This window comes from Neoarius graeffei, chromosome 3, assembly GCF_027579695.1.
Source record: "Neoarius graeffei isolate fNeoGra1 chromosome 3, fNeoGra1.pri, whole genome shotgun sequence".
Lineage (NCBI taxonomy): Eukaryota > Metazoa > Chordata > Actinopteri > Siluriformes > Ariidae > Neoarius > Neoarius graeffei.
This window is the reverse complement of record NC_083571.1, coordinates 80,623,277-80,695,365: the sequence shown is the minus strand read 5'-3', so window position 1 is coordinate 80,695,365 and position 72,089 is coordinate 80,623,277. Positions and strand designations below refer to the sequence as shown.

Genomic DNA, 72,089 nt, shown 5'->3' with positions numbered 1-72,089 from the left:
CTTGTCTCAAGAAACGAACTTAAAATAGCTTTAATAGTTAGACATAATGAACTTCCACTACATAGTACCTCTCCTAGGTTCAAACTGGTACCCTTCTAAGCCATAGCCTGCTTGCAGTGTGTCTTGCGGGATCTCTTCGTATGATTCGACAGAGCTGTCGCTTTCACTTGATGCGCCCGACGCCATGATTACACACTTATCTCCTCTATTTCGGAGAGTTCCGCTAGTGCAGTGGGTAGCGCTGACGTCATGGTCTTTTAAAAATGGCGACTCTTGTGCGGTTTAGCGTATAAAGTATTATATTTACAATTACCAAGATATTTCGTTGTTTTCTAGTATATAAATTTGATAGAATACTTAAGAATACGTTACTTTGTCACATCAGCAACTGTATATATTATATTTGGTACCCCTTTAAAGCTAGACGGCCTTTCGTTTTCATAAAATCGGTGAAATTTAGTTCCCTCTGAAATTTGGTCATTGTGATATATGCTTATTTCTGTAATATCTCACAAAATATCAGCCCATTCTGTGGCTGGAAAGTTATTTAATTTGAGGGGATTCCCGAGCAAATAATGTGCATGAAATCTGCTCGCTTTGCGCAGTCAAGCAGACAGAGGAAGTCTGGTGTGCACATGCGCAGGTTTATCTTCTTCTTCTGCTTTTCCTTCTTCTTTTGGGTTTTACTGCAGCTGGCATCCACAGTGTTGCATTACTGTCATCTACAGGTTTACCTTGACTATGCACTTACAGCAGGGGCGGAACTAAAGGGGGGTGGGCGGGCCCATTGCCCCTGGGCCTTGGGCCCTCCCCCTAGCCGTACAGGGCCCCACCCTTTGACATTCAGGCCCTCCCAATCAATGTGCCTTACGCGATTTCATTGGAAATTCCTTGAAACCTACAAGTTTTCACATGATTACAGACTAGTTGACCTATATATCTCTCAATTTTGCTACACATTCTTATCATGGTTAAAAAAAATAAAATAAAAAAAACCCTGTGAAATCAGAATAGTTGAGGCTTTTCTTGGATTCGAGATAACTGTGAACGCATCCACTTCTGAACTGGAGGGCCGAATTATTAGCTGCATTGAAGGGAATGGCTTAGATCTCTCCAGATGCCGTGGACAGGGTTATGACGGCACAGCAAACATGAGCAGAATTTATTCTGGTGTTCAAGCGAGAATAGTGGAGCGGGAGCCCCTTGCTTTGTACGTGCACTGTGCGGCTCATTGTCTGAATTTGGTACTGAATGATTCTGTCAAAACTATCCGAGAGATTAGACAGTTTTATGATGTGGTTGAACAACAGTACAACTTTTTTGCCAACAGTGTTAAGAGACCTGTTCCCAGTGCATGTTGGACTCCGGCAGGGCTGCCCTTTGTCACCGGTTCTGTTCATAATTTTTATGGACAGAATTTCTAGGCACAGCCAGGGGCCGGAAGGAATCCTGTTTGGGAACCACAGGATTTCATCTCTGCTTTTTGCGGATGATGTTGTCCTGTTGGCTTCTTCAAACCAGGACCTTCAGCATGCACTGGGGCAGTTTGCAGTCGAGTGTGAAGCGGCTGGGATGAGAATCAGCACCTCCAAGTCCGAGGCCATGGTTCTCGACCAGAAAAGGGTGGCTTGCCCTCTCCAGGTTGGTGGAGAAGTCTTGCCTCAAGTGGAGGAGTTTAAGTATCTCGGGATCTTGTTCATGAGTGAGGGAAGGATGGAGCGTGAGATCAACAGGCGGATCGGTGCAGCCTCCGCAGTGATGCGATCGCTTTACCGGTCCGTCGTGGTGAAGAAGGAGCTGAGCCAAAAGGCGAAGCTCTCAAATTACCGGTCGATCTACGTTCCGACTCTCACCTATGGTCATGAGCTTTGGGTAATGACTGAAAGAACAAGATCGCGGATACAAGCGGCCGAAATGAGTTTCCTTCGCAGGGTGGCTGGGCGCTCCCTTAGAGATAGGGTGAGAAGCACAGTCACTTGGGAGGAGCTCGGAGTAGAGCCGCTGCTCCTCCATATCAAGAGGAATCAGCTGAGGTGGCTCGGGCATCTTTTTCGGATGCCTCCTGGACGCCTCCCTGGGGAGGTGTTCCAGGCATGTCCCCCCGGGAAGAGGCCCCGGGGAAGACCCAGGACACGCTGGAGGGACTATGTCTCTCAGCTGGCCTGGGAACGCCTCGGTGTTCTTCCCGAGGAGCTGGCCGAGGTGTCTGGGGAAAGGGAAGTTTGGGCTTCCATGCTTTGCTGCCTCCGCAACCCGGCCCCGGATAAGCGGAAGAAGACGAGACGAGTGTTAAGAGATGGGCATTACTTGGTGACTTATTGAGCCCAGAGAGCAGGGACATAACCTTGAAACACCTCTGCCCAACCCGCTGGTCCTCCTGCTACGATGCACTTGTTGCATTAAAGTACAGATATGGAGACGTCATTAACGCTCTTGACAAGCTCTCACTTACAAGCAAGAAAACGAATTAACGAGATGAGGCAGATGCACTTAAAAAGGCTATTACTAAATTTCAGTTGATATTTTTAATCAGCCTTCAGACAAAGATTTTGGAGTGCACTAATGCCATCTCAAAGTTACTGCAGGAGAAGACCATTGATCTCCTCAAAGCATCTGCATTATTGCAGAATGCTGTACGAACTCTACAGGAGTACAGGGAGGAGTCTGATGAGGCAAAGGCTTCCACTCTGGCATTGGCTGTGAAATGGGGCAGTCAAACACAATTTGTAGCCACCAGGTTGAAAAAAGTGAAGCGCCACTTTGATCACCTTAGTGAAGACAGTCGGCTTTCTGATGCAGAACATTATTTTCAGGTGAATGTGTTCTATGCATGCCTTGATGTAATCATTCAGCAGCTGTCACAAAGGTTTGTCAGTTTAAATCGGACTGCTTATTTGTTTGAGGCTATTCATCCAAATACGCTCCAGCATGCCAAGGACGAGGAGCTATACGAAGTGGCCCGTTGACTGTGTGATCACTATAGTCGGGATATTGACTCCAGCTTTCCTGGTCAACTAGTGTCATTTAGGGCTTGTTTCAAGGAGCAGATAGCGAGACACACATCTGTGCTTAGTCTGGCCAGGTTGCTGGAAGTAGATCATCCAGCAGTAACTTCTACATTTAGTGAGGTGTGCACAGCCTTCTTGCTTTTTCTCACTCTCCCCGTCTCAGTTGCGACAGCAGAGCACCCTTTCTCCAAATTAAAATTGATAAATTATCTCAGGAGCACAATGGGTTAAGAGAGACTCTGTGGATTGGCCATTTTATCAATTGAGAATGAGCGAGCAAGAGCGCTTAACATCCCTCAAATAGTTGACGACTTTGTGGAGCGCAAGGCGCATCGAATGCCTTTTTAATGACGAACGCAGGTTTCCGTGTCGGCTTTGTAGTTGAAAACGTGCTTACACAATGAGCGCGTATCATTCATGATTGCTGGATTTTTTTGTTGTTGTTGTTTAGTGTCTATTTGGAACATAATAAAAAATGAATGGAAAATACAGGCTATGTAGACCTATAAAAAAAATAAAATAATAATAATTATAAAAACTTTGAGCAAGTTCTGTTCTAATATAGCTTGATTATATGCCGCAGGCCTTCTGTTTGTTTGCAATTTTGCCATGGTTAGGTCCAAAGGCTATGTTCTTAAAAACTGCTTTTTGTTAGATATAGCCTGAGTAGGCCTATATGCCACAAGCCTTCTAATTTGTTTGTTTGCAATTTCGCCATGGGGGGGCCCTGATTGGTGTTTTGCCCCGGGGCCTTGTGTGCAGTTGTTCCGCCATTGACTTACAGTTACATCATTCTGTCGCTAAACGAACAGCTGATCACACCGAGGTGCTCGCTGACCCCTGATATTTATTAGTTTGATCCTGTGTTTCCTTTCCTTTGCAAAATAACGTCTTTTCTTCTTGTTTTCTGCTACTGTAGTCGGTCTTTCACGTTTCATTCACACACTCACGTCCTCCATTTTTCTCTCCTGTTTCAAATTTGTATCCCACAATGCCTTACGCGAACAGGGAAAGCCTGCCACATGATGCATGACGTAGTATCTTGAATTGGGTCATGGTGAAGCAGGAAAAAATAGTAGAGGATTTAGGGCCATGTGGCCCTAAATTCATTAATTGTTCTATTTAAAAAAAAAACTAATAAAATTGGAATTCTCATCTCATTATCTCTAGCTGCTTTATCCTTCTACAGGGTCGCAGGCAAGCTGGAGCCTATCCCAGCTAACTATGGGTGAAAGGCGGGGTACACCCTGGACAAGTCGCCAGGTCATCACAGGGCTGACACATAGACACAGACAACCATTCACACTCATGGTCAATTTAGAGTCACCAGTTAACCTAACCTGCATGTCTTTGGACTGTGGGGGAAACTGGAGCACCCGGAGGAAACCCATGCGGACACAGGGAGAACATGCAAACTCCTCACAGGAGGGCCCTTGCCGGCCCCGGGGCTCGAACCCAGGACCTTCTTGCTGTGAAGCAACAGCGCTAACCACTACACCACCGTGCCGCCACTAAAATTGGAATTCTGTGATTCGAATTTAGTAGCTTTCAGTCCACGAAACAAAAATAACTGGGTGTCAGGGAAAATTCTTTTTATGACCTACACTTGAAAAATCTGAAAGGCAGTCTACCTTTAAATATTTATGCTCATTACAGCACAATCAGAAAAAGACTGAACAAGTACAACCCCGATTCCAAAAAAGTTGGGACAAATTACAAATTGTAAATAAAAACAGAATGCAATGATGTGGAAGTTTCAAAATTCCATATTTTATTCAGAATAGAACATAGATAACATATCAAATGTTTAAACTGAGAAAATGTATCATTTAAAGAGAAAAATTAGGTGATTTTAAATTTCATGACAACACCACATCTCAAAAAAGTTGGGAGAAGGCCATGTTTACCACTGTGAGACATCCCCTTTTCGCTTTACAACAGTCTGTAAACGTCTGGGACTGAGGAGACAAGTTGCTCAAGTTTAGGGATAGGAATGTTAACCCATTCTTGTCTAATGTAGGATTCTAGTTGCTCAACTGTCTTAGGTCTTTTTTGTCGTATCTTCCGTTTTATGATGCACCAAATGTTTTCTATGGGTGAAAGATCTGGACTGCAGGCTGGCCAGTTCAGTACCCGGACCCTTCTTCTACGCAGCCATGATGCTGTAATTGATGCAGTATGTGGTTTGGCATTGTCATGTTGGAAAATGCAAGGTCTTCCCTGAAAGAGACGTCGTCTGGATGGGAGCATATGTTGCTCTAGAACCTGGATATACCTTTCAGCATTGATGGTGTCTTTCCAGATGTGTAAGCTGCCCATGCCACACGCACTAATGCAACCCCATACCGTCAGAGATGCAGGCTTCTGAACTGAGCGCTGATAACAACTTGGGTCATCCTTCTCCTCTTTAGTCCGAATGACACGGTGTCCCTGAATTCCATAAAGAACTTCAAATTTTGATTCGTCTGACCACAGAACAGTTTTCCACTTTGCCACAGTCCATTTTAAATAAGCCTTGGCCCAGAGAAGACGTCTGCGCTTCTGGATCATGTTTAGATATGGCTTCTTCTTTGAACTATAGAGTTTTAGCTGGCAACGGCGGATGGCATGGTGAATTGTGTTCACAGGATAATGTTCTCTGGAAATATTCCTGAGCCCATTTTGTGATTTCCAATACAGAAGCATGCCTGTATGTGATGCAGTGCCATCTAAGGGCCCGAAGATCACGGGCACCCAGTATGGTTTTCCGGCCTTGACCCTTACGCACAGAGATTCTTCCAGATTCTCTGAATCTTTTGATGATATTATGCACTGTAGATGATGATATGTTCAAACTCTTTGCAATTTTACACTGTCGAACTCCTTTCTGATATTGCTCCACTATTTGTCGGCGCAGAATTAGGGGGATTGGTGATCCTCTTCCCATCTTTACTTCTGAGAGCCGCTGCCACTCCAAGATGCTCTTTTTATACCCAGTCATGTTAATGACCTATTGCCAATTGCCCTAATGAGTTGCAATTTGGTCCTCCAGCTGTTCCTTTTTTGTACCTTTAACTTTTCCAGCCTCTTATTGCCCCTGTCCCAACTTTTTTGAGATGTATTGATGTCATGAAATTTCAAATGAGCAAATATTTGGCATGAAATTTCAAAATGTCTCACTTTCGACATTTGATATGTTGTCTATGTTCTATTGTGAATACAATATCAGTTTTTGAAATTTGTAAATTATTGCATTCCATTTTTATTTACAATTTGTACTTTGTCCCAACTTTTTTGGAATCGGGGTTGTACTTGGGTTTTTTTCTACCGGGTTTCTGAATGTTGGGGGGGAGGGACATTGAAATTTGTTGTGTTTTTGTTGTTGTCTGAGTTCATTTGTTTGTTTATAGCAATTGGTGACATTTTTAATGAATCCAAATGGTGACATTGTTAATGAATTCAATACTAATTGGCTAACTGCTAAACAAAAAGAGCAGTGTGTTTGGAAAACGTGTACATGGAACCCTTTAATGAAGCCATTATATTATATATATGTGAGTATGTGAAAAACAAATAACATCAGTGTAATTAGATGTGCCTAATATTTTTGTTGCAAAAAAATCTATTACACACAATATTAAAAAGTCAGACTATTTTCAGATGGTTTATAGTTAAGCACATGTAAACTGTGCTGCTTGAGATATTTGATCTTGATGATAATGCTTTTGTGACAATAATAAATACAAAAAAAAAACCCTGCCAAATTTAAACTGAAAACCGAATTTAAAATGAACTCCTGGATATGCAGGAGGTTAACAGCATACCATGCACCAAATATTTAAATTTCTCTCGTAAAGGGCTGATAGCGTGTGAATGGATTTGAGCTGTTTTGATCAGAATTCCTCAAAATACTCAAACTGAGTTTCACACTATTTGCATACTACCAAATATAAGCTATAAGTCATAGCTTATATTTGGACTTAAGACAACAGAAACCCAAATAATAAAAATCTTCCAGGTCTCTACAGATGAAATTCATCAGATGCTGTGTCACATCATATTACTGGAGTCTATGAATCCCAGGCACTGCATCAAGGTCCAAACACATGATGGAATAAAGCTACCTACCCCCACTTATTCACTCGTCCAGCACCAAAGTGAAATTGAAAAGTCAATTCCCCACAAAATATGCAATTAGGTGAGCAGGCATATTCACCTGTGTGATGCATTGTGTTCAGGCAACTCTGCTTGAAATGCCATTTCTCTGCCTTTCATCATTCCCAGCACAAAGTTTTATTGTCTTATGAAGCAATGAAAAGCACCGATGCATGCCCAAGCCACTGGGAGAGACACGGCTTTGGTTTATGGGGAGCACAAGGCAATCGGCTGCCAAGACCTTGATGACGGTTATTACAGCTGGATCTTTAATTGATTTCATCAGCCAAAAAGGAAAAAAAATTGCAGGCAAGTATTTAATGATATAGATCAAATATTAATTTTTCTGGGAAGCATTCTTTGCCAGACTGAGTCAAGAAAACAAGAAGAACTGAGACATTAGAGACTAAAAAGATTCAGGAGGAGATATTCTGAATTAACGAGGTTAGTGAGATATACTCTGTGTTTGTGTAGTGATACACAGTCCCCTCCAAAAGTATTGTAACAGCAAGGCCTTTTGTTTTTGCTCGACACTGAAGACATTTGGGTTCGAGATCAAAACATGACTATGAGATGATAGATCAGAATTTCAGCTTTCATTTCCTGATATTAACATCTAGACATGTGAAACAACTCAGAAAATGGTACCTTGCCCTGTTAGATTGATTGTGTAAACAAGTTCTGAATATTTACTCTCGGTCTGAGCCCTAAGTTACACCTGTAAAAAGATCATTTGTTGCTAAAAAAGGATGAACCCTCCTCAAGACCAGCGAGCTGTCTATGTGAGAAAAGCAGGCCATTCTGAAGCTAAGAAAAGAAGGAAAATTGATCAGAGCCATTGCACAAGCATTGGCATAGCCAATACACCAATTTGGAATGTCCTGAAAAAGACAGAAAACACTGACTGTACTAACAACCAGACACCAAACAGGTCATCCAAGGAAAACATATCAGGTGATGACAGAAACATTGTGAGAGCTGTGAAGAAATCACCCAAAATAACAATCAGTAGCATCACCTCTACATCGCCTCTACAGGGAAGGAGTGAAGGTATCATGATCCACCCTTCGAAGAAGACTTAGAGAGCAGAAATATAGAAGCCATACCACAAGATGCAAGCCACTCATCAGCAGTAAGAATGGTAAGCCCAGATTGGGAGTCGCAAAGAAATACAGAGATGAGCTAAAAAGTTCTGAAACCAAGATTGATCTCTACCAAAGTGATGGAAAGGCCAAAGTGTGGAGAAAGAAAGGATCTTCTCATGATCCAAAACATATGAGCTCATCAGTCAAATGTGGTGAAGGTCGTGTCATGGCTTGGGCTTGCATGGCTGCTTCTGGAAACTCACTGATCTTTACTGATGATGCAACTCATGACGGTAGTAGATGAATTAATTCAGAAGTCGATAGAAACGTACTGCCTACATATTTACAGAGAAATACATCCAATCTAATTGGGGGGAACTTCATCATACAGCAAGATAACAACCCAAAATACACTGCTAACAGGGGAAACGGGAAAAAGTGGACGGTTTTAGACGGGCCAAGTAAATCACCAACCCTTAACCCAACTGAGCAGCATGTCATGTCCTAAAGAGGAGACTGTAGGGAGAAACTCCCTAAAACAAACAACAAATGAAAGAAAATGTAGTACAACCCTGTGAAAGCATCATAAAAGAAGAATGCAACAGTTTGGTGATATCAGTGGGTCGACAGATAGATATAATTTTTGCAAACAAGGAATACACAACCAAATATTAAATGTAAGATTATCTGTTCCAACACTTTTGCTCACCTAAAAATTGAGGCCCATGTTCTAGGTTGTTTAACATAAATAGGAAATAAAAGCTGAAATTCTGATCGATTGTCTCATATTCATCTTTTGATCTCAAACCCAAATGTCTTCAGTGTCAAGCGAATACAAAAGAATAATTCCAATAATTCTGGAAAGGGCACTGTAATAGCAAAGAAAAGGATAGTTCACAAAGTTTATATATTCATAATTTTAATTTGCCAATTTCATTCTGATGACAGTCATCAGTCCTCCCTTTTTTCTCAATAAAATCGAAATTGTAAGAATGAATTTCACATTGAGTTTTACAAATTTAACATTCTTACCTCCTCTTTTAACTAGAAACTGACACACAATATCCATCCATCCATTATCTGTAGCTGCTTATCCTGTGCAGGGTCACAGGCAAGCTGGAGCCTATCCCAGCTGACTACGGGCGAAAGGCGGGGTACACCCTGGACAAGTCGCCAGGTCATCGCAGAGCTGACACAGAGACAAACAACCATTCACACTCACATTCACACCTACGGTCAATTTAGAGCCACCAATTAACCTAACCTGCATGTCTTTGGACTGTGGGGGAAACCGGAGCACCCGGACGAAACTCACACAGACACGGGGAGAACATGCAAACTCCACACAGAAAGGCCCCCGTTGGCCACTGGGCTCGAACCCAGGACCTTCTTGCTGTGAGGTGACAGTGCTAACCACTAAACCACCATGCCGCCAACACACAATATATCAGAATCATATCAAATAAATAACATCAGGAAAATTTCATAGCCATATTTCATTCATTCATTCATTTTCTATATCGCTTATCCATTGTGGGTTGCAGGGAAGCTGGTTACAGGTTTTCACATGGTAAAACCTGCATATTATAATGTACCTAGATTTTATTATGTCAGTAACATACTATGTACCATACATCACTGAAGGAATATTCCATCATTTGCATTACATTATATTTTCATTCATATCCCTAGTTTCATTACAAATTATATTATTGACAATTTAAAGCTATACTGACTTTCAGATTTTTCAAGTTTAGGTCATAAAAAGCATTTTACCCGATACCCAATTATTTTTGTTCAGTGGACCAAAAGCTACTGAATTCGAATCACAGACTTCCAATTTAATTTGTCTCATCTCATCTCATTATCTGTAGCCGCTTTATCCTGTTCTACAGGGTCGCAGGCAAGCTGGAGCCTATCCCAGCTGACTACGGGCGAAAGGCGGGGTACACCCTGGACAAGTCGCCAGGTCATCGCAGGGCTGACACATAGACACAGACAACCATTCACACTCACATTCACACCTACGGTCAATTTAGAGTCACCAGTTAACCTAACCTGCATGTCTTTGGACTGTGGGGGAAACCGGAGCACCCGGAGGAAACCCACGTGGACACGAGGAGAACATGCAAACTCCGCACAGAAAGGGCCTCGCCGGCCACGGGGCTCGAACCCGGACCTTCTTGCTGTGAGGTGACAGCGCTAACCACTACACCACCGAGCCGCCCCAATTTTATTTGTTTTTTAAAAAATAGAACAATCCATGAATTTAGGGCCATGTGGCCCTAAACCTTCCACTATTTTTTCCTGCTTCACCATGACCCAATTCAAGATACTATGTCATGCATCACGTAGTTGGCTTTCTCCGTTCACACAAGGCATTGTGGGATACAAATTCGAAACAGGAGAGGAAAATGGAGGATGCGAATGAAACGTGAAAGACCGACTACAGTAACAGAAAGCGAGAAGAAAAGACGTTATGTTGCGAAGGAAAGGAAACGCAGGACCAAACTAATAAATATCAGCAGTCAGTGAGCACCTTGGTGTGATCAGCTGTTCGTTTAGCAACAGAATGATGTAACTGTCAATGCACGGTCAAAGTAAACCTGTAGATGGCAGTAATGCAACACTGTGGATGCCAGCTGCTTTAAAACCCAAAAGAAGAAGGAAAAGCAGAAGAAGAAGGTAAACCTGCGCAAGTACACACAGACTTCCTCTGTCTGCTTGACTGCACAAAGCGAGCAATTTCATGCAAATTATTTGCTTGAGAATCCCCTCAAATTAAATAACTTCCCAGCCATAGAATGGCCTGGGGTGATTTTTTTGTTTGTTTGTTTGTTTTGAGATATTGCAGAAACAAACATATATCACAATGACCAAATTTCAGAGGGAACTAAATTTTACAGATTTTATGAAATCGAAAGGCTGTCTAGCTTTAAATTGTATGGCTTTAAATAAATACTAACATTTTTTTGCCTTGTATTTTCAATTTTGTCATTCAAAAAAATTCATAAAGTCATTACAGCTATATACTGTTGGTTTTTGTGTTTTTCAAGTCAAGTTTATTTGTATAGCACTTTTAACAATAGACATTGTCGCAAAGCAGCTTTACAGAATTTGAATGACTTTAAACATGAGCTAATTTTATCCCTAATCTATCCCCAATGAGCAAGCCTGTGGCGACGGTGGCAAGGAAAAACTCCCTCAGACGACATGAGGAAGAAACCTCGAGAGGAACCAGACTCAAAAGGGAACCCACCCTCATTTGGGTGATAACAGACAACGTGATTATAACATTTTTAACAGTTTTAACATGAAGTCTGTTTCGTTGATGTTATAAACTCTTCATTGATGGAAACTGAGTGAAAAACTGTTCATGACAACTGCAGGCCTAAAGTTAGCAAGTCAACTGTAGTCCTCAGCCATAAAAGCATTACTGTAAGAGTTCAGAGCGTCTTCCAAGTGTGACTTTCCACTGTCCATATGGGGCCATCCTCCACAGGAGCGATGTGATGAGACTCCAACCAGACATAGGGCATCAGGATGGATCAGGCAGGTCCGAGGAGCAGAAGAGGTCAACATCTCGATCTCAGGACCAACATGTAACTCAGAGGGACAGACAGGGGAGGGGGGAAACGAGAAAGAGAGAGAAAACACAGGTTGTTAGGTATGCCCAATGTCACCTGATGAGTAGGAAGAGTATACATTTTGTGCTGAGTGCAAGCAGGGACTCCGGCAAAACTAACTATGACAGCAGAACTAAAAGGGAAGAGCCAGAAGGTAACACAGGCATGAGGACACCCTGGGACATAAAGCAGCAGCCACTACACCGTCAACAAACTCGAGTGAGCAAGCGAGTGGGGGACTGACAGCATCCATACATCCCAGTTTACCAAAACACTCTATATCTGAGGACCCTCCACATCTACTCCTTTACCTCATAAATACTATTAACAAAAGGCTTGACTAAACAGATATTTTTCAGCCTAGACTTAAACACTGAGACTGTGTCTGATTCCCGAACACTACTTGGAAGGCTGTTCCATAACTGTGGGGCTTTGTAAGAAAAGGCTCTGCCCCCTGATGTAGCCTTCACTATACGAGGTACCAGCAGATAGCCTGCACCTTTTGATCTAAGTAGACGTGGCGGGTCATAAAGGACCAGAAGTTCACTCAGGTACTGTGGTGCGAGACCATTTAGTGCTTTAAAAGTCAATAGTAGTATTTTATAATCAATAAGAAATTTGATTGGGAGCCAATGCAGTGTGGATAAGACAGGCGTGATGTGGTCATATTTTCTAGTTCTAGTAAGGACTCTTGCTGCTGCATTTTGAACTAACTGGAGCTTGTTTATGCACTTATTGGAACATCCAGACAGTAAGGCATTACAATAATCCAACCTGGAGGTAACGAAAGCATGGACTAGTTTTTCTGCATCATGCAATGACATTAAATTTCTTATCTTTGCAATATTTCTGAGATGAAAGAAAGCTATCCGGGTGATGTTATCAATATGAGTTTCGAATGAAAGACTGGGGTCAATAATCACTCCGAGGTCTTTTACTGCTGCACGTGAAGGAACAGAAAGGCCAGCCAGAGTCACTGTGTAATCAGAAAACTTACTTCTAGCTGTATGTGGTCCTAGCACAAGTACTTCAGTCTTGTCAGAGTTAAGCAGAAGGAAATTAATAAGCATCCAGTGTCTAATGTCCTTAACACATTCCTCAATTCTATTAAGCTGGTGTCTCTCATCAGGTTTTGCAGAGACATACAACTGTGTGTCATCAGCATAACAGTGGAAACTAATACAATGTTTACGAATAATATCGCCCAGAGGTAACATATATAGAGAAAAAAGCAGTGGACCCAAGACAGAACCTTGTGGAACACCAAACTTTACCTCGGTACGTCTAGAAATATCACCATTTATATCAACATACTGATAACGATCAGTTAGATAAGACCTGAGCCAGGAGAGGGCCATTCCCTTAACTCCCACAACATTTTCTAGTCTATCCAGAAGAATGGAATGATCAATGGTATCAAATGCTGCACTAAGGTCAAGCAACACAAGTAGCGAGACACAGCCCTGATCAGACGCCAACAGTAGGTCGTTTACTACTTTAACCAGTGCTGTCTCTGTGCTATGATGAGGTCTAAATCCTGACTGATACATTTCATGGATGTTATTCCTATGTAAATATGAGCATAACTGCTGTGCCACAGCTTTTTCAAGGATCTTGGAGATAAAGGGGAGGTTTGATATTGGCCGATAATTGGACAGGGATCAAGGTCAGGTTTTTTAATCAGGGGTTTGATAACTGCTAGTTTAAAGGATTTGGGTACATAGCCAATCATAAGAGAAGAATTTATTATTTTTAGAAGCGGTTCAATTAGTTCAGGTATTATCTGTTTGAATAGACATGTAAGTAAGGGATCTAGTACACAAGTTGAGGATTTTGATGTGGAGATTAATGAAAGTAGTTTGATTTCTCTAAGACGAGTAAAACATTCTAATTGCTAATCTGATACAGTTATATTGTTAACTACAGGGTTACTTAAATTCTCACTTAAGTTGTTTGACCTTAAATTAGTAGTTTGAACGTTTTGTCAGATATTTTAAATTTTGTCATTGAAAAATTTTATGAAGTCGTTGCTACTACATACTGCAGGTGTGCATCTGTCTATAGTGGTCTTTTTCCTGGTTAATTCTGCTACAGTATTAAATAGGAATCTAGGATTATTTTTGTTATCTTCTATTAGGGAGGAGAGATATGTTGATCTAGCAGCACTAAGAGCTTTTCTATACTTCAGGAAGCTCTCCTTCCACGCTAATTTGAACTCTACCAATTTTGTTCAATGTCATTTAAGTTCCAGTTTTCAAGTGGTCCGTTTTAAAATGCGAGTGTCATCGTTATACCAGGGTGCTATTTTTTTTCTCTCTGATCATTTTCCTTTTAAGTGGAGCTACATTATCTAAAGTATAGCAGAACATTGACTCTAAGCATTAGTTGCCTGATCAAGTTCTGCGGGGGCTGACAGTGACCCAATCAAAAGTTGATAACTCTGGGAGATCATTTATAAAACTCTGTGCAGTAGTTGACATAGTGACTCTGTGCAGTGTTTCTGTGTTGGTCCTGCTTCTAGTTAACTTTTCTACTGTATTACATAAAAATCCAGGCTTATTTTTGTTATCTTCTATTAGGGTGGAGATGTACACTCACCGGCCACTTTAATAGGAACTTGTTCTTGATTCTAAGATTCCTGTTCTTGGCTGCAGGAGTGGAATCTAATGTGGTCTTCTGCTGTTGCATGCTGAGATGCTTTTCTGCTCACCATGGTTGTAAAGAGTGATTATTTGAGTTACTATATCCTTCCTGGCAGCTCGAACCAATCTGGCCATTTTCCTCTGACTTCTCTTATCAACAAGATGTTTTCACCCACAGAACTGTCGCTCATTCAATGATTTTTGTTTTTCGCACCAGTCTGTGTAAAGTCTAGAGACTGTTGTGTGTGAAAACTCCAGGAGATCAGCAGTTTCTGAAACACTCAAACCAGTCCATCTGGCACCAACACTTATGCCACAGTGAAAGCCACAGTCATCACAATTTTTCCCATTCTGATGTTTGAAGTGAACATTAACTGAAGCTCTTGATTTGTATCTGCATGATTTGATGCATTGTGCTGCTATTAAGGGATTGGCTGATTAGAGAACTACATCAAACAGGAGGTGTATGGGTGTACCTAATAAAGTGGCTGGTGAATGTATGCTGATCCAGCAGCATTATGAGTTTTTTTTTTTTAATTGAAGAGGAAGGCTGTCCTTCCATGCAATTTGCAATACTACTAAAATTTAGCTTGCACCCATTTATGTTCTAACTTTCAAGTGATTTGTTTTAGGGTGTGCATGTGATCATTATACCATTGTGCCAGTTTAGGCCAGCCTTGCCCTCAAAACTACTCCAACTGTCAATAATGCCTGTATTATTTTCACTAGCACCACTCAGACATCCAGAAGTTCAGTGATCATAAGCTGATGTAAGCTATGTCACCATGCTGCATTGGGATGGGGCCCCAAGCATATTACAGCATTAGATCAGCCTTTGGTAATCTACACACCTCTTCAATATTACTCTTAGTAACCTCTGATTGACAAAGGTGCATATCGTTAGCTCCTACATGAATAACTATCTTTGAAAACCTATGCTTGACTAAGACCCAAAGGTTACCTACTATGTACAGCACCCTGGATCCTGGTATACACCAAACAAGCCCTAATAATACCCCTAAAAGCCTAGCTAATTTCATGTGTTATAAAATCGAGGGTCATATAACCAGAGCCCTTTCGACAAGCTTCTCAGCGGGTGCTTCACTGAGGAGAGCAGTCCTGTTGGGGAAAGTCTGGGTGCCTAATGCAGAGATAACAACCCTCCAACTCCAGCATTTGAGCCCTCGCAGCGGAGTGAATAGGTGACGACTCAAGGGCATAATCTCAAAGCCAAAGCTAATGCTAAGGATTTGAGATTATGCCCTTGAGTCATTACCCATTCACTCCGCTGTGAGGGCTCAAACACTAGAGTTGGGGGGTTGTTATCTCACATTAGGCACCCAGACTTTCCCCAACAGAAATTATGCTGCTCTCACTCTCGCTAACCCTGTTTAGCACATGGATGTGCACCTCTAATAAATTGTCTCTGTCGGAGAGCTATCCAATATACAACCCCGATTCCAAAAAAGTTGGGACAAAGTACAAATTGTAAATAAAAACGGAATGCAATGATGTGGAAGTTTCAAAATTCCATATTTTATTCAGAATAGAACATAGATGACATATCAAATGTTTAAACTGAGAAAATGTATCATTTAAAGAGAAAAATTAGGTGATTTTAAATTTCATGACAACAACACATCTCAAAAAAGTTGGGACAAGGCCATGTTTCCCACTGTGAGACATCCCCTTTTCTCTTTACAACAGTCTGTAAACGTCTGGGGACTGAGGAGACAAGTTGCTCAAGTTTAGGGATAGGAATGTTAACCCATTCTTGTCTAATGTAGGATTCTAGTTGCTCAACTGTCTTAGGTCTTTTTTGTCGTATCTTCTGTTTTATGATGCGCCAAATGTTTTCTATGGGTGAAAGATCTGGACTGCAGGCTGGCCAGTTCAGTACCCGGACCCTTCTTCTACGCAGCCATGACGCTGTAATTGATGCAGTATGTGGTTTGGCATTGTCATGTTGGAAAATGCAAGGTCTTCCCTGAAAGAGACGTCGTCTGGATGGGAGCATATGTTGCTCTAGAACCTGGATATACCTTTCAGCATTGATGGTGTCTTTCCAGATGTGTAAGCTGCCCATGCCACACGCACTAATGCAACCCCATACCATCAGAGATGCAGGCTTCTGAACTGAGCGCTGATAACAACTTGGGTCATCCTTCTCCTCTTTAGTTCGAATGACACGGCGTCCCTGATTTCCATAAAGAACTTCAAATTTTGATTCGTCTGACCACAGAACAGTTTTCCACTTTGCCACAGTCCATTTTAAATGAGCCTTGGCCCAGAGAAGACATCTGTGCTTCTGGATCATGTTTAGATACGGCTTCTTCTTTGAACGATAGAGTTTTAGCTGGCAACGGCGGATGGCACGGTGAATTGTGTTCACAGATAATGTTCTCTGGAAATATTCCTGAGCCCATTTTGTGATTTCCAAAACAGAAGCATGCCTGTATGTGATGCAGTGCCGTCTAAGGGCCCGAAGATCACGGGCACCCAGTATGGTTTTCTGGCCTTGACCCTTACGCACAGAGATTCTTCCAGATTCTCTGAATCTTTTGATGATATTATGCACTGTAGATGATGATATGTTCAAACTCTTTGCAATTTTACACTGTCGAACTCCTTTCTGATATTGCTCCACTATTTGTCGGCGCAGAATTAGGGGGATTGGTGATCCTCTTCCCATCTTTACTTCTGAGAGCCGCTGCCACTCCAAGATGCTCTTTTTATACCCAGTCATGTTAATGACCTATTGCCAATTGACCTAATGAGTTGCAATTTGGCCCTCCAGCTGTTCCTTTTTTGTACCTTTAACTTTTCCAGCCTCTTATTGCCCCTGTCCCAACTTTTTTGAGATGTGTTGCTGTCATGAAATTTCAAATGAGCCAATATTTGGCATGAAATTTCGAAATGTCTCACTTTCGACATTTGATATGTTGTTTATGTTCTGTTGTGAATACAATATCAGTTTTTGAGATTTGTAAATTATTGCATTCCATTTTTATTTACAATTTGTACTTTGTCCCAACTTTTTTGGAATCGGGGTTGTACAATTATCACAAATAAAGCTATTATTAATGATGGAGGAAGAATGACTAAACATCCTGTACTCAGCACACTGAACATGCTCAGTGTTGGCTATGTTGAATGTTACATGTGCCTTAGTCATTGCTTTCTGGTGACTTTAGGCAGATCTGACATGGATGGCCTCCATTTGCTGTCTTTAGATGGTTAAAAAAAAAAAGCATTCTTTCAAAAAAAATTAGAAGGACAGTAGCAAAAAAGAGAATGTTAAAATACAACAGATGAAAATGAAAGCAGTGAAATTAATAATGATTTATATATATTTTTCAAGTTTAAATGTCAACACGTGAGAATGTGAAGGTGTGAGCATGCATTTCTTGACAAGCTCTGTGTCTCCTTAGAATTGTCCACCATCGTTGTGACTGTTGTCATGAGCTATATCTCAAATCTAAAACTCTAACTTCAAAAGTATTTAATAATACTTTTGAGGTCAAATCAATAATACTTTTGAGGAAAATCCAGAAGACTGTTACATGAAATAGACCTTTCATTATTTTTGAAGGCTACTGTTATGAAACACGTAACATTCCATACCATACAGCCTTAGTGCACTTAGTGAGTGTAGCATTGGCGCCATATTGGTGCAGTTTACACTGGACTTCCCAGACCCGGCAACAAGGCATTACATTTCCCAAGCATGCGTTCTATTTTAGTAACTTATGTGTTGTTAATCAGTGATGCAGGTACATGCATAGTCTAGACTGTATAGTTGTTGACATTATGCACTTTGAATCATGGACAAAATGTGTGTGGGTTTCTTCTGATTTCCTCCCACCTTCCAAAAAAAACATGCCAGTAGGTGTACTGGTAAGGCTAAATTGCCCTGAGGGGTCAATGAAGTGTGTGAATGTGTGGGCATGGTGCCCTGCAATGGACTGGCATCCCATCTGGGATGTATTACCACCTTCTGTCCAGTGTTCCTGAGATATGCTCTGGATCCACTGCAACCCTGACCATGACAAAGCGATTACTTAAGGTGAAAGAATAAAAAATAAACACAGTTAACTGACAATAAATATGGCGACTGAATCTAAGCCCATTCCAGAAAAGGGAATACAAAGCCCCTTGCTTTGTGGCTAATGTGCAATATATGGGCATTTAGTATCTCGTCTCGTCTCGTCTCGTCTCCTTCTGCTTATCCGGGGCCGGGTCGCGGAGGCAGCAGTCTCAGCATGGAAGCCCAAACTTCCCTTTCCCCAAACACCTCGGCCAGCTCCTCGGGAAGAACACTGAGGCATTCCCAGGCCAGCCGAGAGACATAGTCCCTCCAGCATGCCCTGGGTCTTCCCCGGGGCCTCCTCCCAGTGGGACATGCCTGGAACACCTCCCCAGGGAGGCGTCCAGGAGGCATACAAAAGAGATGCCCGAGCCACCTCAGCTGATTCCTCTCAATGTGGAGGAGCAGCGGCTCTACTCCGAGCTCCTCCCGAGTGACTGTGCTTCTCACACTATCTCTAAGGGAGCGCCCAGCCACCCTGCAAAGGAATCTCATTTCAGCCGCTTGTATCCGCGATCTTGTTCTTTTGGTCATTACCCAAAGCTCATGACCATAGGTGAGAGTCAGAACGTAGATCAACCGGTAAATCGAGAGCTTCACCTTCTGGCTCAGCTCCTTCTTCACCACGACAGACTGGTAAAGCGACCGCATCACTGCGGAGTCTGCACCGATCTGCCTGTCGATCTCACGCTCTATCCTTCCCTCACTCGTGAACAAGATCCTGAGATACTTAAACTCCTCCACTTGAGGCAGGACTTCTCCATCAACCTGGAGAGGGCAAGCCACCCTTTTCGGGTCAAGAACCATGGCCTCAGACTTGGAGGTGCTGATTCTCATCCCAGCCGCTTCACACTCGACTGCAAACCACCCCAGTGCATGCTGAAGGTCCTGGTTTGAAGAAGCCAACAGGACAACATCATCTGCAAAAAGCAGAGATGAAATCCTGTGGTTCCCAAACAGGATTCCTTCCGGCCCCTGGCTGTGCCTAGAAATTCTGTCCATAAAGATTATGAACAGAACCAGTGACAAAGGGCAGCCCTGCCAGAGTCCAACATGCACTGGGAACAGGCCTGAGTTACTGCCGGCAATGCGAACCAGACTCCTGCTTTGTTCGTACAGGGACCGGACAGCCCTTAGCAAAGAGCCCCGAACCCCATACTCCCGAAGCACCCCCCACAGAATACCACAAGGGACATGGTTGAATGCCTTCTTCAGATCCACAAAGCACATGTGGACTGGTTGGGCAAACTCCCATAAACCCTCGAGCACCCTATGAAGGGTATAGAGCTGGTCTAGTGTTCCGCGACCAGGACGAAAACCACATTGTTCCTCCTGGATCTGAGGTTCGACTATTGGCCGAATTCTCCTCTCCAGTACCCTGGAGTAAACCTTCCCTGGGAGGCTGAGAAGTGTGATTCCCCTATAATTGGAGCACACTCTCCAGTCCCCTTTCTTAAAAAGAGGGACCACCACCCCAGTCTGCCACTCCAGAGGCACTGTCCCCGACCGCCACACGATGTTGCAGAGGCATGTCAGCCAAGACAGCCCCACAACATCCAGAGACTTGAGATACTCGGGGCGGATCTCATCCACCCCTGGTGCCTTGCCACCGAGGAGCTTGCTAACCACCTCAGTGACTTCGACTTGGGTAATGAACGAGTCCACCTCTGAGTCATCAGCCTCCGCTTCCTCAATGGAAGACATGACAGTGGGATTGAGGAGATCCTCGAAGTATTCCTTCCACCGCCCGACAATGTCCCCAGTCAAGGTCAACAGCTCCCCACCCTCACTGTAAACAGTGTTGGCAGAGTACTGCTTCCCCCTCCTGAGGCTCCGGACGGTTTGCCAGAATTTCTTCGAGGCCGACCGATAGTCCTCCTCCATGGCCTCACCGAACTCCTCCCAGTTCCGAGTTTTTGCCTCTGCAAATGCCCGACCTGCGGCATGCCTGGCCTGCCGATACCCATCAGCTGCCTCAGGAGTCCCGGAGGCCAACATGGCCCAATAGGACTCCTTCTTCAGCTTGACGGCATCCCTTACTTCCGGTGTCCACCACCGGGTTCGGGGATTGCTGCCACGACAGGCACCGGAGACCTTGCGGCCACAGCTCCGAACAGCCGTGTCGACAATGGAGGCAGAGAACATGGTCCACTCAGACTCAATGTCCCCCACCTCCCTCAGAAGCTGGGAGAAGCTCTCCCAGAGGTGGGAGTTAAAGACCTCCCCGACAGAGTGCTCGGCCAGACGTTCCCAGCAGACCCTTACCATACATTTGGGCCTGCCAGGTCTGTCCGGCTTCCTCCTCCGCCAGCGGATCCAACTCACCACCAGGTGGTGATCAGTTGACAGCTCAGCCCCTCTCTTCACCCGAGTGTCCAAGACATAGGGCTGGAGATCCGATGAAATGACAACAAAGTCAATCATCGACCTCCGATCCAAGGCATCCTGGTGCCACGTGCACTTATGGACACCCCATGCTTGAACATGGTGTTCGTTATGGACAAACCGTGACTAGCACAGAAGTCCAATAACAAAACACCACTTGGGTTCAGATCGGGGAGGCCGTTCCTCCCAATCACGCCCCTCCAGGTATTACTGTCATTGCCCACGTGAGCGTTGAAGTCCCCCAGTACAACAATGGAGTCCCCAGTCTGAGCACCTCTCAGTACCCCTCCCAGGGACTCCAAGAAGGCCGGATACTCTATACTGCTATTCGGCCTGTAGGCACAAACAACAGCAAGAGCCCTCTCCCCGATCCGAAGGCGCAGAGAGGCGACCCTCTCGTTCACTGGGGTAAACTCCAACACATGGCGGCTGAGCTGGGGAGCTATAAGCAAGCCCACACCAGCCCGCCGCCGTTCACCATGGGTGACTCCAGAGAAGTGGAGAGTCCAGCCCCTCTCGAGGAGCTGGGTTCCGGAGCCCAAGCTGTGCGTGGAGGTGAGCCCGACTATCTCTAGCCGGTACCTCTCAACCTCCCGCACAAGCTCAGGCTCTTTCCCCCCCAGCGAAGTGACATCCCATGTCACAACAGCTAGCCGCTGTGTTCGGGGATCAGGTCGTCGAGGCCTCTGCCTTTGACTGCCGCCCAATCCACACTGCACCAGTCCCCTACGGCTACCTCTGTGGGTGGTGAACCCACAGGAGGTCGGTCCCACGTCACCGCTTCGGGCTGAGCCCGGCCGGGCCCCGTGGGCAAAGGTCCGGCCACCAAGCGCTCGCATACGAGCCCCAACCCCGGGCCTGGCTCCAGGGTGGGGCCCCGGCTGCGCCATACCGGGCGACATCATGGTCCTTGATCGATTGTTATCCATAAGGGGTTTTGGTGAACTGCTCTTAGTCTGGCCTGTCACCTAGGACCTGTCTGCCTTGGGAGACCCTAACAGGGGCGTAATGCCCCCGACAACATAGCTCCTAGGATCATTCAAGCACACAAACACCTCCACCACAATAAGGTGGCAGTTCTAGGAGGGGGGCATTTAGTATGCAATGCATTAAACATCATACTACATCACACTGTGTAGTATATATTTTATACAGATCATTAATATTTACTGCTCGTTGTTCCTGAATTTTAACATGTTCAGTGCTTAGTCCTATATAATTTTACTTTGCCTTACCTAAATTTCATGCGAATACCAATATCTGCTCCATCAGTCTTGTCATCTCATACAACCCCAAATCAGAAAAAGGTCTGATGGTATGGAAAATGCAAATTAAAAAAGAAAGCAGTGATTTCTAAATTGACTTTGACTTGTATTTCATTGCAGACAGGATGAAACCAAAATACTTCATGTTCTGTCTGGTCAACTTTGTTTCATTTGTTAATATACATCCATTCCTGTTTGAGGCCTTTAGCACAGTTGGGACAGGGCAGTTTAGGACTAGTAATGAAGTAAAACAATTACATAATGATGTGATTTGAAACAGGTGATTGTCAACAGGTGATTGTAATTATGATTTGGTACACAATCAGGAAAGGCCAAGTCTTTGAGGAGCAAAGATGGGCTGAGGATCTCCAGTTTGTCAACAAATGCATGAGAAAATTACTGAGATGTTTGAAAACAATGTTCCTCAAAGAAAGATGGGAAGGGATTTGGATATTTCAGTCTCTAGGGTTCATTATACCATTAAAACCATTCAAGGAATCTGGAGGAATTTCAGTATGTAAAGGGCAAGGGCGCAAGCCTAAGCTGAACACCCGTGATCTCCGATCCCTTAGATAGCACTGCATCAAGAACCGCCATTCATCTATAGCTGATATAGCCACATGGGCTCAGGATTACTTTGGCAAACTCTGCAAAAAGAAAGCCTTATGTTAACTGTGTCCAGAAGTGTCACGGACTTCTCTGGCCTTGGAGTCATCTGGGATGGACCATCACACATGGAAATGTGTATTGTGGTCTGAGGAATCAGTATTCCAGGTCTTTTTTGCAAGAAATGTACACTGTGTGCTCCGGACCAAAGACAAAAGGACCATCCAGACTGTTACCAGCAACAAGTCCAAAAGCCAGGGTCTGTCATTGTATGGGGTTGTGTCAGTGCCCTTAGTAAAAGTAACTTATACTTCTGTGATGGAGCATTAATGCAGAAAAGTATATTGAGATTTTGGAGCAACATATGCTACCTTCAAAACAACATCTTTTCCAGGGAGATTTCAACAAGACAATACAACACCACATTCTGCACACATTACAAAGGCATGGCTGTGGAAGAAGAGGGTGCCTGTCCCTTCTGTCCCCAATAGAGAATGTGTGGCGAATTCTGAAATGAAAAATATGACAATGGCAACCCCATACTGTTGCATACCTTAAGACCTGTTTGCAAGAAGAATGGGACAAAATAACACCTGAAACGCTTCATCACTTGGTGTCTTCAGTCCCTAAACACGTTTTAAGTGTTGTGAGAAGGAATGAAAACATTAAAAAGTGGTAAATGCTTAGCAAAGATTATTTACAAATCATTGTTTTCAGTTTTAATTTCAATTTCCACATACCATCCCAACTTTTTCTGATTTGGGGTTGTAGATCACTGACTAGCTGAGCTGAGTCTCTGTAACATACTATAACCACAGTGCATTTTGGAACTTGAGTCCAATGTACAACCCCGTTTCCAAAAAAGTTGGGATGCTGAATAAAATGTAAATAACAGCAGAATGCAATGACTTGCAAATCATGAAAACCATATATGTAATTGAAAATTGTACAAAGCCAAAATATCAAATGTTGAAACTGAGAAATCTTATTGTTTTTTTTTTTAATATATGCTCATATTTGAATTTAATTCCATCAACATGTTTCAAAAAGCTTGGGACAGGGGCAACAAAAGAGCAGAAAATTTATGTTAAAAAAAAACTAATTATGTTAATTGGCAACATGTCAGTAACATAATTAGGCATAAAAAGAGCATTCCAGAGAGGCAGAATTTCTCAGAAGTAAAGATAGGGAGGGGTTCACCGCTCTGTGAAAGACTGCGTGGGCAAATCGTGCAACAATTTAAAGGTAGACTGTCTTTCAGATTTTTCAAGTTTAAGTCATAAAAAGAATTTTCCCTGACAGCCAATTATTTTTGTTTAGTGGACCGAAAGCTACTGAATTCGAATCACAGACTTCCAATTTTATGAGTTTTTATTTTTTTATTTTTTTAAATAGAGCAATTTATGAATTTAGGGCGGGCGGCACGGTGGTGTAGTGGTTAGCACTGTCGCCTCACAGCAAGAAGATTCGGGTTTGAGCCCAGTGGCTGGCGAGGGCCTTTCTGTGCGGAGTTTGCATGTTCTCCCCGTGTCCGCGTGGGTTTCCTCCGGGTGCTCCGGTTTCCCCCACAGTCCAAAGACACGCAGGTTAGGTTAACTGGTGACTCTAAATTGACCGTAGGTGTGAATGTGAGTGTGAATGGTTGTCTGTGTCTATGTGTCAGCCCTGTGATGAGCTGGCGACTTGTCCAGGGTGTACCCCGCCTTTCGCCCATAGTCAGCTGGGATAGGCTCCAGCTTGCCTGCGACCCTGTAGAACAGGATAAGCAGCTAGAGATAATGAGATGAATTTAGGGCCATGTGGCCCTAAATCCTCCACTATTTTTTCCTGCTTCACCATGACCCAATTCAAGATACTATGTCATGCATCATGTGGTGGGCTTTCCCCGTTCACGCAAGGCATTATGGGATACAAATTTGAAACAGGAGAGAAAAATGGGGGACGCGAGTGTGCAAATGAAAAGACCGAATACAGTAATGGAAAGTGAGAAGAAAAGATGTTATGTTGCGAAGGAAAGGAAGCACAGGACCAAACTAATAAATATCGGCGGTCAGTGAGCACCTCGGTGTGATCAGCTGTTCATTTAGCGACAGAATGATGTAACTATCAGTGCACGGTCAAGGTAAACCTGTAGATGGCAGTAATGCAACATTGTGGATGCCAGCTGCCGTAAAACCCAAAAGAAGGAGAAGAAACAGGTAAACCTGAGCATGCACACATGGACTTCTTCTGTCTGTTTGACTGCACGAAGCAAGTGACTTCATGCACATTATTTGTGAGGGAATCTCCTTAAATTAAATAACTTCCCAGCCACAGAATGTTTTTGGCTGTTTTTTTTAGATATTACAGAAATAAACATACATCACAATGACCAAATTTCAGAGGGAACTAAATTTCACTGATTTTATGAAATAAAAAGGCCTTCTAGCTTTAAAAATAACGTTCTTCAATGTAAAATTGCAAAGGATTTAAGAATCAGATTATCTATGACAGGGCTTTTCAAAGTGTGGGGCGTGCCTCCCCTCGGGGGCGCCAGAGTTCTTCAGGGGGGGCACAACGTGAGGAAAAATAAACCAGAATAAGTTACTACTGTGGACATTTAGCGAACTTCAGCTAGCCTTTACCAGAGACAAAATGGATCGATTTTTAGTACCTAAAGCTACAGTGAGTGAGGAGACAGAGTCTGGGCCAAGCAAAAAAAACAGACCCTCCAGGATGTTGCAATTTGCAACTTCAACGCAAATTCAACCAATCCCCGCGAATTCAGGGCGGTGTTGCAATTATATCCAATCACCACAACCTTCCCACAAATTTGACCAATCGTTGGCGTCGTCTTGAGGTGACGTCGACGCGCGCAGTGTTGCCAGATTGGGCGGTTTCAAGTGCATTTTGGCGGGTTTTGAACATATTTTGGACTGGAAAACGTCAGCATTATCTGGCAACACTGCATGTGCGAGTCAGTGTTTATGTAGACTTAAATTCTGTTACTGAAAGTGTGTTATGTTTACAGTGAAGGACTGTGTGCACTTTACATTATTTTTTTACTTAATGCAAGAAATTAATGGATGCCAACATTTTTGCCAAAATGGTATTTCATTTTCCATTGTTTAGGCAGCTTCAGCATCATACTGTGAGATTCTGTTCAAATTGTTTTTTTTTTCTTCTATGAAGCCTGAGCCATTTATTTTATTAGTTTATAATTATTGTTTAATTTAGTCTTCAGGAGAGACTGCCTGCACACAGTATTAATAGTTTTTTTTTTTTCTCACATGAAAGCTGAGGCATTTATATTATATTTTAAGGTAACTTCATGTTGTGCTGTGAGGTTCTCTGCACTTTAACTTTTGAACCAACAGGTGCATTTGGATAAGTAAAGCCTATTTTCCTGCATTTTTGTAGTCCTGGTAATCTTTTATATTGGTAAAGTTGTTTATAGGACCATTTCTCAGTGTCTTTGTTTTTTTAATCAATAGTTTTTCAGTAATAACTTAATATTTAACATATCACTCAAATTTAATCACAAAAAGAGAAAATCGCAACAATTTCTCGCAACTTTCACTTCCTCCTGCAATGTAATCGCAACAAAAACCTACAAAACACCGCAACTTTCATCACAATTTTTTTGAAACCCCCGCAACATCAGACATTTTAGCCCGCAACAATCACAAAAAAGGCCCGCGGAATCCTGGGGGGACTGAAAAAAGAAGGAAGTATGACCACGATTATTTAAAGTTTGGATTTTCATGGACTGGATCTGAAGATGCTCCACTGCCACAGTGTGTTGTCTGCCAAGAGGTGCTAGCTAACGATGCTATGAGATGTTTAAAATGTGTAAAAACAAGATGTTTTAAGAAGCACAGATGTTTAAAATGTGAAAAATAAAAAAATAAAAATGTGTACAACAACCATTTTTTAAAAATACGAATGGAACATTAAGTATAGCAACAACAAAAATTGTAAGGGGGGCGCTGTTGTTTACTTGCTCTCCGAGGGGGGGCTGACTCTCCCACACTTTGAAAACCCCTGATCTATGATACATAATATCATTAAAAGATCCAGAGAATCTGAAGAAATCTCTGTCTACATGGGACAAGGTTGAAAACCAACATCAGATGCATGTGATCTTTGGGCTATCAGGTGACACTGCATTAAAAACAGACAAGATTCTGTAGTGTAAATCACTGTATAGGCTCAGGAACGCTTCTGAAAACCATCGTCTATGAACACAGTTAATCACTGCAACCACAAATAAGTTAAAACCATACATAAGGACGATATTGTTGGCAGGATTTGAATTACTTCATATGATTGCTATGTAATTATATAAGGATTTTTAAAATCTCACATTTATTTGGGCAGCACAGTGGTGTAGTGGTTAGCACTGTCACCTCGCAGCAAGAAAGTTCTGGGTTTGAGCCCAGTGGTCAACAGGGGCCTTTCTGTGTGGAGTTTGCGTGTTCTCCCCGTGTCTGCGTGGGTTTCCTCCGGGTGCTCCGGTTTCCCCCACAGTCCAAAGACATGCGGTTAGGTTAATATGGGATGGCCTTGGGCTGAGGTGCCCTTGAGCGAGGCTCCCAACTGTTCCCTGGGTGCTGTTAGCATGGCTGCCCACTGCTCTGGGTATGTGTGTGTGCTCATTGCTCACGTGTGTGTTCCGGGGCGATTTCTCAGAGACAACAAGGGAAGCCGAGCTTCCCCTAAAATTCTCTCCCCAAACTGCGGCGTCTACGACGTTGAATTCTCATTTAAAACAATAACTTGCATAACATAATATATGCCCAAGATTGTATTTACGTTCATAACTATCCTGTAACTTATTTGAGTGATGTCTGACGAACTTGCAGTTCGCTACGAGAATCACCTTTGCTGCCAGGCTGTAACCAGCGTTGCCAGATACTGCTGACGTTTTCCAGCCAAAATATGTTCAAAACCCTCCAAAATGCACTTAAAACCACCCAATCTGGCAACACTGGCTGTAACCTTTCTTATTTCAATGGGCTCTATGCGCTGGCAGCCGGGTATCCGTTGCAGTCTATGAGAGGGCTCTGAACAGCCAATTTCGGCTAGTTGTTATTGGTTAAAATCGACAAAATCATCACTTCCAGGGAAGCCGGGCTTCTCTGGGACTAAACGAGACAGTGGGAGGGCCAAGAAGCCGGGCTGATGAAGGATTATTGGAGGTAGTGTTTGAAAGACATGAGGAGGGCGGGCTCTGTACTTCAGCGTTGGCGAGGAACACGGAAGCATGATCAGTCCCTAGCGGATGTCGAGAAAGTGTAGTCGTGTGCCAAAGTGCTGTCCGAATTTCTTTTCGCATCAACATTTCTTCTCATCGATGTCTCTGTACATTACTCTGTAAATAAATTTAAATATTACTCGTTGTGCTCCGTTAACTTTCATCCATTCTATCAGTTTGATCATTTGTGAATTTTTTTTTTTAATTCGTGAATTCACTCGTTTATTTAATTTGTAGTTCAAGGTTGTAGACTAGCTTGAGCCTTATTGGGATCTGCAGTGCTAGCTGCTAACAGCTGGTATCTATCTGCTCGTCTTGCTCTGCTGGCCATTGAGAAGAAATTGGTGAAGTCTCTGGAAAGCACAACCAGCTGGTATGACAGGGTCACAGACCATTTTCTGGAAAAGGAGCGGAGGGCAGAATTTGTGTATAAATAGTGTGCATCATATAATGTTCATGAATCTGAAGTGTGTATATTGTTCAATAATGTTAAGAGAATGGTGGGCTCTGTGTTATAGGTTATACCTGGGTAATATTCAAGGTTCTGTGTGTTGCATAGCCTACCTGGTTATGAATTTCCAGACTGTGTTGCAGAAGATGTTCAAGGATGTGTTGCACAGCTGGGTGTTGTGTTAAAGACCCTGTGTTGCATATCAGGGTATGATGTTCAAGGCTCTTCGTTGAATAGCCAGTGATTTTTGGATGTTTGATATTTTTGATTAAGGATATGAGGCACTAGCCTTGCAAGCCAGACTATAACATGAAATGTACAAGCAAAAATACTTTCTGCTACTAGGTGGGGTTGTCTAGTTCACTATGCTAATGGGGCACACCTTTCTATGCTTTGATATCCGGCCTACAGGTTTTACGATGAATGCGTAAAATGGGCTTCCCCTGTTTTAAAAACCAGCCGCCGCCACTGGTGTGTTCACTGCTTCAGATGGGTCAAAAAACATTACAGCAGTCATTAAGAAGGCTCAGCAGCGGTTACACTTCCTGAGAGTCCTCAGGAAGCACAACCTAAACTCCAACCTGCTGCTGACCTTCTACCGCTCATCCACTGAGAGCCTACTGACGTACTGTATCACAGTATGGTACGGCAGCTGCACTGCTGCAGACAGGGAGAGGCTGATGGACATTTACACCTCCCGCTGCCTTAGCAGAGCTAAGAACATTATCAAGGACAGCTCCCACCCTGGCTTTGATCTTTTTGACCTGTTGCCCTCAGGGAGGCGCTACAGGTGCATCAGGACAAAAACAAATAGATTCAAAAACAGCTTCTTTCCAAAAGCCATAACCGCCCTGAACTCGGATATGCTCTGACTTTATAGTCTAACCCCCCTGTGCAATACTTCATAATGTGCAATGTTTTATTTTACAATGTGACTCTCTTCGTGCAATAATTTATAATGTACAATACTTTATAAGGTGACTCTCTCTGTGCGATACTTTATAATGTGCAATACCTCACCCCATAATGTGAAACGCAACACATACACCTCAGGACTGTGCACCCTACACACAACACATACACCTCAGGACTGTGCACCTTACACACAACACATACATCTCAGGATTGTGCACCTTACCTTACCTTGCAATACTTCATAATGTGTAATATTTTATTTTATAATGTGACTCTCTTGTGGGGCGGCACGGTGGTGTAGTGGTTAGCGCTGTCGCCTCACAGCAAGAAGGTCCTGGGTTCGAGCCCCGGGGCCGGCGAGGGCCTTTCTGTGTGGAGTTTGCATGTTCTCCCCGTGTCTGCGTGGGTTTCCTCCGGGTGCTCCGGTTTCCCCCAAAGACATGCAGGTTAGGTTAACCGGTGACTCTAAATTGACCGTAGGTGTGAATGGTTGTCTGTATCTCTGTGTCAGCCCTGTGATGACCTGGCGACTTGTCCAGGGTGTACCCCGCCTTTCTCCCGTAGTCAGCTGGGATAGGCTCCAGCTTGCCTGCGACCCTGTAGAAGGATAAAGCGGCTAGAGATAATGAGATGAGACTCTCTTGTGCAATAATTTATAATGTGCAATACTTTATAATGTGACTCTCTCTGTGCAATACTTTATAATGTGCAATACCTCACTCCATAATGTGAAACACAACACATACACCTCAGGACTGTGCACCTTACCTGACCCCCCTTACACCCTCTCCTTTTCTCTCTCTCTCTCTCTCTCTCTCTCTCTCTCCACGCTGTTTGCACTGTTATTGGAGTTGCTTTTAATCTCATTGTACATGTGTATAGTGACAATAAAGGCATTCTATTCTATTCAATTCTAAATGCAGAGAGGAATTTCACAAGTGTGTGATGAATAAAGTTGTGCTTTCTTTCTTACTTACATACATACATACATACATACAGCTTCGCTTTCTTTCATTGGTCAGTTTGAATCTTGCGTGACGATGTCGGCGCTTATTGGTCAGACGGGAACAGGAAACACCCAGTGACCAATAGGAGCATAGATTCGGTTGAAGGCGGGATGATCTGAAAGGTCGGATTTCCTCTGAGTTCAGGGCGGATGATAGTTTTATAACCTACTCATTTAATTTACATAAAGTGTTTTGCTTCTGCGCGTTATTGTTTTCAAGGATTTTTTTTAACAAAAACAGCTTGATAACGTTCACTTGAATGTTTTCCGTGGGTGAGTAAAGTAACAAGGCTTTATTATTTAACCAGGATGTTACTTTCAGTTCTTCAGACCGGGTGAAAACAGCAGTGTGATTATCTTTAATTATACAAAACACTTTACAGACACATGTAGAGTAATGCTGTAAACAAGCAAAAATCCTTAAACAAAGTCAGTATTCGGTGTTAAAGATTTTTGCTGAACGCCCCCCCCCCCCCCCCCCAAAAAAAAAAAAGTCTCGGATATCATTTGTAAAGTTTTATGAGGAAGTAATGAGTAAGTTTTTGTTTGTTTGTTTTTTCCATCCAAAACTCAGCCTCCTTCATAATGCTTTTGTCTGAAAAGTGGTCTGTTGTGTAATATGTTGCTGTCTTTACTGACATACAGTGGTGCTTGAAAGTTTGTGAACCCTTTAGAATTTTCTATATTTCTGCATAAATATGACCTAAACATCATCAGATTTTCACACAAGTCTTAAAAGTAGATAAAGAGAACCCAGTTAAACAAATGAGACAAAAATATTATACTTGGCAGGGCTTGAACTTCATATATTTTTTTCACCAGCCAGCCGGTGTCACGGTCTGATCGACAGAATAACTATATTATAATCATGATGAGTCTCAGTCAAACAAATCAATATTCATCAAGACAAAGTGAACATTTATTTGTGGATCAAGTATGATCATAAATCTCCTATCATATTGGGCTGGTAAATTCTGACTAGGCCCAATGACAGCAGTCTGATTATACCAAGTTGGTAAATTTGAGAGAATAACTAAATTATTATAATCATGAGGAGTCTTACTTAAACAAATCAATATTCATCAAGATAAAGTGTAAATAATTCAAGTATGAACATAAATTTACCATGCGCATGCGCAGACCGATTTTTTTTTTCCCGGTCAACTTCCGGGAAGTCTAAATTTACCTTTTTTTTTTTCCTTTTTTTTTTTTTTTAAATTTACCATTTCTTGCTGCGATTTTGTACCGAGCATTTCAGCACATTTGTGGACTAATAGAACGCGAATTATGAGATTTGATTATCAGTAGACAAGAATGGTTTGGATTGAATTTTATTAGTATATGTGTAAATGAAGTTAATAAAGTTGTTCAAAACACTTTACATTCTGACTTCATTCTTTCATATATACTTAAATCAATATTCATGAAGATAAAGTTGATCATTCCTGGCTGCTGGCTGGTCCTGATCAGCCTTAGTGCATAAACTGGAACTAAAACACGGGTCATTCATTCATTCATCAAGATAAAGTGGATCAAGTATGAACGTAAATCCCATATCATACTGGGCTGGTAAATTCTGACTAGGTCCAACGACAGGAGTCTAATTATACCAGGTTGGTACACGACCGTTCAAAAGTTTGGGGTCACTTTGAAATGTCCTTATTTTTGAAAGAAAAGCACTGTTCTTTTCAATGAAGATCACTTTAAACTAATCAGAAATCCACTCTATACATTGCTAATGTGGTAAATGACTATTCTAGCTGCAAGTGTCTGGTTTTTGGTGCAATATCTCCATAGGTGTATAGAGGCCCATTTCCAGCAACTATCACTCCAGTGTTCTAATGGTACAATGTGTTTGCTCATTGCCTCAGAAGGCTAATGGATGATTAGAAAACCCTTGTACAATCATGTTAGCACAGCTGAAAACAGTTGAGCTCTTTAGAGAAGCTATAAAACTGACCTTCCTTTGAGCAGATTGAGTTTCTGGAGCATCACATTTGTGGGGTCGATTAAATGCTCAAAATGGCCAGAAAAATGTCTTGACTATATTTTCTATTCATTTTACAACTTATGGTGGTAAATAAAAGTGTGACTTTTCATGGAAAACACAAAATTGTCTGGGTGACCCCAAACTTTTGAACGGTAGTGTAAATTTGACAGAATAACTATATTATAATCATGATGAGTCTCACTCAAACAAATCAATATTCATCAAGACAAAGTGAACATTTATTTGTGGATCAAGTATGATCATAAATCTATCATATTGGGCTGGTAAATTCTGACTAGGCCCAATGACAGCAGTCTGATTATACCAAGTTGGTAAATTTGAGAGAATAACTAAATTATTATAATCATGAGGAGTCTTACTTAAACAAATCAATATTCATCAAGATAAAGTGCAAATAATTCAAGTATGAACATAAATCTCATATTAGGCTGGTAAATTCAGACTAGGCCCAATTATCAAGTCAAGTCAACTTTGTCAAATATGCTATACATGCTCGACATACAGCACAGATGAAATTTCAGTCCTCTCTGACCCACGGTGCAAACGCAATGCAATAAATAAAAATAGAATAATTGAAAAACAAACAAACAATATAAACAGTATAAACACTCTAGATAGGAACTAGACATAGACTAAACACTCAAACAATATAAACAGTATAAATAAACAGTATAAACACTAGATAAGAACAAGACAGACTAAACACTCATACAATATAAACAGTATAAACACTCTAGACTAGAACTAGACTAAACACTCATTCATATATATATATATATATATATATATATATATATATATATATATATATATATATACACACACACATAAATTGGTACAAATAACCAAACAGTCAAGGGCACTTGAGGTATAGCAGGTAAACATGAAATAAGCAGTATAAACAAACTAGCAGCTGTTAAGGTGAGATAGTGCAAATGAGCGAGGTAAAGTGAGATGTGCAGTCCCTGAGTTCAGTGCGTTAATGAACAATGAGATGTATGCATGTGTGTTGGGGGGGAAACTGTGAGGATGACATGTCAGATGCTGAAGGGGGGGCAGGGGGGTGTGCGAGCAGAATCTGTGGCGAGGGGCGGGGGGGGGGGGGAGGAGGGGCGGGGCAGAGGGGGGGGGGGGAGGAGGGGCGGGGCAGAGGGGGGGGGGAGGAGGGGCGGGGCAGAGGGGGGAGTTGAGCCTCCTGACCGCCTGGTGAAAGAAACTGTCCTTGAGCCTGCTGGTTTTGGCCCGGAGACTCCGCAGTCTCCTCCCCGACAGCAGCAGGCTGAAGAGGCTGTGAGATGGGTGGGTGGGTGGGGTCACCTGCAATCCTGATGGCTTTGCGGGTTAGGCGGGAGTTATAAATATCCATAAGAGAAGGGAGAGGGACACCAATGATCCTCTCAGCTGCTCTCACGATGCGCTATTATACCAAGTTGGTAAATTTATACTGTGGTAAATTCAGACTGTGGCTGCTACAGTTTAAATTTACCTGGTAAATTCAGACTAGTGGTAAATTCAGACCGTGGCTGCTACAGTTTAAATTTACCTGGTAAATTCAGACTAGTGGTAAATTCAGACCGTGGCTGCTACAGTTTAAATTTACCTGGTAAATTCAGACTAGTGGTAAATTCAGACCGTGGCTGCTACAGTTTAAATTTACCTGGTAAATTCAGACTAGTGGTAAATTCAGACCGTGGCTGCTACAGTTTAAATTTACCTGGTAAATTCAGACTAGTGGTAAATTCAGACCGTGGCTGCTACAGTTTAAATTTACCTGGTAAATTCAGACTAGTGGTAAATTCAGACCGTGGCTGCTACAGTTTAAATTTACCTGGTAAATTCAGACTAGTGGTAAATTCAGACTGTGGCTGCTACAGTTTAAATTTACCTGGTAAATTCAGACTAGTGGTAAATTCAGACCGTGGCTGCTACAGTTTAAATTTACCTGGTAAATTCAGACTAGTGGTAAATTCAGACCGTGGCTGCTACAGTTTAAATTTACCTGGTAAATTCAGACTAGTGGTAAATTCAGACCGTGACACCGGACTAGTTACCTTCCAAAGTAACTAGCCAAACAGAAAATCAACTCGCCAAAATTTGTTCATGTATGAATTTTACTTCTGTCAAAAATGACACAAAAGAGTAGTTACCATTGTTCATGACTAATGTGCATTTATTTCAAGACCCGAGTATTTTGATACTGTTTTTTTTTTTTTGCACACTTTACAAACTGGCATTTGCTGTTCCACGTCCTCCTCACAATATCCAAAAAAATGCCAGATGACTGACCCCTTACTAGTTCTTTTAGGAACCAATTCATCCGCTTCCATTTTTAATTTGTCGCTGAAATTGACTGAGCTGACATGGTATCCTATGCAGCAGCAGCGATTGCACGAACTGAGTCAGCACTGTAAACCGGAACTAGGAAATCTTCCCGGAAGTTCCTTTCAGTACCGAGATGTCGCCTGGGATTGGTTGGCGAGTGCGTGACGTTATTGTTTTTGTTACCCTTAGGCAGCCTCTCGCGTTACTGCCTGAGGGACAGGGAGAAAACCACCGGAAAAGGTTTTAAACAAACGCAACAAACACAAAACAAACGCAAGTCGGCAGATGACCATAAAATACTTGATGGTTACGATATAATAATTATATGTATCTCACACAGAATTTTCGGAGATATATCGAGTATATTCGATATATCGCACATCCCTAGTCTGAATCTTCGCTTCATATATATTTTTTTATTTTCAACTAGCCAGCCGGGCTACCTAGTGACAGGAATTACTCACCAAATGACAAATTAAGTCGCCTCGGGCGACCGGACCACCGCGAATTTCGAGCCCTGCTTGGTCATTTATTTATTGAGGAAAATGATCCAACATTACATATCTGTGAGTGGCAAAAGTATATGAAGATCTAGGATTAGCAGTTAATTTGAAGGTGAAATTAGAGTCAGGTGTTTTCAATCAATGGGATGACAATCAGGTGTGAGTGGGCACCCTGTTTTATTTAAAGAACAGGGATCTATCAAAGTCTGATCTTCACAACACATGTTTGTGGAAGTGTATCATGGCACGAACAAATGAGATTTCTGAGGACCTCAGAAAAAGTGTTGTTGATGCTCATCAGACTGGAAAAGGTTACAAAACCATCTCTAAAGAGTTTGGACTCCACCAATCCACAGTCAGACAGATTGTGTACAAATGGAGGAAATTCAAGATCATTGTTACCCTCCCCAGGAGTGGTCGACCAACAAAGATCACTCCAAGAGCAAGGCGTGTAATAGTCGGCAAGATCACAAAGGACCCCAGAGTAACTTCTAATGGCCCTTTTCCACTACCCTTTTTCAGCTCACTTCAGCCCGCTTCAGCTCACTTCAGCCCGACACGGCTCGCGTTTCGACTACCAAAAACCAGCACGATTCAGCTCGCTTCAGCCCTGCTTAGCCCCTAAAACTCGCACGGTTTTGGAGTGGGGCTGAAGCGAGCCAAACCGTGCCGAGTGAGGCTGGGGGCGTGAGCAGACACTCCCCTGTGCACTGATTGGTGAGGAGGAGTGTCCTCACATGCCCACACACGCCCCGCGAGCACGCTGGGATCTGTAAACACCGCAAACCCGGAAGAAGAAGAATTACGAGGATTTCTGAAGCCTTATGCGCCTCGCCTCATCTATATGCTCTTGCCAGTATCTGTCCACGTTGTCGGTGACAACAAGCCACAGCACCAAGACCAGCAACACTAACGACTCCATGTCCTCCATGTTTATTGTTTACTATTCGGGTCGTGAGACTACCGCTTAAAAGGTCACTGATGTCACTGTTTGCGCTGCTTAACGACATCACCTGACGTCCACCCACTTTCGCTAACTCCACCCAATGTGTCCACCCACTTCCAGCCAGCACGATTCAGCGCGGTTGTAGTCGAAATGCAACTCCAACAGCCCCGCTCAGCCCGACTCAGCACGGCACGGCTCAGCCCGACTCAGCCGCGTTTGTAGTGGAAAAGCGGCATAAGCAACTGAAGGCCTCTCTCACATTGGCTAATGTTCATGAGTCCACCATCAGGAGAACACTGAACAACAATGGTGTGCATGGCAGGGTTGCAAGGAGAAAGCCACTGCTCTCCAAAAAGAACATTGCTGCTCGTCTGCAGTTTGCTAAAGATCATGTGGACAAGCCAGAAGGCTATTGGAAAAATGTTTTGTGGACAGATGAGACCAAAATAGAACTTTTTGTTGTTTTAAATGAGAAGCGTTATGTTTGGAGAAAGGAAAACACTGCATTCCAGCATAAGAACCTTATCCCTTCTGTGAAACATGGTGGTGGTAGTATCATGGTTTGGACCTAGTCTGGCTAACGCGACTTCAAAGCTCTACGAGCTATTGGTCTGGCCAAGATATTCAGCCCAACCGTTTCCCAGAGCCCGTGGTTGACCCACCTCCCTGAAATGCCTCAGTTTGCTACTGGTTGAAGCCAGAAAAGGCTGTGACGAAGCTTAAACCAATCACATCACTCTTTCCTCTGACGTATGTGACGCGACGATAGGATTCTCGCTGAGCCCCATTGATTTGGCTACTAGCGGGGCTAACTGGTAGATTAAACTCTTACCAAAGCCGGTTGGGAGCAAGGCGAAAACGTCCTTCCTTTCAATAAATACCTCCAGGGCTGCTCTTTGCTCCGTTTTCAATGAGAACTTCCCGTTGAATGCTTTCAATACAGCATGATTCTGTAAACAATCTATGGCTTCCGGTCGCAGTTCTACTATGTCACTGCCTTGAACACGCGTCTACCCAGGGCCGTTGGAGATGCTCAAAGTTTATTGGCTCCCGATTTTTCCAGAGCTTGGAAGAGCTGGAGATAGCTTGCCTTGCCAGACTAAGCTCGCAACAGGCCCTCGTGTTGCGTCACGCTTAGGATGGGCGGGCCCAGGCTAGTTTGGACCTGTTTTGCTGCATCTGGGCCAAGACGGTTTGCCGTCATTGATGGAACAATGAATTACAGCGAATTCTAAAGGAAAATGACAGGACATCTGTCCATTAACTGAATCTCAAGAGAAGGTGGGTCATGCAGCAAGACGATGACCCTAAGCACAAAAATTGTTCTACCAAAGAATGGTTAAAGAAGAATAAAGTGAATGTTTTGGAATGGCCAAGTCAAAGTCCTGACCTTAATCCAATCGAAATGTTGTGGAAGGACCTGAAGCGAGCAGTTCATGTGAGGAAACCCACCAACATCCCAGAGTTGAAGCTGTTCTGTACGGAGGAACGGGCTAAAATTCCTCCAAGCCAGTGTGCAGGACTGATCAACAGTTACCGGAAACGTTTAGCTGCAGTTATTGCTGCACAAGGGGGTCACACCAGATACTGAAAGCAAAGGTTCACATACTTTTGCCACTCACAAATGTGTACTATTGGTTCATTTTCCTCAATAAATAAATGACCAAGTGTAATATTTTTGTCTCATTTGTTTAACTGGGTTCTCTTTATCTACTTTCAGGACTTGTGTGAAAATCTGATGATGTTTTAGGTCATATTTATGCAGAAATATAGAAAATTCTACAGGGTTCACAAACTTTCAAGTACCACTGTACAAACGCACTTTTTTTTTCTGTAATATTTTTTTGTTGGAAAAATAATCTAATCTAATCTAATCTCAATAGGTCTGTACAAACTAAAAAAAGTTTCCCTCAGACTTTTCCACAGTACTGTGTATATATACACACAGATCAGCCATAACATTAAAACCACTGAGAGGTGACGTGAATAACATTGATTGATTTATCTCGGTATAATGGCCCCTGTCAAGGGGTGGGATATATTAGACAGCAAGAGAACAGTCAGTTCTTGAAGTTAATGTGTTGAAAGCAGGAAAAATGGGCAAGCGTAAGGAGCTGAGTGACTTTGACAAGGGCCAAATTGTGATGGTGAGATGACTGGGTCTGACTGGGTATCTCAAAAATGGTACATCTTGTGGGGTGTTCCCGGTATTCAGTGGTTAGTGCTAAACAAAAGTGGTCCAAGGAAGGACAGCCAGTGAACTGGCGACAGGGTCATGGGTGTCGAAGGCTCGTTGATTCGCATGCGGCACAAAGGCTAGCCCATATGGTCCAATCCCACAGAAGAGCCACTGTAGCACAAACTGCTGAAAAAGTTAATGGTGGATAAAACAGAAAGGTGCCAGCATTAAGTTTTTCAGCAGTTTGTGCTACAGTAGCTCTTCTGTGGGATTGGACCATATGGGCTAGCCTTCGTGCCGCATGCGAATCAGCCATATCGGTGGTTCACCGGTTGTCCTTCCTTGGACCACTTTTGTTCGGTACTAACCACTGCATACGAGGAACACCCCACAAGATGTGCCATTTTGGAGATACCCAGTCATCTAGCCATCACAATTTGGCCCTTGTCAAAGTCAATCAGATGAAAAAGTTGCCCATTTTTCCTGCTTTCAACACATCAACTTCAAGAACTGACTGTTCTATTGCCGCCTAATATATCCCACCCCTTGACAGGGGCCATTGTGATGAGAGAATTAATGTACCCGTCAGTGTTTTATGGCTGATTGGTGTGTGTGTATATAGCCTAATTCCTTGTATACATGATTCTCAAAGCTAAGCATTTTGCTGAACTGAAATCGTTGTCTTATTTGCATATATTTCAAATCACAAGTAAAGTTTCACACCATTTTAAAATCTGTTTTACCCCCTGAAAGTGTAAAGATGTCATTTCCTGTTTCACTAACCGACAATATGCTGACTTCTAGGTTTATAATCTAATCTGCTGATGGAGTATCAATATTACTGCCAAATCTTTTAGAATCATAGGTTTCCAGTACAAAACAAGTTCTTACTTCTCTTGTCAGTCTTTATCTCATCACCCGAGGTCCAAATCACTCGCCACTTTTCAACCCAAGCAGGATTTGTGTTTAAGATTTTAGACCCATCATTTGCCTTGTAGCTGAACTGCTGTGTGAGTCCCATCTGACCAATCAGAATAGAGAATTCAACAACAGCGATATGACTGACTGACTTAAAATATGGCATATTTTTTACAGTTGAATTTGCGTGAGCAGTGGAAATTATAAAACCAGTGTGTTAGTTTAGTAGTTTAAACTAGTTAAACCTATACAGTATATTTATTGCGCCAACAAACGCAGGTAGAACTAAAGCAATAAGTTCATCTCATTATCTCTAGCCGCTTTATCCTTCTACAGGGTCGCAGGCAAGCTGGAGCCTATCCCAGCTGACTACGGGCGAAAGGCGGGGTACACCCTGGACAAGTCGCCAGGTCATCACAGGGCTGACACATAGACACAGACAACCATTCACACTCACATTCACACCTACGCTCAATTTAGAGTCACCAGTTAACCTAACCTGCATGTCTTTGGACTGTGGGGGAAACCGGAGCACCCGGAGGAAACCCACGCGGACACGGGGAGAACATGCAAACTCCGCACAGAAAGGCCCTCGCCGGCCCCGGGGCTCGAACCCAGGACCTTCTTGCTGTGAGGCGACAGCGCTAACCACTACACCACTGTGCCACCAAGCAATAAGTTTATTTACACAATTTAACAGCACTTTATTAAATATATAAATATTAAATGCGGCACTCAAGACGACCTTAATCCTTGAATTTAGTTTATAATGTGCCTTTCAGTAAAATATCAGCTCAAACTTTTGGTGACGTTAATCCAGTATTGGCCCCTTTGCTCTATTTAGAAAGCTAAATTTGGGGTTGAAATTTGTTGATCTGCTGTGGTTTGAGGTAAACATCTTGATCTTGTTTTTGCAGCTTAAGCAAACACCCTTCATCACTCTTGTGTACCACGGATAATCCAGTGAGAGGAGAGCTATCTGCCATGGAGCACGTGTACAGGCTGCAGCGGGAAGTGGGTCGAGGCAGCTATGGTGTGGTATTTGAGGGTCATGTGTTGGAGACAGGCTGGTGGGGCCACAGAGGAGACACGGTGGCCATCAAGCGTCTGCCCTGCTGCAGCCCAGAAAGCATCGAGCTCTACTTGCAGGAGCTTTGGGCCATGAGAGCCACTGCCAGGAATCACCCGAACGTCATCGCCCTCCACAACTGCCTGATGCAGACCGGTCCGAAAACGCTGCAACCGCTGAAATCGGACAAGCTGCCGCTGGACCTCGTGGAGAGTGCCCTCAAAGGAAGGGTAGTGGACAAGGACTCTAAATGTGAAGCGAGAAATGCAGACAGGTTGAGAAGGAAACTGGCGTCCACAGGGAAGATGCCAAAACGGTGCTTGGCTCTATGGTTGGTGATGGAGTATTGCGATGGTGGAGATCTGAACCAGTACATGCTGTCTAGGCGTCCGGACATCCAGAGGAATCACAGTGTGGTTCGGCAGCTCAGTAGCGCCATGACTTTCCTGCATGGATTGGGGATAGTGCACCGAGATCTGAAACCAGCCAATGTCCTCGTCTGCCTAACTGAAACTGGCCCAGTGATCAAGGTAACGCATGGGTAATTTAATCCTTCACACTGTTAGCATCACATTAGTGTCTCATCAGGACCGCTTAAAATTCCATTTTTAAGTGTTTCAATCCACATCATCTGCATCAGAGAAATGTCAGGGAAGTGCAGCTCTCTGTAGTTGCATAACAAAGTGTCTGTACTCGATACTACTCCTTTTACAGCAACAAGCGGTTTTGTAATTACAGCTTCCACATCACTACAGACAAAACAGGCTTAGTAACAAAGACCCAACGTTATGATTGGCGTTATTCTGCTTCTTTTGGTTTTTGGGAACTTTACACCCAGTGTGTTGTATTAGACTGTTAAGACCTTGGACTTCTGATCGGAAGGTTGTGAGTTCAAACCCCAACACTGTTAAGCTGCCACTGCTGGGCCCTTGAGCAAGACCCTTAAAGGACCCATGGCATGGTGGTTTGTTGATGCTTTAAACGGGATCGTGGAGGCTTCCGGATGTTATATCCGCAGCCTTTCTCGAAATGAACCCTCGGAATGTAGATATAGCCTCCTGGAAGAAAGCCCCATTTCAGCCCTTTTCCCAGTGCGTCGTTTTGCTAATGAGAAGCAGGAGGCGGGGAAGGGTAGAGGGTGGGGGCGTGCCATGGGGGGAGGGGCTGCCATCTTCCTCCCAAGCCGGCCGAGAGCGCTCCTTGTCGGGCACGGCCAGGCGGGCGAATTTTTTAGAATTTTTTTCTTAAAAAAAAAATGGTACAACTCGAGCCCATGGTAAAACTGGGACTTTGTCGGGTTTTTTTCAGCCTGAGGCCCATGGTAAAACTGAGCAGTTTTACCATGGAGGAGTGGGGACTTTGCCGTTTCCTCCCCCCATCTCGCCCCTGGGAGAACCGCTGCCTCCACGGGCGGCCGGTGCCGCTGGAGGGCCGCCCGCGCGACCTCGGCTCCCGACAAAAGATTGGATCTAGGGCTGACTTTCAATGGATCGCAGCGATGGAGCTGCTCTGCCACTCACGACACCCTGGCCCAGAATCAGGGAAAAATACCGCGCGCTGACGTCATTAAGGTGCGACGCGAGGAAATAAAATAAATTCAACAAATGTTTGGGTTTTTACTGAACAAACAAACAAATAAGATGAACGAGTGACTTAAAAAAAAGAATGTGGGTGTCTTTGTAAAAACTGTTTTGATTGGCTATTATAACAGAGGTAGCGCAGATTACCTGGCTAACTGCAGGAAGCGGTTAGCTGCACAGCTAATGTAGCCATTGCAAACGCACCGATTTTAAAACACGGCAAAACGACTTAAGTTATACACTTACTTGTTCGGTGTTTGTGGCTGATGCAGCAGGGATGCTTGGTACGGACCCAGGCTTCAGTGACAGTTGATGTGCAAAACCTGCCCTGTACTGTCCCAAGTTGTGGAAGCATTCCTCAGGAAAATGCTTCCGACAAACATACACCGTCTTAGGTAGACTCGACGGCGTATTATTGAAGTAAATAAAATTAAGCCACTGCGTCTTCAGGGGCTCTCCCGTCGGCAGTAAAAACGGACTCTTTTCTGTGTTATCACATCCATGTACAGCGCAATTTCCATGTTTCGCTCGCTTAGGTGATGCCATGTTGTTGTGTCCTCTATGGTCTCCTCACTACAACTGGGCGGGGCAATCCATACAGTGGGTGGGAATCCAGAGGGGGGGCGTGGGGATCATCTCCCTTGCTGACGTAGTAAAGGGAAGAGTTTATCAACGCGCCGTTTTGACGCGCCATTCTCAAATGTTGGGCATAGTTTGGTTTACACATTATGAAATTTCTAGCCACTGGGGTGACTTAAGAAGGTCAGAGGAACTCATTTTAACGTTAAAAAACCTCAGAAAGTGAAAATTTCATGCCATGGGACCTTTAACCCTCAACTGCTCAGTTGTATAAATGAGGTAAAATGCAAGTGACTCTGGATAAGGGCGTCTGCCAAATGCCGTAAATGAAAATGTAGCGCCCTCTTCAGGACAGTTTTGCAAAAACATTATGTAGCGATGTACCTACTATGGTAGAGCAGATTTCCTTATTCTGTTCTGACATCTTATATAATCCAGTGTGAGTTACAAACTGTGGGACTTTTATACAGTAAACGAAGGAGGTAATGAGCAGCGGGTGAGTGTAATTAGTAAATGGGCTTTACTAGGCATGGCTATGGGCGTGGCGGTCACTCTTAATATTCTGACCCGGACTTGAAAACCCAGAAATGTAAATTTACTGACTCATAACTGAATACCGAATACTGTAGTTGTTAAAATATTAAAATCGAAGCACGCTCTTTCTCCTGCCAGGAGCTTGTACAGAAACGCAGCTTAATGCAACATTTCAGTTCAGTGAAAAGTCTGCTTTGAGTTCAGAGCTGTGCTCTCCACAGCTCTATACCTCTATCCAGCCTGTGATGTGATGTGATCGTCATACGTCTTAATGACGCCTTCAATTACAGTTCAAGCAGCCAGGTTTGAATCTGCAGCGATTTAACCTTAACCATCCCCAAAACAAAATCTCAACCTCCAGACTTTATGAGAAGTTCATTTATTGAAAGGGTTATAAGGAATGTGTTATTACGGTTGTTAATATTTTATACCATGGAGCTGATGCGTTCTCAAATCTAAAGCCGATTCATTTTTTATAACATCCAGTAGTCTCAGCTGAATTTCAAATCAGCATGCTCCTTCCAATACATTGTCTTTTCAATTGAGGTTTTTCACCTGACGTCACAGGGTCATGTGATGCCCCGGTGTCCGCCATTTTGAAGGTCAAGCTAGCTAATGTCAACATCATCATAGCTAGTATGTTACTGTAGCAATGTTTACGTTCAGTCATTTGGATGACTGTTAAAACCTTTCAGTCTCAAGTTTTTCCTTTACTGTATTTACTAGTTTACTGTAATTATGATCCGGCAGCTATTTACACCAGATCCAGTGTAAATAGCTGCCAGAGCCAACGTCCGAGGTTCCGGAGCGCGCTCCGGCTTGCTCCCCCTCAAATTAAGCAGCGCGCTCCGGCTTGCTCCCAGAGCGCGCTGCTTAATTTGAGGGGGAGCAAGCCGGAGCGCGCTCCGGCAGCTATTTACACTGGATCCGGTGTAAATAGCTGCCGGATCATAATTACAGTAAACTAGTAAATCCAGTAAAGGAAAAACTTGAGACTGAAAGGTTTTAACAGTCATCCAAATGACTGAACGTAAACATTGCTACAGTAACATACCAGCTATGATGATGTTGACATTAGCTAGTGCTAACAGCTAGCTGCTAGTACACTGCTACAACACAGACACCGACCCTAATAATACAGTTCTTGGTCACTGCCTGGTAACAGCAAATTTATAACGGGCCATGTCTCAACAGACTAAGAAGTTATTTCAATGACATTTAATAACATTTTGTTTATCCTGAGGACCGAAAGTAAATGAAAATGTGAACAAACCTTAGCTGTAATAAGATGGCGACCACCGGTTCCAGGGACGACCCGCTGATGTAGGCATGTTACCCAGCCTGACACAAAATATTTGTAGGCATCCAAACTCTTATACACTTTCAGATCAATACCTGTGTATGGCGATGGGTTTTTAACGATATAGGTATACAGATCATGTGGGCCGAAGTCAGGTAAAGACGAGGGCTTCGTGTACTTCCGTACGTCATTGAACAATCCTGGTGGAAGCAGGTAAACGTCGTTCTCTAAGCCTGCTAACCTCAATTTTTGCAAATACCTCTCCCTCTGCTCGCCCTGTAAATGCCCTACGTCGCTGGATAGTGAAGGTGTTTTCTGCATCTCGCTCCTTTTTCTTTTATGTTTTCCGTTTGTCGCCTTCCTCGCATTCAAACTGATTCGAGCCGTGCCGTCCAAAATGGCAGCATCACATGACTTGGTCACGTGGGTGAAAAAACTCAATTGAGGTATTTCACCTGACGTCACAGGGTCACGTGACGCCCCGGTGTCCACCATTTTGGACGGCAAGCTAGCTAATGTCAACAACATAGTAGCTAGTATGTTACTGTAGCAATGTTTACGTTCAGTCATTTGGATGACTGTTAAAACCTTTCAGTCTCAAGTTTTTCCTTTACTGGATTTACTAGTTTACTGAGCTAGCGCGCGATGGCTCCCGGCTCGGCCGGAGAGCGCGCGATGGCTCCGTGCTCGGCCGGAGAGCGCGCGATGGCTCCGTGCTCGGCCGGAGAGCGCGCGATGGCTCCGTGCTCGGCCGGAGAGCGCGCGATGGCTCCGTGCTCGGCCGGAGAGCGCGCGATGGCTCCGTGCTCGGCCGGAGAGCGCGCGATGGCTCAGTAAACTAGTAAATCCAGTAAAGGAAAAACTTGAGACTGAAAGGTTTTAACAGTCATCCAAATGACTGAACGTAAACATTGCTACAGGAACATACCAGTTACTATGTTGTTGACATTAGCTAGTGCTAACAGCTAGTTGCTAATACACTGCTACAACTACACCGACCCTAATAATACAGTTCTTGGTCATTGCCTGGTAACAGCAAATTTATAACGGGCCATGTCTCAACAGACTAAGAAGTTATTTCAATGACATTTAATAACATTTTGTTTATCCTGAGGACCGAAAGTAAATGAAAATGTGAACAAACCTTAGCTGTAATCAGATGGCGACCACCGGCTCCAGGGACGACCCGCTGATGTAGGCATGTTACCCAGCCTGACACAAAATATTTGTAGGCATCCAAACTCGTATACGCTTTCAGATCAATACCTGTGTATGGCGATGGGTTTTTAACGACATAGGTATACAGATCATGTGGGCCGAAGTCAGGTAAAGACGAGGGCTTCGTGTACTTCCGTACGTCAGTCAGCAATCCTGGTGGAAGCAGGTAAACGTTGTTCTCTAAGCCTGCTAACCTCAATTTTTGCAAATACCTCTCTCTCTGCTCACCCTGTAAATGCCCTACGTCGCTGGATAGTGAAGGTGTTTTCTGCATCTCGCTCCTTTTTCTTTTATGTTTTCCGTTTGTCGCCTTCCTCGCATTCAAACTGATTCGAGCCGTGCCGTCCAAAATGGCAGCATCACATGACTTGGTCACGTGAGTGAAATACCTCAATAGGAGTGACTTGTTCACATGGGGCTAATAATTAACAGAGAGAGAAATTATTTAATGAAAAAAAATCATACAAGGGTTAATATACAATACCAGCCAAAAGTTTGGATATGTTCTAATTCAATGTTTTTTTTTTTCTTTATTATTGTTAATTAAGTCACTTCATGTCTTAAAGTAATGATGGATGTCATTTCTCTTTACTAAGTTGAGCGGTTCTTGACATAATATGGATTACTACAGTTGTGGAATAGGGCTATTTACTGTTTTTATTGTTTGATCTCAAAGACGTTTAAGAAGGCAAGAAATTGCACTAATTATTTTTGACGAGGCATAGCTGTTAATTGAAAAGCATTCCAGGTGACGACCTCATGAAGCTGTTTAAAATAATGCCAAGTGTGCAAAGCGTCAAGGTAAACACTGACTATTTTGAAGAATCTAAAATATCAAACGGGTCATTCCACGTCAATTCAACCGGGGCCCGCGCACTTGGGTCTCAAAAAATTCTGAAAAAAATCACCAGATGTACCCATGTTACCTAGGAGAAACACTGTAAATTTATTTGAATGTAAGATGTATACTTTCCATGTTACAGCCAGTTTTACTGGGGCAGGGGGGTGTCAATTTTGTTCAGACTTTTTTTTTTTTTTTGTCAAAGTTCACAAGCCCATAGCTCAAGAACTAAACCATGTCGGAGGCTCAAATTTTGCATGCTGGTACATAAATAGGAATAGTATGTAGCAAAACTGTCATTTTGGATCTGGATGATCCTGCATGATCATAGCACTCCCTCAAAGATGATCAAAATTTTATTGGCGTTTTGGGCTGTGCTCTGTTTAGGCCTTCAGAAGACATATTTTTACCCAACATAGGCTCTTGATTTTTTTTCCCTTATTGAGATAAGTAGAAACACTCTCAAAAAAAGCAATAAACAGAAAGGAAACTCTATCAGTGTTTGAACAGAAGACCTCACAAGTCTGACAAATCATTTTGGATGTCATTTTCAGAGCGCCGTAACACCTTGTGGGAATGTGCGCAGATTTTTTAAATATTTTTTTCTTTATTCTCCATGATCCCTTCTTTTTAAAAACACCAATTTGGCTTGTCTTACTTGAATCTTTCTTTTTTTATTTTCCACCCTGAACATGGGCAAAATGCACCATTGAGAACAATATGTTTTCTATAACATTAATCTCATCTCATTATCTGTAGCTGCTTTATCCTGTTCTACAGGGTTGCAGGCAAGCTGGAGCCTATCCCAGCTGACTACGGGCGAAAGGCGGGGTACACCCTGGACAAGTCGCCAGGTCATCACAGGCCTGACACATAGACACAGACAACCATTCACACTCACATTCACACCTACGGTCAATTTAGAGCCACCAGTTAACCTAACCTGCATGTCTTTGGACTGTGGGGGAAACCGGAGCACCCGGAGGAAACCCACGCGGACACGGGGAGAACATGCAAACTCCACACAAAGTCCCTCACCGGCCACGGGGCTTGAACCCGGACCTTCTTGCTGTGAGGCAACGGCGCTAACCACTACACCACCGTGCCGCCCGCTATAACATTAATGTAAAGAGTAAATAACCAAAGGCCAATTTTGCCCTGACATGATCACCTGAGAGCGCCTGTGCAGGGCTGGAGGGATCCTTTTCAATTTCAATGATTCGGTGATTTTAGGGGCACCTGTGGTTACTCTCAATATTGAGCCTATGTTGGGTAAAAATATGTCTTCTGAAGGCCTAAACAGAGCACAGCCCAAAACGCCAATAAAATTTTGATCATCTTTGAGGGAGTGCTATGACCATGCAGGATCATCCAGACCCAAAATGACAGTTTTGCTACATACTATTCCTATTTATGTACCAGCATGCAAAATTTGAGCCTCCGACATGGTTTAGTTCTTGAGCTATGGGCTTGTGAACTTTGACAAAAAGAGTCTGAACAAAATTGACACCCCCCTGCCCCAGTAAAACTGGCTGTAACATGGAAAGTATACATCTTACATTCAAATAAATTTACAGTGTTTCTCCTAGGTAACATGGGTACATCTGGTGATTTTTTTTTTTTTTTTTTTTTTAAATAATTTTTTGAGACCTAAGTGTGTGGGCCCTGGTTGAATTGACGTGGAATGACCCAAACATGTTTTTGTTTTAACTTATTATTATTATTATTGTTTATTACTACCCCCCTGCTCCAAAGGAGGGGGGGTATACTGGTTTACCTCTGTCCGTCAGTCCGTATCTCTGTCTGTCCGAACCCCCCCCCCAAGCCACTTGGTACCAAACTTCAGCTTGGGGTTCTATACCATGTAGACCGTTCTCAGGTCTGTCCCACATCGACTTCCTGTTTACTGACTGTATTTATGAAACATATAGCGTGGATTTACAGAATTTTCGTAACATTTTTCTCAGCAACTACAAATCACAACTGCTTGATATTTGGTACTGAGCTTCAGCTTGGGGTTCTATACCGTGTATACCATTTTCAGGTCTGTCGCACATCGACTTCCTGTTCACCGACTGAATGTATGTACGAAACCTATAGCGTGGATTTTGATACTGTTTCAAGAAGCCAAATGCCATTTCAAAATGACAGTTTACCAGGATGCTGTTTGAAATCCCTGGGGAGAGACACGGCTCTTTACTTGTTTCAGGGTTAATTATTTGTTGAAGTCAACATTCATAATAAGTGTCCTATTCCTTCGATTGCTTGCATTCTGATATAAGCGAGAGCGGGGGATACGTAAGTGAGCAGTGCTCACAGGTGACTTCTTTTTTTTTTTTAATGTTTGCCACATAATTCCATATTTGTTCCATATGTTATTTCACAGTTTTGATGTCGTCAGTATTGTTCTACAATGTAGAAAATAGTGGGCGGCACGGTGGTGTAGTGGTTAGCGCTGTCGTCTCACAGCAAGAAGGTCCGGGTTTGAGCCCCGTGGCCGGCGAGGGCCTTTCTGTGTGGAGTTTGCATGTTCTCCCCGTGTCCGCGTGGGTTTCCTCCGGGTGCTCCGGTTTCCCCCACAGTCCAAAGACATGCAGGTTAGGTTAATTGGTGACTCTAAATTGACCGTAGGTGTGAATGTGAGTGTGAATGGTTGTCTGTGTCTGTGTCAGCCCTGCGATGACCTGGCGACTTGTCCAGGGTGTACCCCGCCTTTCGCCCGTAGTCAGCTGGGATAAGCTCCAGCTTGCCTGCGACCCTGTAGAACAGGATAAAGTGGCTACAGATGATGAGATGAGATGAGTAGGGGTGTACAAACTTTTGTCATAATATTATATTACATCATATAATATTATAACGTGAACCATCGAATTGTGTCGTGTATTTCACACCAGTAAATCGCTGCATTGTCTTGTGACAAGTGATACCAATAATGAGCTGCACATCGTAGTTACGAATACATATTTATTCCTTTCTTTGACACCGCATGCCATGCGCCAGAAACACGACATTTATTATGGTGTGACTCTGCTGGGTGCCTGGTGGATGGTTGTGAACCAGCGCTTTCACTTTACATCAGTTATCATCGAATGCCAAACTTGATATGTCAAACAGGTGTCTGGTTCCATCTCTACACACGCACAGTGCCATAAGGACTAATTACCATGCACCTGTTCCTGATTAATCACAGCGCGTATAAGGACTCTCAGTAACACACAGACTTTACGAAGTATACACTCTGTACCCTGCATCTGACGTTACCAAGCCTTGATTTTGTATCACATTTCTGGTTTTGGACCGTGAGTATTGTTATCCTGTCTGTGTCTCACTTGACCACTGCCGGTTTTTCGACTCTGCTTTTGTGTCTGTTTGCTAGTGTGTTTTTCAATGAAACCCTTCCTGCACTTTTGTCTGTCTTACGTTACAGAAACTGTCCAGTAAGCTAGTGGACAAATAACTTTTTTTTTTTTTTTTTTTTTTTTTTTTTTAAACTTGTTTTATATGAAACTGTTTGAATATTTTCTGTAAAATGTGTTGGTAAATAATTCAACACTGTTTTTTAAAAACAAATTAAAAATAAGCGCTTGATTAAAAAAAAACCCATCTGTCTTATCTAAATAAAGATACAAATTTTGTTGTCTGGTGGTCAAGTGTTTGCGATACGTTGCCTTGCACTTACGATCGGGTTCCCTGTTGTGGTACGCGTACGTACAGACGTCATACGGTCAAGCCATCAAAAATCAGGTCGATGCATTACTATATTCTCTTAAGCATGGGGCGCTATTAATATAAACCTGTTCATGTTCCTTCTGGAAATACTGTCTGAGCCATGCTGTTATACAGAAATAACGCCCAACTTCTGACGAATCAGGTTTGAGAATTCAACCGCACTGTTGAATATTGTTCTACATCAAAATGTTGTGACTTTGATTGTGGCATTGTTGTTGGTGCGAGAAAGGCTGGTTTGAGTATTTCACAAACTGTCGACCTCCTGGGACGTCCCTCCCGCTACCAGTCAGAGCGTCCAGCAGGAACCAGTGACTAGGGCTGTGTGGGACTTCTATAGATGGGAATCGTGCTTTTTGGCTTAGAACTACACAGGCCGATACACCAATTTTGTAAGGAAAAATGTGTATTTATTATTAGCTCATCTGGCTGACAGGTGATGAGCTTATGCCATCGTGCGTTGTCTGTCCGAAAGCGTCCACATTTCGCGAAAATCGCTTCTTCTCTCTGTTCTTCACCGATTTTTATTCTTTGTGGTAGGAAGGTAGGTCTGCCTGAGGTGCATATAGCTTCTACCCAAATTTACATAATTGCAATTATTAATGAAGTTATGGAGTAATTGAGCCCTAACGAGCAGTTTCCACACAAATCGCTTCTTCTCCCTCAGTTCTTCAGCGATTTTGATTGATTCTGGCATGAAGCTAGGGGTACCAAGGTTGCATATAACTTGTACCCAGATTTGCTTAATTACAATTATTAATGAAGTTATAGACTAATTAAGCCTTAATGAGCAGTTCAACAAAAATCAATTCTCGGTCAATTCCTCATGGTTTTGGATTCTTTCTGGTAAGTAGGTTGGTATGTTTATATTAAAAAAAAAGTCAAAGTCCCTTTCACGCCAGAATCTGGTCTTCCTAGGCAGTCTCCTGTCCTAGTACTAACCAACTCTTTAAGGTGTATGGGTGTGGCACCAGTCTCCATTTTGATAGCCCTCACCCTCTCACCTATACAGCTAGGGTTACAGTCAGTGTGTTTTACATGCACATCCAAATCGAGCTACTGTCGGTAATCGAGCTAAGGGTCCCAGCAGGGGTGCCAGAGAAATCCAATCCTACATGCGCACAAGGAAATCGAGCTATTGTGTGAGGTACATTGTGCACCCGAGCCACAGGTGGCGCTACACGCCCCATCGTGTTGGTACACTTCCGGTTGTCGTCATGAAGAAGAGCTATTCAAGAGTATAAACAAAGTTATCAGCAGTGTTGCCAGATACTGCTGACGTTTTCCAACCCAAAACATGTTCAAATCCACCAAAATGCACTTAAAACCGCCCAATCTGGCAACACTGGGTTCTGTGTTCACAAGTTCCGTGTTCAAGCTGTTAGGCTTGCTCTAACAGACTGTATGGCTACAAACTGTCCTGCGCAGACCACTGTTTTGTAAGACAACTTATTTTGCACAATTGTATATTTTTCTAAAGTCCATTTTTTGCTTACAATTTAACTTGTGTCTTAATAAACACACAAAAAGTTCAATTGTTTTGTTTTTATTGACATTCTTCAGATGTTTGTTGGATGGATATGGAGATATATATACACACACACACACACACACACACACACAAATACAAATACAATGACTTGTTTATGTACACAATTCACAGCTTTGCAACAGCTGTACAGATGTATTTGGTGATACAGTAAGTGAGCTAAATTTTAACAGTGCAAACAATGCCACAAAAAGAAAAGATTCATGCCGTTGTCATGATTCGTTGTCATGCTGACCGAGGCTGTTGTGTTTCCTGCTTGTGGTCTCATCACTTCCGGAAGGGGCAGTGCTGAAGTAAGTAGCTCGACTATGTAGCTCAATAGGGTTTACATGCACTAAGTAGCTCGGCTACAATCGCATAATCTAGGTCGTGTAGCTCGATTACGAGAAATCAAGTTCAGTTCGATTTCAGCCGAGCTAAGGTGTTTCCATGGCATTTAGAACTTCGATTTCAGTTGAGCAACGGCAGAAATTCGATTTTCTCTATGTGCATGTAAACGCACTGAGTGAGGGGCTAGTCCTCTGGTAACCGCAAGAGTCTGACTTCCCCACTCACATCTGTATTGCTGTGTGCGTTGCCAGTAGGTACCATTTTTATGATGGTCTTTGGTATGACCCGACCACGAGTAGAACTCGCGATCTCCCGGTTAAGAGGCAGACACGCTAACCACTAGGCCAACTCATGGTTAGGGTGTATATAGCTTGCAACATTTTATTGCGCAAGGTGACCCACTTTAGCTCGTTCTTTCTGGACTAGACGGGGCCGGAGTGAGCTACGCCGTCATTGACCGTCTCGTTCTTGCACTGTACCAGCTCCTGTTACTGTACCAGACTGTGGTAGCTCCATTTTCCTAGCAGATGTACAAGAGTGTGAATGACACTTATCTGTATTTTTAATGAATTAATTACTAACATGTTCTTAATGTAATAGCTGAAATCCTGAGTAAATATAAATACTATTTTCGTCTAAAACCTACTGGTGGGTTTATATATCCAAAGTGTATCTACTGCATATGAGCAATATTAATACATATTAATTGAACCAGATGTTAATGTTTTTTTTTGTGCAGCTCTGCCAGTTGGGGGCGTGCCAACATGTGAAAAGGCCACTGGAGTGGGTCTTTTTAAAAGCAGCTTCCACACCTCCTTGTATTAGCTTCACATGTTCGACCCACACAGCAAATCAGCAAAGCAGAACTTGGGTTGTATGTGAATACTCATGATTGATGGAAGCGTTATGTTTTCGGGTTGTCCGTCTGTCTGAGGTTCTCGTTAGTGCGATATCTCAAGAATGAGCGACTGAATGTTTGTATGGGATTATCGTCGTAACCAGCAGATGAATTGATTTAGATTTTGGAATTGATCCAAAAAGTTCACAGCAAGGTCAAACATCTAAAATAGTTTTTCTTCAATAGTTTCCTTCCTGTTCATCATACAGAGATGATAATTACATGTTCAGGAATTCAAGGCCTTTTTTATTTATTTATTTGGGCTAGCTACATGCATCTGCTTGGGCTTTTCGCTTGCACAATATCTCAAGAATGAGTGTTTGAATGTTTGTAGGATTGATATGGAACTGATCAGATTTTGGATTTGAGCCAGACAGGTCACAGGCAAGTCCATCCATCCTTCAAGCTTATCCATTCTCTATACTGGTAATCTGTCAGGGTTGCTGGAGAAGCTGGAGCCAATCCCAGCTGACTTCATGCAAGAGGCAGGGTGAATCCCGGGCAGCTCACCAACCTATCACAAGGCTAACACAGAGACCAACAAGCATTCACAGTCATGGAAAACTTAGAGTAGCCAGTTGACCTAATCCACATGTCTTTGGACTGTTGGAGGAAACCCACACGCGCATGGGGAGACCATGTAAACTCTACACAGATTGGCTGTGAGGTTTGAAACCAGAACCTGCTTGCTGTGGAGCGAAAGTACTAACCACTGCACCACCGTCCCGCCCAACAGCCAAGTCAAATGTCTGAAATAGTTTGGGTAGTTTAATATTTTATTTAAGGGTATTTCTGTCTTACAAATTAGTAAGAGGAAAGACGAGACTTGGTGGCAGAACCATTCCCATCCACACGGAGTTGTTTACTGTTACAGAATCAGGCTTACTCTTGCTCTTTTGGAAAATTTGAACATATCTAAACTCTATTGTATCTAACTGAATTTTGCATATCGTCACACTCCCAGTTTGTGGTTTGTGGCTGATGGTTTGCCATGATTTATGTTCCAGGTGGCCGACTTTGGGCTGAGCAAGATGGTAGAAGGCCCCATGGAAGGAGAGCGGAGCAGACTGGCCCTCTCCTCTACGTGCGGATCAGACTTCTACATGGCCCCTGAGGTATGGGCTGGATACAGCTACACAGCCCAAGCAGACATTTTCTCTCTAGGTGTCCTCTTCTGGGCCGTGCTGGAGAGGCTCACCTTCCTGGAGGATGGCTCCAATGAGGAGCAGCTGGGTAAGCGCAAGACACTGGTGCTCAGTCTGATGAATACGTTCCAAACCTAGTTTTATATAGGTGGAAGTGTGTGGCAAGTCATGCACTTGGAAGTGCAAGAAGGCTCATTTATTATTATTTTTTTTTTCCTTTTTTCTGAGGGGCAATACATTATTCATGTTTTAGTTTTTAGGTAAATGGATGCAAAACGATTTAAAATGTAAGGCATTAGTAGTGGGTGGTTTAATCTGGTATAATCTGGTGGGTGGTTTAATTTGATCTGGTATAACGGTTGTAGGGATTTTAAAAAGTACATTATACCGTAATGTATCCTGATAACGTGATCACTTTAAACTAATGCGGAGATTTAAAAAAAAAAAATCCCCCCCCCCCTGCTCACTACTACATGCTGTGCTTTTAGCCCCATTTTGAAGTCCGGTTGGAGCCTCAATTCATGATAAAGATGTTTAAAAGATTTAATGGAATCAGTCCTGGATCAGTAGAGCATTTTATTCTAATTTCACATCTCGGTGACTACACTGCTTATTTCAGAATTGTACTAATTCTCCATACATACACCACACAATGTCATTTGCTCATCTTTAACCATTCTTTGACCTTAGACTTCCACTATAAGAACAGTCTTTCTCGTAACTCATAGAGCCCATGTTTATTGATCTCGGCACTCATCGGAGCCCATTCTGGCTGCATACGACCCCAAACTCACCCTTGCTGATGTCAACTAGTGCATTAGAGCCACATCAGGATGGTAGTCGTGCTTAATTTTATGTTTCGTGGCATTTCAGTGCCTGACTTAAGGGCTCCTTGACACTGTGTATTACTGGTGATGGACAGGGTTCCCCCTGGGTTCTGAAAAACATTCTCTGCTTTTTTTTTTTCCATTGGAAAAATAAAGTCAAATAAGTATTCTTCACTTTTTCTTAGTTTTTTTTTTTTTTTTTCTTATTTAGGCCACACCAATTTAATTAGTTGGTTCTCGGAATCGCCGCTTGAAAAAAAAATGCAAAATGAAGAAAAAAAATTAAATCGAAATCAAACAACCGCCAACAGAAAAGGTCACGTGACGTGAGGTCACATGACGCCGAAAACCAATCAAATCGCCCCTTTCACTTTAGATAAAGACTTGTGGAAGAAACATGCCTGTGGAGGGGAATCCTACAAAGCCTGCGTTTGTGATTGTTAGGATATTCAGCGAACAGAAACGTAAAATCTTTGACAGGTATGTTGAAATTCTGTTTACTGGTTTGCCTGTATTGTTTGGTCTATTTCCACTGCTAATTTTACCATCAGAGCATTTTTTTTTTTTTTTTTTTTTTTTTTTTATTTCGCCCGCTGGCCCTGTGATGACCTGGCGACTTGTCCAGGGTGTACCCTGCCTTTCGCCCGTAGTCAGCTGGGATAGGCTCCAGCTTGCCTGCGACCCTGTAGAAGGATAAAGCGGCTAGAGATAATGAGATGAGATGAGATTTCGCCCGCTCACTTCATATTTTTCCTGAAAAAATCCGAGAACGGGGCAGCACGGTGGTGTAGTGGTTAGCACTGTCGCCTCACAGCAAGAAGGTCCTGGGTTCGAGCCCCGGGGCCGGCGAGGGCCTTTCTGTGTGGAGTTTGCATGTTCTCCCCGTGTCCGCGTGGGTTTCCTCCGGGTGCTCCGGTTTCCCCCACAGTCCAAAGACATGCAGGTTAGGTTAACTGGTGACTCTAAATTGACCGTAGGTGTGAATGTGAGTGTGAATGGTTGTCTGTGTCTATGTGTCAGCCCTGTGATGACCTGGCGACTTGTCCAGGGTGTACCCCGCCTTTCGCCCGTAGTCAGCTGGGATAGGCTCCAGCTTGCCTGCGACCCTGTAGAAGGATAAAGCGGCTAGAGATAATGAGATGAGATGAGAAATCCGAGAACCAACTAATTAAATTGGTGTGGCCTTACCGACTTATCAAAGTGGACTTAATACAGGTTTATTCCAACCAAACTGGCACAATTCAAATATTTGTACAGATACAGCGAGGCCTCTCCATGACTCACAAAATTTGGGCTCCACTCCAGCCTCTTATAAGAGACTTGATTTTGGGCAGCCTGTGCACCATCAAGCTAAAATAAACCTCTTTAGTTTGAGCGTACTTAAGGTTATTTTTAATACAGACTTATTCAAAAGTTGTATTGGGGCTCCCTTTAGTCTTCAACACAACTTGATTTACAATTGAACAGAGTCGAGAAGAGTCTTGGAACAAACAGTGAAGGAATTCGATTTTTTTTTCCCATCAATTTACAAATCGAACACAGAATGACACTGCGTTTTTCATCATGCGTTTGCCACAGGGCGTTTCTAGCTATTGAGCAGGGACTGAGTCATGTTTTCCTGAGGCTTGTGTAATTTTTTTTTTTTTAAGGGAGATCGGCATCAATAGGTTGGGGAGGTTATATCTAACTTTTATAAGATAATATCTCCCACACATATTCAAAGGTTTTAACATCTTTATTAGTGATTTCCCCCCACACTGCTCTTTGTAAATTTATGTCGTTCACTTTAGTTTCTGTCTCATTTATTTTTATCACCCATGATGTCTCAGGAAACTGAAGCATGTGTCATATCACTAGTAAAATTAATCTCATCTCATCTCATTATCTCTAGCCGCTTTATCCTGTTCTACAGGGTCGCAGGCAAGCTGGAGCCTATCCCAGCTGACTACGGGCGAAAGGCGGGGTACACCCTGGACAAGTTGCCAGGTCATCACAGGGCTGACACATAGACACAGACAACCATTCACACTCACATTCACACCTACGCTCAATTTAGAGTCACCAGTTAACCTAACCTGCATGTCTTTGGACTGTGGGGGAAACCGGAGCACCCGGAGGAAACCCACGCGGACACGGGGAGAACATGCAAACTCCGCACAGAAAGGCCCTCGCCGGCCCCGGGGCTCGAACCCAGGACCTTCTTGCTGTGAGGCGACAGCGCTAACCACTACACCACCGTGCCGCCTAGTAAAATTAATCATCAGTTTAATAAAAATATATAATTTCTCACTCACACATCTCTCCTTTAGGACCACAAAGACACCAATTCTAAGCTACATTATTATATTACACCATTCAACATCCCAGATGATATCCAAGTCAGTTGATTTCTGTTAATCTCTCACTTTTTTTTGAGGGCAAAAATACCTGGGGTTATAGCCCTGAGTGATGGGGCCTAAGGACGCCGCATCATTAGCCACGGGGACTCAATACGCCACGCTGCCCAAAACATAGAGCGCTTTAGTCGCGTGCCGGCTGACAGCACTTTCGCTCTGTCCGATGTGCTAGGGGACGGTAGGGGCTCTGAGTGTGCCTCCCTGTGACTGCTTCAGCCCTTAAATCATCCTCAGTGCTTGAAGAAGCCCACCCAAAAAACTTGGACTGCACCACTGTTTGGTGCGTTGCGATTGGTCAAAAGTTGGGCGCTCATTTGGTCGTTATGAGTAATCAATTTTTATTGGTCACAAGCACGTGCTCATTACGCTCTGGGGAAGTCTCTTCACTGGGGTTGGATTTCAGCAAACGGAGGAATTTGTGGAGGGATTTCTCGAAAAGGTGACTTATGACAAATACATTCGTCACTGTGACGACTGCCAGTAATTTTCTCTTCGTCACTAACTGATTGTTTGTCAATGATGAGCGTCAGCGGGAACCCTGGATGAACTAAATTGGTTTGAGCAAAGAGGCTTTGGATAGAGTGGCCAGCCAATTCAAACAGGACTGTAATTACTTGGCTACCATAAAGGTCAGATGTCTCAGCCTATTTATTAGAGGCACTTAAGAGCTTTCAGTGATGTTTTTTTCCATCTCTCATCCATCAAAGTTATGGGGCGTTTCATTTCCTTTGTGCTGTAGTGAAGACTAATGAATGGTGCCTTGCGCCTCAGCTTGACTCTTAGCAGTGAAATTTATAAGCAAAGCAAGCCATTAAACTTTGATTTTGCTAATTTATATTCATTGGGGGCAGCACGGTGGTGTAGTGGTTAGCGCTGTCGCCTCACAGCAAGAAGGTCCTGGGTTCGAGCCCCGGGGCCGGCGAGGGCCTTTCTGTGTGGAGTTTGCATGTTCTCCCCGTGTCCGCGTGGGTTTCCTCCGGGTGCTCTGGTTTCCCCCACAGTCCAAAGACATGCAGGTTAGGTTAACTGGTGACTCTAAATTGAGCGTAGGTGTGAATGTGAGTGTGAATGGTTGTCTATGTGTCAGCCCTGTGATGACCTGGCGACTTGTCCAGGGTGTACCCCGCCTTTCGCCCGTAGTCAGCTGGGATAGGCTCCAGCTTGCCTGCGACCCTGTAGAACAGGATAAAGCAGCTAGAGATAATGGGATGAGATGAGAGATTCATTGAATGCCCTGGAATTCTGGTGGTCAAACAGGAAATGACCTTTTGATATTTTTATTTTGAGTTTGTCATATACTTTTTATCAATCTACAGGAGCGTATGTGGAGAAGGGCCGATGGCTCACACCGCTTGGAGAGGCTTTATGTCAGAATCCAGCTCTGCAGTTGGTAATCCCCATGCGGGGACGACGGGCACCGCCATTGCCTCCGTCTCCGAGCCCTGACTTGTGTGCCCTGCTTTTAGACATGCTGGCGTTTGACCCTGATGCTCGTCCCACCGCACTACAGCTGCAGGAGCGAGTTTATAGGGCCATAGATGCTCGCTGATCTCCAAACTCTTATTTCTTCCCTTGGATGCAATTTGACTGCCTCCTCCTTCTGTCCATTTGGACAACTTTTATAATTAACCTACTGCTCAGTATAGATTATGAGCTTACAGAGAATGTACAAGAGACCACTGTCAAAATGTACCGATCAGCAGAGGGGTACAAAAGAATTTCCAGAACATTAGATGTACCATGGAACACCGTGAAGGCCATCATGAACAAGTGGAGAAAACTTGAAAGTGGACACCACAGCAACGTCACCAAAAACGGTACATCCCTTTTGAATTGAAGACACAAACCTGTTGGGGAGGTTGCCAAGAGACATCCAGTAACCTAAAAGGAGCTGCAGGAATATCTGCAGTTACAGCGCACTCCCTGCATGTGACAACAACCTCTTGTATTCTTCACGTCTCGGCTGTGTGGTAGGGTGGCAAGATGGAAGCCCTTTCTCACAAAAACATCCAAGCTTAAATCACCCCAAAATGTGGTAAGCTTGGGCTCATCCACAGACCATATGTTATGGGTATAATTCAAAAAGATATGTTTGGTGTAAAAACAAGTCAGTTGATCACCCAAAGAACACCATACACATGGTGAAGCATGGTGGTGGCAGGCAGGGGCTTCAAAGTTTGGGAGAATAGCAGGGTACAAATAATTTACAGCAGGGTGCAAAATGGTAAAATGTCTGCCAGTGGCAGACATAATGCACGCAAAGCGTGCAGGGGGGGTTTCAAAGGGGGGTGCGCCCCCCTTTGGGCACGGAAAATTTTATGAAATGCACTGAGAAATGGTGGCCTCTGGTAACTTTTAACAGTGAAAATAAAGGGTAATCAATACTATTTGGAAACTTGAAATATGAAACCATACCTCAGTCATTTTATCAAATTTCAGAAATATTTGCAAACAAACACATAAAAAGTAGTCCGATTGAAATCCACATATGGATGATATAATAATTTTAAGTCTGATGTGCACTTTGACTAAGCTAAGGTGACAAGTTTCTCCAGATTCTCTAATACTATTGAATAATATGGTGAAATCTTGAATACAGATGAAGAACAAAACTTCAATTATAATCAATGTTTATTTTTTGGCAGTCAATAAACTGTTACATAAAATGCAGCTACATGTACTTCATCAGCTGACTTCATCGTTATTAAAAAACAGCAGCTAGCAGCACTCGTTGACAGTCTCAGCATTTCTATTGAAAATAACTTTTATCCAAATCTCATCAACCTAATCATGTAGGGGTCTACTGAATAGAAATTATATAAATCTAGTTATTTAGTGCAGGTTAGGCACAACATATGAGTGTGTGTGTATTTTATATATATAATATATATGAGAGAGAGATGCAAGTACAAATTTTTCATGGGGCGGGATGGTTTGGAACAGGTCATCTAAAATTGGGATAACATTTACCCGGGACGGGTATTTTGAGGCGGGTCGTCTAGCTTAAGCTTGATTAGCGTTGTTACGCACGCAGTTTGTTTTTTCGAGCAGCTGTCAAACGCAGAGTCAACTTTACGATCTGCGATTATAATGTCTTAAGCAAGGCTGAGAAACGGTGGACTAAGACGTATTTATTTTTCTATATCAACACAATGACAGAATAAATTTGCGTTCAAAACGTACTTACCTTTCCCTCTAGACCTTTTTAGCCACGCATCCAGCATGGAGCCGCTTGCAACTCTCTTCGTCGCCATTTGTGAGTCTCATGATGGTATGAACCATTCACAGTCCATGGAACACTCTAAGCCAATCAGAGTACAGCTTAGATATGGCACAAGGGGCAGTAATGGCTGCACTCATGTCGAGGATGTAAACAAAGTTGACGCGGCAACGGACATACATGACATAGTGGATGTAATTTACGTTCACAACTTTTTTTCCGTCAGAAATATCTCATATTATCTCTAGCCGCTTTATCCTTCTACAGGGTCGCAGGCAAGCTGGAGCCTATCCCAGCTGACTACGGGCGAAAGGCGGGGTACACCCTGGACAAGTCGCCAGGTCATCACAGGGCTGACACATAGACACAGACAACCATTCACACTCACACCTACGCTCAATTTAGAGTCACCAGTTAACCTAACCTGCATGTCTTTGGACTGTGGGGGAAACCGGAGCACCCGGAGGAAACCCTTGCTGTGAGGCAACAGCGCTAACCACTACACCACCGTGCCGCCGCCGTCAGAAATATTTAATATTAAATTTTGTGACTCGACTGACAACAGCCGGCGGCATAACAAGCCACAGACGGCGATTTGCCGCCAGTGACCAGCTACTTTTGAGACCGCAGGGCAGGATCATATTATAGGGCTGCTTCTCTTCACCTTTGACTGGGGCTCTAATCAAGATGGAGTAAAATACAGATCTGTATTTCGTTATACAGGTGAAGATGAAGAAAGTCTCACCTTCCAGCATGATAACGACCCAAAGCAAAGTCGATAAATGAGAGGAAGAACATCGTTTAGGAATAGTTCCAGTCAGAGCCCAGATTGAAATCCTATTGAAAAAGTGGAATAATTTGAAAAGGGTTGTGCACAGGAGATTCCCTTCACAGTTTGATAGATCTGGAGCATCGGTACAGTTACCCAAAAAGACTGGGTGCAAACAAAAAAGCATTTAACAGGGTGTGTACACTTATGCAACAAGGTTATTGTAACTTTTTTTTCTTCTAAACATGTCTGTTTTTCACTTGTTACTTACTGTATCACATTAAAGGTTGAAAAGATATACGTTTTATCCTGGTTTCTTTTCTTTGCCACTTTATTAAGAACACCCATACACCTGCTGCTTTTTTGCAGTTATCTAGTCAGCCAATCCCCTAACAGCAGCATGATGCATAAAATCACGCAGATCCAAATCAAGAGCTTCAGTTAATGTTCACTTCAAACATCAGAATGGGAAAAATTGTGAATGGTGCAAAAAACACTGAATGAGCGACAGTTCTGTGGGTGGAAACAAACGCCTTGTTGATGAGAGAGGTCGGAGGAAAATGGCCAGATTGGTTCGAGCTGCCAGGAAGGATGTAGCAACTCTTTATAACCGTGGTGAGCAGAAAAGCATCTCAGCACGCAACAGCAGAAGACCACATTGGGTTCCACTCCTGCAGCCAAGAACAGGAATCTTAGAATCAAGAACAAGTTCCTATTTAAAGTGGCCGGTGAGTGTACATCCATTGTATTACACTAAACATTTTTGCTTTATGCATTTGTTGAAGAAAATGTATCAGAATGTTGCTGTATTTATTTTCAACAGGAAAATGTGTACTTTTATGGATGGGTGACTTTTAGTCAGAGACGATGACCAAGTTGATGGTGAATTCTGCACAATTCAGCTACTCAAGGATTAGAAAGAATCATTTCACGTTGATGGAGCAGTTTAATTTCAGGCAGAGTGAGTGCAGCCTGTCGTAGTTGCTCAGCTGAATGGAGCGTCCAACGCTCAGGCAGAGGAAAGGAGATGGAGTTCTCCTGAGGACTGCTAAAATGCAGCTGGTGGGAGGGGAAAAACTGGCGTTTGTATCAGGTATCAATCACTTCAAAATATCTGCCTATATATTTTCCATCGCCTTGAAGTGGCTGCTGAGCTTTTACTTTCGGGTTATTGCCCTTTTTTGCTGGTCTGCAGTTGCAAAATAATCTTTCGGGTCCGAGCTACCCTCAGTCTTCTACAGGAAATGAAACTTCCAGTTTGATTGATTGAGAGAAAACCTGCCTGGATCTAACAGTTTCTTTTGGTTGAGCTGTCATATATCAACATATGGCAGAGACAAGAGGCTCTTACACTCTAAAATATCTCAAATCTACCTCTGTATGTAGGTGATCAATCGATACAAGTAATAAAAGATTAGGATGAATAAAAATCAGTAGGATTATTGGTTGATACATAAAGGAAAGCTGCTAGCCAGTGGACAATAGTAAGTAGTGTTGGCAACAAGCTAGCTGGCTAACGTTAGTTGATTACCTTCTCAAAACAGTGATTAGTATGGTCAGTGTCACATGGTCAAAGATTTAAGTCAGTCAACTGTCTGTATATTAACTGATCGAAAGCCAAAACTGGTATAAACTAATTTAAAAGTAGAGAAGGGGCATTTTACACAGTGTGAGCGGCCATGTTGATTTGACATCACGCTGTAAAGAAGGAAGGAACTGGTAGTTGAGAAGACTCCAAGTAGGGGAGTTGGAATTACAACTTGCAACTATGCCTCAAATGCAGCCGTTGGCAAGGGTAGTTGTGGGTAATGTAGTAAAACTAAAGTGAAAATAGACCAAGTTAAGACATTTAAAAAAAAAAAAGTAGTAATTCATCCATCATCTATACCAATTATCTGTCAGGGTCGCAGGAGAATTTGGAGCCAATCCCAGCTGACACTGGGTGAGAGGTGGTGTTCACCCTGGACAGGTTGCTGATTTATCACAGGACTAACGGAGAGACAAACAACCATTCACACCTACAGTGGTGCTTGAAAGTTTGTGAACCCTTTAGAATTTTCTATATTTCTGCATAAATATGACCTAAAACAACATCAGATTTTCACACAAGTCCTAAAAGTAGATAAAGAGAACCCAGTTAAACAAATGAGGCAAAAATATTATACTTGGTCATTTATTTATTGAGGAAAATGATCCGATATTACATATGTGAGTGGCAAAAGTATGTGAACCTCTAGGATTAGCAGTTAATTTGAAGGTGAAATTAGTGTCAGGTGTTTTCAATCAATGGGATGACAGTCAGGTGTGAGTGGGCACCCTGTTTTATTTAAAGAACAGGGATCTATCAAAGTCTGATCTTCACAACACATGTTTGTGCAAGTGTATCATGGCACGAACAAAGGAGATTTCTGAGGACCTCAGAAAAAGCGTTGTTGATGCTCATCAGGCTGGAAAAGGTTACAAAACCATCTCTAAAGAGTTTGGACTCCACCAATCCACAGTCAGAAAGACTGTGTACAAATGGAGGAAATTCAAGACCATTGTTACCCTCCCCAGGAATGGTCGACCAACAAAGATCACTCCAAGAGCAAGGTGTGTGATAGTCGGCGAAGTCACAAAGGACCCCGGGGTAACTTCTAAGCAACTGAAGGCCTCTCTCACATTGACTGACTAATGTTCATGAGTCCACCACCAGGAGAACACTGAACAACAATTGTGTGCATGACAGAGTTGCAAGGAGAAAGCCACTGCTCTCCAAAAAGAACATTGCTGCTTATCTGCAGTTTGCTAAAGATCACGTGGACAAGCCAGAAGGCTATTGGAAAAATGTCTTGTGGATGGAGGCGACCAAAATAGAACTTTTGGTTTAAATGAGAAGCGTTATGTTTGGAGAAAGGAAAACACTGCATTCCAGCATAAGAACCTTATCCCATCTGTGAAACATGGTGGTGGTAGTATCATGGTTTGGGCCGGTTTTGCTGCATCTGGGCCAGAACGGCTTGCTATCATTGATGGAACAATGAATTCTGAATTATACCAGCGAATTCTAAAGGAAAATGTCAGGACATCTGTCCATGAACTGAATCTCAAGAGAAGGTGGGTCATGCAGCAAGACAACGACCCTAAGCACACAAGTCGTTCTACCAAAGAATGGTTAAAGAAGAATAAAGTTAATGCTTTGGAATGGCCAAGTCAAAGTCCTGACCTTAATCCAATCGAAATGTTGTGGAAGGACCTGAAGCGAGCAGTTCATGTGAGGAAACCCACCAACATCCCAGAGTTGAAGCTGTTCTGTACGGAGGAATGGGCTAAAATTCCTCCAAGCCGGTGTGCAGCACTGATCAACAGTTACCGCAAACGTTTAGTTGCAGTTATTGCTGTACAAGGAGGTCACACCAGATACTGAAAGCAAAGGTTCATGTACTTTTGCCACTCACAGATATGTAATACCGGATCATTTTCCTCAATAAATAAATGACCAAGTATAATAATTTTGTCTCATTTGTTTAACTGGGTTCTCTTTATCTACTTTTAGGACTTGTGTGAAAATCTGATGATGTTTTAGGTCATATTTATGCAGAAATATAGAAAATTCTAAAGGGTTCACAAACTTTCAAGCACCACTGTATGGGCAATTTAGAGTAACCAGTTGACCTAATCCTCATCTTTGGACTGTGGAAGAAAACCAGAGGAACCCACACAGGCATGAATAGAACGTGTAAACTCCACACAGAAAGGCCCCAGTCGGCTGCAAGCTTCGAACCCAGAACCTTCTTACTGTGAGGGGACAGCGCTCACCACTATTCTACAATGCTCTTGTGTTAATAATTAATTTCCTTTAACACCTGAATTAAATACAAGAACCAGAGTATTCAGCTAATGGAGCTCAGTAATCATGAGTGAAAAGAACAACCAAAAACCTTGAGACGGCGCAAATAAAACAAATCTTGTGGAGTTCTGTAACCTTAAGCCTAGGTCACAACCGGACGTACGATTTTTTTTTGGCCGTGCGATTTTTGGCATTTCCCAAATCGCTGCGTTTTTTTTGTTCGTGGAAAAAGACGCACGTTGGCTGTAAGTTTGTCTTGCAACCTGAAAAAAACGTAAGCACCCGTAGAGTTTGTTTGACATGCACGGCTGTGAAAAATCCGCGGAATTCCGCCGCCAAAAATATAATTTTAGTAAATCCTCTAATTTTTGCAATAACAAATGGGGGGGGGGGGGGGGTAGGGGTTGTTGTCTACCGACCGCTAGTAGTCTCGTACAGCGAGTGTCACCGAGCCGGCGAGTCTGGGAAAGAGCCTACAGCAAATTGTTTTTTTTGTAACGACATTGTAATTTTTTTGGTATCTTTTTTTTTTTTTTTTTTTTTCTTTTGCGACAATAACAGACCAGTTTACTGCATTTGTGCCATGCTTACAAACCATGGCGCGAATCTTGTGTTCTTTTCGTTTTACCATTGTGCTCTTTAAACACGCTTTTGATATCAACGGTTTTGAAAAGAAGAATTTCGTGGTATGTCCGCGTCACAGAGAGACATCGTTCAGAGGGAGGACGGTGAGACCGACGATGTCAAAAACATTGACAAGGAAAACGGCATCAAAAATCCATGGAATTGGCGATGGCTGGAGTTTAAAGCCGGTAGCGAATATCTCCATGAGCACATAGGGAAGATAAAAGAACCAGGGAAAGTTTACTACATCTTGTGCCATCAGGATGTGAAGTAAGGTTCTGGTGGAAGAACACGTTTGGTTGACCATGTTAAAGGAAAAAAACATGCGGAATTGGTGAAACTGAAGCTGTTGAACTATAGATTACCAGGTAGACCATCTTGTTCACATTTATTATTTATGTAGTTTTAACTTGTTATTGTTCGTAATGTTCATTGTTATCATGAGTATGTAATGAAAGAGAGATCAAAAGAGGAAGGAAAAGCCATATAGAAAGTCAGAAAGAAAAGAGTAGGCTTTCTAAGCTGAAGAAACTGCTAACAAAGAAAAGGAAATAAATATAAATATTGACTTTTGTAAATAGTTGTATATAGTTTTTGACTAGAATCTGTCTAACATGAACAAGAAAGACATTTTGGTTTTGAATCAGTTCAAAAACAAGAACATTAGTGACTATTACGGTATTTAATAGTCAGTCTAGAATTTCCCCCCTGGAAAAGACATTATGGGACCCAATGAATTGATACAAATTGACACAAGAATATGAGTGTATTTACAATATGAGGTATGTTATTGATATATTTTCATTCTTCAAGTGAACCCTTATCAGTTAAAAGGTAAATCAGTTCAAATTGTATTATTTCAACATAACAGTTCAAATTAAATGGCATGGTTGAGAAAATATTTGCTTTCAGGAGATGCTTCAAATCTATCACTATACACAAAATCTGTTCAGCTTCTGGGGCCCTGCGGCCCCCAGGCCCACGGCTCCTGGGGAGCTGTGCCCCCCAGACCCCCTGCTAAAATTGTTTCCTTGGATTTTGTCATTTCTATTTCACAGTCCTGGACATGACAAAGAACCTCTGCGGCCGGTCTACGGCTCGAAAATGAAGAAGAAACCTTTATTCGTCACTTTACAGTGAAATTCATCCTCTGCATTTAACCCATCTGAAGCAGTGAACACATGCGCGCACACACTCAGAGCAGTGGGCAGCCACACTAGAGCACCCGGGGAGCAGTCAGGGGTTCGGTACCTTGCTCAAGGGCACCTCAGCCCAAGGCCGCCCCGTGTTAACCTAACCTGCATGTCTTTGGACTGTGGGGGAAACCGGAGCACCCGGAGGAAACCCACGCAGACACGGGGAGAACATGCAAACTCCACACAGAAAGGTCCTCGCTGGCCGCTGGGTTCGAACCCGGAACCTTCTTGCTGTGAGGCGACTGTGCTAACCACTACACCACCGTGCCGCCACATCACACAAATCAGCACATCACACGCGCGCGTTTCTTGCGTTTTGAGCACGTACGGCCGGTTGTGACCGAGGCATTACACCCTCTGCCCAGGAAAGCTGTGATGTATCTGTGGAACTTTTAAATAGCTCTTATCCGTGACATTTACCCCATGACCTTTGCTTTAAGCTCCGCTAGTTTGTAGATCAAACACACACCACATTATGTTGTGGTCATCTCTAGAGCTTCCATCGCCAATGAATCCGTAATCATAGAACTCCATTACATCTTCGGCTTGGGCTATAAAGGTCCCAGGAGGTTTAGGTGGCAAATCAGATGAATGGTACACAATACATATAAGTCATTCTTCATTGTTCCAGTGTGCGTGTAGGTGTCCAATAAAGTCACAAGCCTATGCTGGGAAATTACGAGCTCAACACGTGCACGGAATCATACGGTATAAAAGGAGAGTCAAAAGAAATTACAACACAAAAAGCTATGCTGGATGAAGGATAACATTTTACAGTTTACTGGAAACCATTTTCAGACACCAAACTCAACATGAGCAGTTTTAAAAACCATTCAGTCATCACTCGAGTGACACCTTGACTTACGGCGCCTGAGACGGAGACATAATTGGGTATTGCGATGTTAAATGAAGCAGCAAAAACCCATCAACAGAGATATCATGAGCTCTCCCACAAAGAAAAGATGCTTTGCCACCCCAGGAGACTTGTGATGGAAATTGGCAGCGTGGTAACAGGCTCAAACGTAGAGTTAGTGAAAAATCAGATTGTGAAAGACGCAGATTGGAACTTTTATTGCTAACAAGAATGAAAGCAATTTCATTCCACATGACTACAAAGACAGGATTTAAACGCTTTTTGTTGTTCAGACAGCAGACCTCTGCTGCTTTATAATGTGTTTTTGATATGCTTTCCATCGACGGTAATAGTGGTGCACTATAACCATTCAACCAAAAGTTTCCAAATGCACTGGATTTTTTTTTTTGATGAAAAACATGCCACTAATATCAATGTTCAAACAACAGCAGCTGAGATAAATATTCTTTATTTGTCAAAACAGAAGAAAATAAGAGAACAAACAGATGAGTCATTCTTAGTGCCAGGGGACGTATAAGGAAAATTCAATTTAAAAGATGCGCAATTTAGAAAGCTGGAAAATTTGAAATAATAAGGATGCGAGAATTTGTATAGAAAATGGAATTTCTCACTGTTTAATGAACCCTAACAGAAATGTACGCACTCTTCTTAAGGAGTCACATCCGAGCTTGCTGAAATATCAATTCTTGCCAGTTTCTCTCTCTCTCTCTCTCTCTCCCTCTCACACACACACCAATTTAAACACACCATTATTTTTAAGCTGATAAAAATCTCAGCGTCCTGCTTTCAGTCCAAGCGTTTCACCATGTACGGCCCCTCCAGCTCGTAACCCATCTTCCTGTAATAATTCCGAGTCCCTACACCTGAAAGCAAAAAAAATAGACAAAAACTCAATATGGATGTCTGCGATAACACGGCGACAAAATTGAGGGGGACAATCGTGAGTTTAATACAAGTGTGAAAACCAGCATAATAAGAAAGAAACTCTTCTGCTTGCCTCTGTGTCATTATCTCAGCCTTGCAGCTGATTTCAGCAGGATGCATGAAAGGAGGGTTTATTTACTGGGACAGCGAGGATGATTTGAGACGAAGATGAAAGGAAGGATTTCTAATAGAAAAAAAAAAAAGCTAGGAAGAGTATACTCTCAATACCTGAGATAACAGCCAGTTTGGAGGAGCCGTGTTCATCTCTGGCTATCCTCTCCGCCTCCTCCATCAGCATCATCCCAAAACCCTGCAAACACACAGAGGTGCAGGGAGGAATTAAATAAAGAGTCGCATGTAAGGAGAAACCAAGTAGTCTAGGACCTGGCTTAGACATGCATGCACATAATTTAGGAGAGGAAAACTCAGCTGTTATAGGCTACTTTGACCCCAAGGAATAACTTGGGATGTGTGCCAAAATCGCTATCCGGGGCAAATAGCCTGAAAATTACCAACCCAAGATGGCCGCCGGTATTACAGTATTATTATTGTGTTACTCTTCATGTAGACTGGTACCAAAATCCAGAATTGTGACACCCAAAGGCATTTTTGAGACAAAGTCGGCAAACAGTCTTATTTTGTCAATTTGGGTGTGCCGAATTCAAATCTGCAATATGCCGAGCTCTATCCGACCTCTGTTGACCTCTAGAGGTCATTGAACTTTGGGCCTGTAAACGTCTCAGCTGAACCCAGTTTCTCAGCTTTCTAAGGAATGAAATGTACTAAAATGATTAATGAAGTTAGCAAATGGCCTTGTTTGTTAAATGTTTGGGTGCTGAATTCATTTTTCATTTGTAAAACGACATATGACCTCTGATAACCTCAAGGTCATTAAACTTGGCCTATAGGCCTATGCATTTAACGGCATTTTTAAACTGACTTTACTCCCCCAAAAAAAATATGAACAGACAAAACACAAATAGAAAGGAACAAATACAACATTAAATGCCAGTCCATGTACATGTGACTTACTTTTCACAATGAGAATGCCTCGGCGATCACCTTACATAACATTGCATTACATTTAGCGGTTATTGTTTATACAAAGCTACTGAAAAAAGGACAGATTCAGCAGCATACAAAATGTGGGGGCATACAGGGTATACAGGTTCATCAGGGTTAGTATATATGAGAGTTTTTTCTTTGTTGTTTGTTTTTTGTTTTGTTTTAAACGGGGTAAAGCCTTTACAAAAAACAAACAACAAAGAAAAAAACTCTTATATCCTAACCCTGATTAACCTGGATACCCTGTATGCCCCCACATTTTGTATGCTGCTGAATCTGTCCTTTTTTCAGTAGCTTTGTATAAACAATAACCGCTAAATGTAATGCACTGTTATGTAAGGTGATCGCCTAGGCATTCTCATTGTGAAAAGTAAGTCACATGTACATGGACTGGCATTTAATGTTGTATTTGTTCCTTTCTATTTGTTTTTTCGTCTGTTCATATTCTTTTTGGGGGAGTAAAGTCAGTTTAAAAATGCCGTTAAATGCATAGGCCTATAGGCCAAGTTTAATGACCTTGAGGTTATCAGAGGTCATATGTCGTTTTACAAATGAAAAATGAATTCAGCATCCAAACATTTAACAGACAAGGCCATTTGCTAACTTCATTAATCATTTTAGTACATTTCATTCCTTAGAAAGCTGAGAAACTGGGTTCAGCTGAGACGTTTACAGGCCCAAAGTTCAATGACCTCTAGAGGTCAACAGAGGTCGGATAGAGCTCGGCATATTGCAGATTTGAATTCGGCACACCCAAATTGACAAAATAAGACTGTTTGTTTGCCGACTTTGTCTCAAAAATGCCTTTAACTCCTTAAATAAGCACTTTTTTGAATTTTGGTACCAGTTTAATGTTCCTGACCCTGGTTTATGTGACACATAAACAGTAATAATGTGATGTTAAAAAGTTGTATTGTTGGCTGTTAAACATTAGTAGGCAGCAACATCTTGAGAGCCTTAAAGTAACGTTTTATTTTGTATTTTTCACTAAGTTATTATCCCACTGATCATAATAGTATGACTGAAAATACAATTTCTTTATATTAAATCAAACGCTTGCTTTCTTATACCCTCCTAAATTATGTGCATAGGTCTCCCGATTCCATGATTTCATGTTTGAGGTCGGGTTATTCTGTTTTTCTCATGTTTTCTGTGAAACTGCAATTTTGGCCAATTTTTGGTGTGTTTTTTTTTTTTAAACCTTGCCTTTGACCATAGCTTGTTCCCTTTTCCTTCAATCATGAAAACGACGTCACTAATGGATTCCTCATACCCCAAAACCCATAAAATGAGGTATTGTACATACTTCTGTGGTGAGTGGTTCAAAAATTGATATTTTCAATATGGCTACCGGCAGCCATCTTGGATTGGTAATTTTCGGCCTGTTCGCCCCAGACAGCGATTTTGGCACACATCCCAAGTTGTTCCTTGGGTTCAAATTAGCCTATAACAGTTGAGTTATCCTCTCTTACATTATGTGCATACATATCTAACCCAGGTCCTCTACTAAAGGCACTAGAAAGCAAGAGCAGCTTCTAATGCACTGGTTATCAAATTTTCTTTCAACCTATAACTCCTTTAACTATAAAATACAGATTTATCCAACTGACCAAATATTAGACTCATGTACAGTGATATTCTGTCTATTTATTGCAGCTTTTATTCCTGAACTTTCCACCAAAACGGAATACAACAGACCCAAATTGATGTTATTTAAAAGGATTTGTTTTACAGTTATTGAGGTTTGGATGAAATCTATTGGATTCAAGTCGGTGCTGAAATGAGCTAATAACTCACTAATCACTGTAATAATGGTAAGTTATGATTTCCAGCACTGTAACAATATTATTTATAGATATATGGGTTCTCATGGCTATGCTTCACTTTGAGAACATCTGTTCTCTCAATCAATCATTCGGAGCTAAGCTGATCATAGAAGAATAATTTCTTTCATAATGTTAGCAACAAGGTTAGTCGATGTATGCAAAGTCACGGTCCATCTTTTACTTTTGCCTTTCTCTTGATTTTCTGCCTCCAAGGCTACAGCACAGGCAGACATCATCCATCATCATCACATCGTTAAACTGAACTGTATACTGCCCTGCCAAAAAAAAAAAAGGTCACAGACTCCAATATTTGATTGGACCGCCTTTAGCTTTGATTACAGCATGTGTTCGCCGTGGCATTGTTTTGATAAACTTATGCAACATCACAACATTTATTTCAGTCCAGAGTTGTATTAATTTTTCACCAAGGTGTTGTATTGACAAT

At 42.7% G+C, this 72,089-nt stretch overlaps 2 protein-coding genes across 3 annotated transcripts in view; one reads left to right on the top strand and one right to left on the bottom strand.

Annotated features, from left to right (window-relative positions):
* The first annotated feature begins 30,549 nt into the window (after positions 1 to 30,549).
* si:ch211-63o20.7 (Serine/threonine-protein kinase pdik1l-B-like) lies at positions 30,550 to 61,604 on the top strand. Its single transcript, XM_060917446.1, has 4 exons — positions 30,550 to 30,719; positions 40,243 to 40,924; positions 53,957 to 54,182; positions 58,634 to 61,604. The coding sequence occupies exons 2-4, from the start codon at positions 40,310 to 40,312 to the stop codon at positions 58,864 to 58,866; spliced, it is 1,074 nt and encodes a 357-aa protein (XP_060773429.1). The 5' UTR covers positions 30,550 to 30,719; positions 40,243 to 40,309; the 3' UTR covers positions 58,867 to 61,604.
* A 6,657-nt stretch (positions 61,605 to 68,261) lies between these two features.
* elp3 (elongator acetyltransferase complex subunit 3) overlaps positions 68,262 to 72,089 on the bottom strand; it is a 98,081-nt gene continuing 94,253 nt past the window's right edge. For both annotated transcript variants that reach the window (XM_060917444.1, XM_060917445.1), the window contains 2 exons: positions 68,982 to 69,063; positions 68,262 to 68,692 (listed from right to left, as the gene is read on the bottom strand). In XM_060917444.1, the coding sequence (XP_060773427.1) occupies positions 68,616 to 68,692; positions 68,982 to 69,063 (159 nt within the window). In that variant the 3' untranslated portion in view covers positions 68,262 to 68,615. The remainder of the gene's footprint in view (positions 68,693 to 68,981; positions 69,064 to 72,089) is intronic.

What these genes read in the sequence shown, in the direction of transcription:
- si:ch211-63o20.7 (XM_060917446.1), top strand. Translation starts at nt 40,310, where the DNA reads ATGGAGCACGTGTACAGGCTGCAGCGGGAAGTGGGTCGAGGCAGCTAT. An exon ending in AAACTGGCCCAGTGATCAAG is followed by an intron (nt 40,925 to 53,956) that starts GTAACGCATGGG and finishes TTTATGTTCCAG; the next exon opens with GTGGCCGACTTTGGGCTGAG. An exon ending in CTCCAATGAGGAGCAGCTGG is followed by an intron (nt 54,183 to 58,633) that starts GTAAGCGCAAGA and finishes ATCAATCTACAG; the next exon opens with GAGCGTATGTGGAGAAGGGC.